At 41.4% G+C, this 72,089-nt stretch overlaps 2 protein-coding genes and 2 long non-coding RNA genes across 5 annotated transcripts in view; 2 read left to right on the top strand and 2 right to left on the bottom strand.

The window, feature by feature from the left end:
- Positions 1-22,470: 22,470 nt before the first annotated feature.
- Positions 22,471-28,958, bottom strand: LOC143414403 (uncharacterized). The gene is made up of 3 exons (XR_013095033.1): positions 28,679-28,958; positions 26,413-26,748; positions 22,471-23,617 (listed from the first exon to the last, which is right to left on the bottom strand). It is a non-coding gene; the product is annotated as an uncharacterized LOC143414403 (long non-coding RNA).
- Positions 28,959-32,123: 3,165 nt separating this feature from the next.
- On the top strand, positions 32,124-34,810 carry LOC143416929 (uncharacterized). Its single transcript, XR_013097166.1, has 3 exons — positions 32,124-33,105; positions 33,192-34,144; positions 34,282-34,810. It is a non-coding gene; the product is annotated as an uncharacterized LOC143416929 (long non-coding RNA).
- Positions 34,811-39,530: 4,720 nt separating this feature from the next.
- Positions 39,531-47,364, top strand: LOC143414385 (junctional adhesion molecule-like). The gene is made up of 5 exons (XM_076878654.1): positions 39,531-39,821; positions 41,979-42,314; positions 42,734-43,066; positions 43,298-43,633; positions 43,872-47,364. The coding sequence occupies exons 1-5, from the start codon at positions 39,752-39,754 to the stop codon at positions 44,015-44,017; spliced, it is 1,221 nt and encodes a 406-aa protein (XP_076734769.1). The 5' UTR covers positions 39,531-39,751; the 3' UTR covers positions 44,018-47,364.
- A 21,561-nt stretch (positions 47,365-68,925) lies between these two features.
- LOC112433306 (E3 ubiquitin-protein ligase TRIM35-like) overlaps positions 68,926-72,089 on the bottom strand; it is a 7,127-nt gene continuing 3,963 nt past the window's right edge. For both annotated transcript variants that reach the window (XM_076878634.1, XM_076878631.1), the window contains one exon: positions 68,926-72,089. This exon is cut by the window's right edge and continues 604 nt beyond it. In XM_076878634.1, the coding sequence (XP_076734749.1) occupies positions 71,885-72,089 (205 nt within the window). In that variant the 3' untranslated portion in view covers positions 68,926-71,884.

Raw genomic sequence — 72,089 nt, forward strand, 5'->3', positions numbered from 1 at the left:
AACAGAGTGACATGACACTGAATGTGATATTTTGCCAGGCTGGGACTTAATCCAGAAGGAAGATACTGAAGAGAAACGGAGAAGAAACGACTGTGTTTGTTGGTGAATTCAGGACAATAAATGGACACTGAGAGAAGAGGACAGGAACCAGTGAAAGGTGAACCTGGAGGAGTTTAACTGTAAGAATACAGGGTATAATTAGATTGAAACGAAAGCCTGAACTCATGATGGTGTTTAGAGATGTCCACCAGAAAACTAAAGAAGGTAAAATGAAGAAAGAAAATAACTGACAATTACATGAGTGAATGGAAAACACACATACACGAAGAGTTACATGTGAAATTATTTCTGGAAAGAATCAGAAGGGAGATAGTTTTGAATTAAGAAATCAGTGAAACGATGCATGAAGTAAACCAGATTATAACATACAGAGGCAATGAAGAACAGCTTGCTGTTTGTATGAGTGAGAGAATGGTGTGAATGTTTAATAAAAACATTTGAGTATGTTGAATCTAAGTAAAAAGTTAAATTAACCCACATACAGACGCACACACATGCAATGAAGAAACAGCTTACACTCACGAACATGTGAAGATTTTCCAGCAAGGTTAAGGAAAAAATTAACATACTTAAATGATGAAGTCTATACATTACTGACAAAGACTGTCAGTAATGACCTCAGAGCTGGACTGATGTGGTCCACTTTTTTGGTCTTAGTGAGGACTCGAGCAGCAGAGTTCTGAATGAGCTGTAGTTGTCTGACTGATTTTTTAGGTAGACCTGTAAAGATGCTGTTACAGTAATCAAGCCTACTAAAGATGAATGCATGGACTAGTTTTTCCAGGTCCTGTTGAGACATCAGATCTTTTATCCTTGAAATATTCTTGAGGTGATAGTAAGCTGACTTTGTTATTGTCTTAATGTGTTTTTCTAAGTTTAGGTCTGCAGCCATCACTACACCCAAATTTCTCGCCTGGTTTGTGGTTTTTAGGTGTATAGATTGAAGTTCTCTGGTGAGCTGTAATCGTTTTTCTTTGGCACCAAAGACTATTACTTCAGTTTTGTTTTTGTTTAGCTGGAGAAAATTGTGGCACAACCAGTCATTAATTTCCTCAATGCATTTACCAAGAGCCTGTACAGGGCCTCGGTCTCCTGGTGACATTGTGATATATATTTGTGTGTCATCTGCATAGCTGTGGTAGTTTATTTTGTTGTTGTTTATAATCTGTGCCAGTGGGAGCATGTAAATGTTAAACAGAAGGGGTCCCAAGATGGAACCTTGGGGAACTCCACATGTGATACTAGTCTGCTCAGATGTGAAGTTACCTATTGATACAAAGTATTTTCTGTTTTCTAAGTATGTTTTGAACCAGTTTAGTACAGTTCCTGAAAGACCTGTCCAGTTCTCCAGTCGTTTGAGTAATATGCTGTGGTCAACTGTATCAAATGCTGCACTGAGATCCAGTAAAACTAGGACTGACATTTTTCCACTGTCTGTATTCAGATATGTCATTAAACACTTTGGTCAGAGCGGTTTCAGTGCTGTGGTTCTGTCTAAAACCTGACTGGAAGGCATCGTAGCAATTATTCTGTTTTAAGAAGTAACTGAGCTGTTGAGAAACTGCTTTTTCAATGATCTTACTTAAAATGGGAGATTTGAGATCGGCCTGTAGTTGTTCATTTGTGTCTTGTCAAGATTGTCCTTTTTCAGTATAGGTTTGATTACAGCAGTTTTTAGTGATTCTGGAAACACACCTGATAATAAAGAAAAGTTGACGATCTGTAACAGGTCTGACTCTAAAGTCTTTGAGACCTTTTTGAAAAAACTTGTTGGCAGGACATCTAAACAGCAGGAGGAGGAGTTCAGTTGACCTAAGATGTCCTCCAGGTCTTTGCTGTTAATTGGGTGAAACGGTTTCATGGTGTTTAAACAGTTTTTTGGTGGACACAGTACATATCCTGGATCTGCTGTTGATTGCCAAATTCTTCACAGAAAAAATCCAAAAAATTAGACAAGCAATTGGTACATCAACAGCAGATCCAGTGTGTGCCTTATAGTGTGCCTTATAATCAAGTGTTCATATATTTTCACATAACCAAGCCTATTGTTAAACAAAACACAATGCATTCCTTACTTCAGTGTTTGAGATGTTTGACAAGACATGATATACGATGCATTCTTTACTTCAGTGTCTGTGATGTCAGATAAGCATGATATACTGCTGTGTCGTTATTTTTCAGTTTGTGTGCAGAGGTTAGATAGCTGAGACAATGCCTAAACCCTCCCCTTTCCGTTAAAAGAGGAAGTACTATGTAACCCATTTTGGGCTATAAATAAAGCAAGCAGCCTGTGCTCGGTGTGTGTGTTTTCTCAGAGACATCCACCCGTGCGCACGTTCTTAAACTCTCTGAGTCGGTCTGCAGTGTCTTATTTCTCTTACTTGTGAACAAATGTCTTAACCCCTGACAGTTATCCACATGGATGTTAAAATCCCCAACAATAATTACACAGTCAAAATCAACACAGATCACAGACAGCAGTTCACTGAGGTCATTAAAAAAGTCTGTGCAGTATTTGGGAGGCCTGTAAACATTAAGAAACACAACTTTGGATGGGGCCTTCAGCTGTAAAGCCACATATTCAAAAGACTGAAAACTTCCAGGAGATAGCTGCTTACATTGAAATGATTCATTAAATAAGACAGCAACCCCTCCTCCTAACTGTAGTTAGGAGGGGTCGTCTCGATGAGAACAGCTCCACTGTTACTTTGGTCCAACCAAGTTTCAGTTAAAAACATAAAATCAAGGCTGTGCTCAGTGAAGAGTGAGACGAAGACCGGAGTACTGACGGAGAATCTGGGGTCTTCACCCCCCGGTAAGTTGATCATGATGGGTACCCAGCCATCAAATGGTATGGTTTCCCCATTGACTGCGCACACTTTCAACTCATCAATTTCCTCGATGATCTCTGACAGAGGTCGCATGACTAAGTCAGGCAAGTATCTGTCTTTCCAATCTCGACTTATGATGCTAACTTGAGCACCTGTGTCAAGTAGTGCTTTCACTGCTAAGCCATTCAAATTACACTGTATGAGAGCTTTCTTACCGATTAGCTTAGCAACTGCCCCACGTTTAGTGTGGGGTGTCATAACACCAGACGTAGCGAGTGCCTCACCCTGCTGCCAGTTAACTACTTCTGATGTGGCTGGTGAGGGGAGACTGGGTTTGCTACTGTTAAGGCTAGGTTGGGTCCTCACCTCCCTTAAGCGCTCACTGTGGGGCTCTCTTTTGGACTCGGTCACTGGGCGCCCCGCTGCAGAGACCGGTTCACGTTTCCCTGGTTCTTAGAGTTTTTTAAGCAGCCAACCGCCCTGTGACCCTCTTCCCCACAGATGAAGCAATGGCAACAATCTGGACGGTTCTGTTCAACACAATTTGGACACCCAAAGGTTTTGTCTTTTCTGTTTCTTGACCTGTTTTGTGAGTATGGGTTCGCTAGGTCTGATGCTCGTGCTAGAGTCTGTTGTCTCATTGCCTCCACCAGCCCAGCGAGCTCATTAACTTTAGCTGTGAGTTCTTTAATCGGGTCAGTCTTGGTTGTGTCAACTGGTCGGTCTTGCTTACTACGTTCCTGGATGGTGTTGAGCTCAGACTGAGCACTATGTGCGTTAGTTGTGTTCTGTCGATGGGACGAGCCTATTTTCTTTTGCCTCTCACTTTCCTCACTAGTGATTCTCATTATGTGGCGCAAGATTATTTCATCACTCACCTCTCCGCTTGACAACAGAGGTTTTAACTCTCGCCTAATGTCACTGTGTTCATACCCAAGCCCCTGGTAGACCGAGTGCAAGAAAACATCCTGAACAGTAGCTGGACTGCACTTTATGCCTGTATCAGACATTTTGGATGTGAAGAGGACCCGCTGCTTCAACCCTATCACCCGGTAGAGAAACTGCTGTGGTGTCTCACTCTCGTCTTGTCTGGCACACATTAATTCCTGAAAGAGTTCTGTACTATTTTTCTCTCTCAGGTGGGCCTGGAGGAACCCCTTCAGCTCAAGTACAGTGAAATCGTCTTTATTGATTAGCATATCTTTAAAAGTTCCAGGCTTCATTATCCTGAGCACTCCACGAACTATCTCTGCGTCAGGGAAGCCTTTTCTAATCCCCTCATCCATCTGTTTGCAAATGTTGTTGTAGCTAATGTCGGATGAATGGTCACCAACTTGACCCCCTTGTACTCTAAATTCTCTTCTCTGGAGATAAGAGAGGTCTCTCAGAGAGATCATCCCCTTACGAGTGGGCTGGGCCCTTGGCTGCCCGGGTGGGTTGGGTTGAAATGGGTCGCTCTGTGTTAGGTTAGCTTGAACTAGCAAACCTGTTGGCTGTCGAGGTGACTGTTCAGTGGGGACCATTACACTTTGTCTCAGTTTTTTACCAAGCGCCTCATAGCTATTTAACATCTCCTGCAGCTCAGTGTTAGTGATATCAGAGATAGAGCTGGCTAGGCCAGTCAGACTAGTTGTACCTGCAACTGGCGGCCGGTTAACCATGTTAGCTATCGTGGTCACCGGAAGAGGCTGTGTAAGACTATCACCCATGCCACTTGAGGGGTGAGCTGGTTGCAGAGTTTGTGTAAGTGTCTGTGTAACAGGTGAATCTACGTCCTCACTATCATCACATACTTGTCGATTTTCAATCAGATCATCAATGAAGTCCTTTAACATTAGCAAATCCACCATCCCACCATCTTCTGCCTCAAGCAGTGGTTTACTGTACATGAAAGAACTGATGTGGTAAAAGCAGTCCTCCTGGTCTGTCGCGTCGAGCTCTGGCTGACCCGGGTCCGCTGGACCCACCTTCTTAGCGACCTTGTAGAGTTCTCCCACTGACAGGGTGAGTAGGCGTCTCCTAATGTCCCACACAAGGCTCTTCCTCCCACCCTCGGCCATGGCTGCAACTCCTTGCTGTCCCTCTCAATGGGCCACTCAGCACGACGATGGATCAGTCTCGGCTCCAACTCTCAGCTCGCTCAGCCAGCATCAGCTCGCGTCCTGGTCCCAGATGTCATTTATGGATCAGCCCCGACCGCAAGGTGGCGCCGATCCCGGACGAGCCCCCAAGATTTGTTACGGGTCCCAAGGATGAAGACCACGATGACAAATATGTTACATGTAAAAGCAGGTGAAGAGCAGAGTAAGGAAGACACGATGGGTCTCTGCTTTCCTCCAGAACTCCTAGTCTGGTTTATTTCACACAAATAAATGCTATAAAACACTAAACATGAGCTTTCAATATACTGTTCAGCTGGTTTCTCATTCACATCAATTACATTTACTTATTTCACAACATCAGTAAAATATACTCTTTTTAACTGGTTCAGTTTCTCAAGTTCACACTTCTTTCCATAACAGCTACATTCTTTTATCATATCAATAAACACATCACATTGTCTTCTGCAGTGTCTTACTGGCTAAACAGTTATATTCAATAACAGCATTGGTAAATACATTTCATTTGTTCCCTCCAGTAATTTACTGGCAAAATCACTATTTAGTGCATCATGAAACACAGCTTGTTTAATCAACCCATGAATGCCTCTGTTAGCTAACTCTCAGAGTGCTTGTGTTACACTAGCTAATCTACTCAGTCACTTTAACATAACTATTAACATTCACATCTCACAGAACTGATTTGATTGGAGCATTACAACACGTTTGCATGAATAGAATACAAGAGCGCCATGCCATATTGGGTCAATGGACGTTTCCGACCACTGCCCTCTATATTTATCTTCAAAACTTACTCAAAGGAGAAAAATAACAAACTGGAAATTAAATTCTAGTATACTGAATAAACAGACATGTGAACAGTTGCCAAAAGACATTGCTGATTACCTGGAACTCAATGATAAAGATGAGTTATCCCCAGCGATTTTGTGGGACGCGTGCAAAGCTGTGATGAGAGGAAAAGTTATTGCTATAACCTTAATATTATAAAATCTAAAGTTGCAAGATTCCAGAAGCTGCAGTTGGAACTATTACACTTAGACGCCACACATAAAAATACTATTGATACTATGACAAAATTAGAAATGGCAAAGAAGAGAAATCTAATTGATGAGGTATACACCTAAGACGTCCAAACAAAACTAATGTTGACCAAACAAAGACATTACGAGGAGGAGCTAAATATATGAAACAATTGGCATATAGATTAAGGATACAACAAGCAGACAGAACATTATACAGGATAAGGGATCCGGAAACCAAAATGGAAATGCAGGGTATAGAGGAAATTAAGGATTGCTTAAAGAGATACTATGAAAAATTATATTTACAACCACCCACAAATAATGATGATCAAATGGAGAGTTAGCTTGACATGTTGCACCTCACAAATTGTTAGTGAAGCAAATTACAAGGGAAGAACTTCCCTTGGCAATTGGTAAACTCAAGGCAAACAATTCTCCAGGTACAGATGCCTCTGACACCAGTCTTACTTAAAACATTTAATTGGATCCTTACAAAGGGAGAAGCACCCTCCTCATGCAAACACGCCACAATTTCTATTATACCTAAATATGGTAAAGACAAATTAGAATGCTACAATTATAGGCCAATAAGTGTATTAAATGTAGATTACAAGTTGTGTATGTCAATCATAGCATGGAGACTTGAAGGGATCATCCCAAGGATAATAATTTTAGACCAAACCGGATTTGTTAGGTCGCGCCAAACCCATGATAGTGTTAAGAGAACTTTGCAAATTATTAGACATATTAATTTAAATAAATTACCAGCTACACTATTGAGTCTAGACGCTGAAAAAGCTTTTAACTCTGTGAGATGGGAATTTTTATTCCGAGTACCGTATTTTCCGCATTTTGGCTAACTTAAAATCCTTTAATTTTCTCAAAAATCAGCAGTGCGCCTTTTAATTTGGTGCGCCTTATCTATTAATTCTGTCCGTGTTTACTGACCTCGAACCGATTTTATGTGGTGCACGGCGCTCAAAAATCTGTCAAAAAATGTTTTAGTAGGACTTTGCTAAGCTACGAAGCTGCACCGCTTGATGGATTGTGTGAGCGTTATGGCTACCGATGGCTACCGTAGTCAGGAGCCTCAGGGCTCATAGTAATATGAGTCCAAAACTCCGTCTAACAGATCCGGTTTGGTCCATCAGGTCCCAAACGAACACTGTAAATTCTTTCATCTTTAATGAAATGATCTGTGTTGCTGCTTTACCAGGTGTAACAATTAAGTTTAACATCCAGGCATCAATGAAAACAGAAATTATTAAATTTAACGGAGTTAGAAGTTAGCAGATAGGTAGCTCGCTACATGAATGAAGACAGAAAACTACACAGCAGTGACGTTTGTAGGGTTACTGAAGTTGGACTAGCTGGTATATAATGCTGTGATAGTGATCGCTAACAACACAGAGATGTTAGCATAACAAAGCATAACACAGTGGGCCCAAAACTCCGTACACTTCAGGTCCCAAAGTCAAACAAACACTGCAACATCACTGAGAGTTAAAAACTTTCTGAATTCTTTCATCTTTAATAAAAGGATCAGTGTTACTGCTTTACCAGGTGTAACAATTAAGTTTAACATCCAGGCATCCAAGAAAACAGAATTAAACAGAGTTAGAAGTTAGCAGGAAATTAGCTCGCTGGTTTCGCTAGTTAGCTAAACATGATATATCATTTTCTGACTGAGAGATTTCTGCAAAAAAATAAAACGTTCAGTTCTGCTATCACTTCCAACATGAATGTAGAGAGAAAACTATACAACAGTGACATTTGTAGGGTTATTGAAGTTGGGCTAGATGGTATATAATGCTGTGCTAGTGACACCGCTATGTTAGCATACCAAAGCATAACACAGTGAACCTGGAGAATGAACGCTAACCCTTTTCCACTTGATAAAAGTTCCCGATGTTTTGTTTTGGTTTTTTTTTTTTGACTTGGAAAATTGCTGTAAACAGACCAAACTTCAGTAGGGGAGAACAATTGAGATAATCCAGCCACAATATGAGGTTAGTAATTAATGTAAGATAAGATAACCTTTATTAGTCCCACATGTGGGAAAGGGATTAATATAGCTGGAAGTGAGTAGAAATTGGCCTTGTTTGCAGATGATTTTTTGGCTAACTTATAAAAACCTACTGAATCATTTACGGAGCACATGTCAGTGTTAAAGGAGTATGGGTCCTACTCGGGATATAAACTGAATGTACAAAAAATACAAGTTCTCTAGTAGAATTTTTGCCTATTAAGACATTTAAAACATTGGCTAAGAAAGGTCTCACCACATACAGTACCTTGTTGAAAGACGGAAAAGTGATGAGTTTCCAGGACCCCAAGAATAAGTTTGGGTTGCAAAATAAGACTTTTGTAGATATTTGCAACTGAGGGACTTATTGAATAACAAGCTAAAACATCCCCAGTTATCGAGTGGGAATGAAGAAATTATTTACATATTCGAGAATGAGAGATGCAGCCTAAAAATTATTTCCAAATTATATCGTTCACTGACCAACCTAAGGGGTCTCGATGCAAGATATGTTAAAGCAAGGTGGGAAACAGAGGGTAATCTATCCCTAACAGGAGAGGAATGGGATGGAATCTGTAGGAAGCAGTGGTCGGTAACAAGCTCCCCCTCGTGGAGGGAATTCAGTTGGAAGAATGTAATTCGTTATTTTAATACCCGACTGAAATATCCAATTATTCCCATAAGACAACATGCTGGAGGCAGTGTGGACATGCAGCAGCAAATCATTTCCACATCTTTTGGGTATGTCCTCGTGTGGCTCTATTTTTGGAGGAAATACAAACGGTCCTGGAAACAATATTGTACCTAGGGAATATGGAACGCCAGGACTGCCATAGTGAATTAATTAAATACACCATACAAATAATTATTTAAATGTGTCAATAATTAATTAAAATGTGAAATAAATAAAAAATTAATTAAATGTGTCATTAATTAATTAAATGTGTCAATAATTAATTTATTTAAATATTTTGTAATTATGTAATTAATTATTTCCGATTTTAATTCATTATTGCCACATTTAATTAATTATTTAATGGTGTATTTAATTAATTCATTATGGCAGCCCTGGCGTTTCATAAGGGAACTTAGAGAGTCTTAATCTATGTAAACCAGATAAATATTTCGTCTGCCGTTGGTGGCTTCCAAAAAGGTCATAACTTGTCCTTGGCTTAATGAGGATACTCCTACTATAAATTAGTGGATTGACGTGATATCTACTATTTTTGTTATGGAAAGAATAACTTTTAGTTATTATAATAATAATAGTTAGTTAGATAGTTAATAACTTTAAGTTGCAGGCGGACTCATTTGACGAATACTGGTCAAAATGGTTGAACTATGTACAAAACGGGAGGCCTGATTTTGTATAATCTCGTTGTATTTTCTGGTTGGTTTGGTTTTTGGGTGGTTAAGTTGTATTGTTGTACATGTTGTATAAATAAGGAAATCAATAAATTAAAAAAAAGATAAAAACCCGTTGAACAGCTGATCCAGCCTTTAGTGTAAGATGGAGTCAGTCACACAAACAGGTTGAACAGGGTGTGTTCTGTGCAGCACCTGCATGTAAAACAGAAGCAAAGCTGTTCCTGTGAAATGAAACTGAAAGCCTCTCTGAGCGTCTCCCTGTAGAAAATGGAGGCTGAGCTCAGTCAGAGCTGCAGGAAAGGGATCTCATGCAGTAGAGACGGAGAACGTTAAACCCAAGGTCCATTTCACTACATGGGGAAAATTCCCAGACAGCTTCAGCTGACAGAGCTGTGACCTTGATAACTCTGCATTAACACTGTGCAGGACAGTGACAGACCAACATGCATGATTGGGCAGCAGAGAAAAGGGCGTGGCAGAGACAGGAGAAGCAACTGAGGTCAAAAGGCACCTCAGAACGGACAAAACACAGACGAAGATGCAGGTTTCACCTGCGGTGAACATGGACAGTGGAGAAAGGACTGCCCCAATTGGGGCCAGAACCACGAGGGACAGCACTGTGAGCAACAGCAACAATGGTCGCAAACGGACTGAAAATGAGGAGGGCAGGACCCCAGGGCATGCTTCAGGCCGTGGTTTACCCAAAACACCAGAACAGGAAAGTGATGAACACAAACACACACACGTCTACACACACGCTGATTCAGCTTGAAGTGAAATACACACATGAACACATGTGCACTCGTTGATTGAGTGAGAAATGACACACACACACCTAAATCGAAATGCTGATTCACTGAGAAGTGATCCACACACACACACACACATGCACACACTTGTGCAATGAAGAGTGATGCACACACACACACATGCTGGTGCAATGAAGAATGCTTTGCTAACAAATGCTTATGCTGATACGCAAAATGCTGCAAACAAACATCCAAATACAGAAATTGTTACAAGAAGCCATTGATTACTTATTGGTTAAATGCATTTTATGTCGAAGAAAGGTCGAAGAAAGAAGCAGAGAATCATCCGACTGGAAGATAGAAGAGACAGAAGAAGACTAGAAGAAGAAACTGGTATCTGCAGAAATAAAATAAATGTTAAAAGCTCCTTGGACAGAGGTTATAGTCTGAGTACATTTAAAAGGTACAAGATGAGGTTGGGGAAAACTGTAGCACCAAAATAAAGCTGGGGAGAATGATGGGAGTGTCATCTGCAACTACTTTTGTTGTTGTAAATATAGTTTTTCTTGCATCTGAATTGCCCAAAAACAGAGGTCATCCCACATATGGTCCACCCATTAAAGGGGGACAGAGGGCCTCAAGGGCAAGAAGAAATGGACCCTGCAACACTGGATTGCAAGATGTAAGTGATCTCTTTAAAAAGAGATCTTAGGGGGAATTGTGAGATCATTATATTATCTTATGCCACGTTATACCCCTAATTAAAGATTGTGAAATTATTATGACGTTTTAGTTTGCATTATTCTCTTGACTTGGAAAAAGGTGACAACTACTACATTTATTAAACTGATTTGTATTACATTAGACTGCTGATTTATTGTGAATGAATGATATTGTTTTATGATGCATAGTACTGCTGAGTTATAAGAAATACTGTTTTCAGAGAGTCATGGCCTTATTTGCCTGATTAGAAGAGAACAGAGCATACCGGAGAGGTTTTCTGCCCCATCTCATCAGGAGGAGATAAAACACGAAGCCAAGGTCGTCACTTAGGCGCCGTAAGAGAGAAAGAATGCAAATGCTTAGTTTGGAGGGAGGCTGAAGCTATAAGAATGTGAGAAACGCTCAGACACTTTGCGATCAGGTGAACACCCTCCCACGCACATCTCCCCTCCGGACGGTTTATGCTCAAAAGTGCTGTATGGAATAATGAGGATTGTATAGAATAAAATGATTGTTGATTGAGCATTTATACACCGAGTGTTGTTCTTCCTTCAGCCCAAAGATGAAAAAATTGGGAGAATTTTACAGGGTTCATGGCAGTCATGTTGTTGTTCATGACGGCTCTCTACACACACGTTGAGTCCTTATTCTATAAGTCCTCATCTCTGTAGACCTAAGGGTTCCCACAGGGTACCCACATTTCATAGTGCTGTGAAACCATTAAGAACAAGGATGGAAATAAATAAATAACCAAGACACGTCATGAGCTCCCTCAGTGGAGTGAAACTCTGGTGTCTGCTCCTTGCTATCTAAAATATAACCGGGCACTGACGTAAACTCTCGACCGTCTCACACTTTGTTTAATCAGTTTCTGTTTGACGTTTATTCAGCTGTGTAAAAATCCAGAGGGACCCACCCGATGGATTAATAAAATTATATTTAATCTAATCTAATAACTTTATTCTCAGCCAAACTGCGGGATTAAGTTATCAAAGTGACTTATATATCATGTTTAACCCGAGTAGTGAAAGACCGCGGGGGTTTGAAGACGATGTGTCGGTCGGCTCAGATATTTGAAGTTTATACAGCTACATTCTCACCTGAAAATATGTTAAAAGTTTTTTTGCGACCCAGAAAGAGAAATAAGAGTAATATTAAAACTAAGTAGCTGCCGCCATTGTTGGAAACTGGAATTGGCTGGGCCGCACTATGAATTCTGCCATATGGTTTTTCAATTTTGTTGTCTGGATGGAAAATCGGGAGAAATTCGGGATTCTCCCGGAAAGTTTGGCGGGAGGGCATGTATGGTTGTGGCAACATCACTAACCTTGTTAAACACCTCAGAGTAAATCATATCACAGAATATGACAAGGCGAACTGAAGAGGAAGAGAGGGACAGGTGCTGCTAGGGCGAGACTCTCACAGAGTCCTTTAGTGCTGCAGGCAGGCAAGGTGTTCAAATGGTGCACAACTTCAGTTTTTTTCATTTGTACAGTATATGATGAACGCTGCATTATTAAGTGATAAGAACAAGTAATCTGATGTCCTGTAATCATTGACGCTATAATTTGAGATACAATAAATAAAATAAGTTTTTGTACAAAGTATCGGTATCTGATCAGTATCGTTGATACCACCCTGAATATTACTTGGTATCGGATCGGAAAGGAAATCAGTGGTATCGCACATCACTACTAAATGGCTACCCTGAGCAACGTACTGTCCCTACACACTGCTCCCTGGTGCGTCTGCTTAGTGGCTGCCCACTGCTTCACTAAGTGAATGGGTCAAATGCAGAGAGAGTAATTTCCCCACATGCACATGCACACGACACACACAGTGCTTTTAACTTTTACAACACATGTAAGTATACATTATTATTATTATTACACACAGGTGCACTCTATTTAGTCATTAGCATTCTTCAGGCAATGTCTATGGGCAACTGACTGCATTCAGACCAAAGGGGGCTGAATAATTACGCACACCCCACTTTTCAGTTATTTATTTGTAAAAAATGTTTGGAATCATGTACGATTTCCATTTCACTTCTCATGTGTGCACCACTTTGTATTGGCCTTTCACTTGGAATTCCACTAAAATTGATTGATTCATGTTTGTGGCTGTAATGTGACAAAATGTGGAAAAGTTCAAGGGGGCCGAATACTTTTGCAAGCCACTGTAAAACAGTGTAATACTCCATTCCCGTTTTGTTTTTTTTTTCCAAAATAAACAATCAATGAATTTTATTACTGTCAGGCTCAGGAGGGACTCGGAGTCAGACCGTCACTAAAGTTCACGATTTATTTACACACACAGATACCAGGTGCGAATATATACAGGTGAGGGGGCACAGGAAGAGGGTCTCCGGGGAACACAGGCACGGGAAGAAGAGGGCTATGTACAAAATCCACTGAAGCTCAGGTAGCTCGGACTCCGGCTTTAGCTCACCAACGGTGGTCCTCAGGCTGGCGAGAATCCTGGCACAGAGAGGAAAGGCAGGTAAGTAGTGGCACGACAGAAACTTGAAAAAAGGCTCAGATAGGTGATGACAGTGACGAGTGTTACACAATAATCCAGCGAGGAAGCACTCTCAGCAGCCGCCTTAAGAAGTGGGTGAGATGATTGCTTGCAGGTGTCCGAGCCAGGGGCTGGAGCCGTCAACTCCGCCCCGGTAGAGCGCAGTGCGCGGGAGGGGAGAGAGAGAGATGCAGCACAACAAAAACACTTGTAGCCATACAGAGCCAGCCGAGAAGGCACAGGGTCATGACAATTACATGCACATGGGGATTTTCACAGCTCAGCATCCAACATCAAAATCCACTGGGGCAGTCCCAGCAGCACACATTGATACACAGGTATTAACAACCTTTGTCTCTCAAAACTAGGTGCCTGCTGATCCCTCTCCATCTCCTGCCTCCCTGTCTCGTGTTCTTGGTGCCCCTTTCTTCGCACACTATGTTCTCCTTGCTTTGGCTTATCAACTCCTTATCCCACTAATGACAGCTTTCTGTCGCCTTTGCTTCTCAAATACACCTCTGACCTATTCTCCCAATTCTATGTGTGTGCTCTATGTGTAAATCTTTAGTAGCTTGACCTATGACCCACTCAAATGAATAATGAATATAATGCTTTAATATGGACTAAATTCCTAACACTACGATAATCCATTCTCACAAAACACACACACACTGTTGGACCGCATTGTTAAACGTTGTCATTATTGAGCTTAAAATTGTGAACCTTTTTTTAAACTGCATGATCAAAGACATTCTTCGTGTTTCTATTCTCCTTCCCGGCCTGTTGAATGGTGGGGGAGGCAATAGCTATAGTGTTAAGGCAAGGCAAGGCAAGGCAAGTTTATTTGTATAGCACAATTCAACAGCAAGGTGATTCAAAATGCTTTACAGAGACATTAGAAACAAAAACAAATAAAAAGCATGATTTAAAATTTATTAAAACAAGCAAATAAACTAACTAACTAATTAACAAACAAACAATCAAACAAAACAGTATATAAAATCATAACAGATAAAATCAGAACAGTAGATGAAATCAGTAGTTAAATGTAAGTTTTGAAATTTAAGCTTAAAAGTGTGGATTTGGTGCTTTTTTCAAATGCAGCTGAGAACAGGTGAGTCTTCAACCTGGATTTAAATAAACTGAGTGTTTCAGCTGATCTGAGGCTTTCTGGGAGTTTGTTCCAGATATAAGGAGCATAAAAGCTGAATGCAGCTTCTCCGTGTCTGGTTATGACTCTGGGAACTGATAAAAGACCGGATCCAGATGACCTGAGGGATCTGGAAGGTTCATACTGGGTCAGGAGGTCATTGATGTATTTTGGTCCTAAACCATTCAGAGCTTTATAGACCAGCATCAGAACTTTAAAGTCTATCCTCTGACGGACAGGCAGCCAGTGTAAAGACCTCAGAGCTGGACTGATGTGGTCCACTTTTTTGGTCTTAGTGAGGACTCGAGCAGCAGAGTTCTGAATGAGCTGTAGTTGTCTGACTGATTTTTTAGGTAGACCTGTAAAGATGCTGTTACAGTAATCAAGCCTACTAAAGATGAATGCATGGACTAGTTTTTCCAGGTCCTGTTGAGACATCAGATCTTTTATCCTTGAAATATTCTTGAGGTGATAGTAAGCTGACTTTGTTATTGTCTTAATGTGTTTTTCTAAGTTTAGGTCTGCATCCATCACTACACCCAAATTTCTCGCCTGGTTTGTGGTTTTTGGATGTATAGATTGAAGTTCTCTGGTGACCTGTAATCGTTTTTCTTTGGCGCCAAAGACTATTACCTCAGTTTTGTTTTTGTTTAGCTGGAGAAAATTGTGGCACAACCAGTCATTAATTTCCTCAATGCATTTACCAAGAGCCTGTACAGGGCCTCGGTCTCCTGGTGACATTGTGATATATATTTGTGTGTCATCTGCATAGCTGTGGTAGTTTATTTTGTTGTTCTTTATAATCTGTGCCAGTGGGAGCATGTAAATGTTAAACAGAAGGGGTCCCAAGATGGAACCTTGGGGAACTCCACATGTGATACTTGTCTGCTCAGATGTGAAGTTACCTATTGATACAAAGTATTTCCTGTTTTCTAAGTATGTTTTGAACCAGTTTAGTACAGTTCCTGAAAGACCTGTCCAGTTCTCCAGTCGTTTGAGTAATATGTTGTGGTCAACTGTATCAAATGCTGCACTGAGATCCAGTAAAACTAAGACTGACATTTTTCCACTGTCTGTATTCAGACATATGTCATTAAACACTTTGGTCAGAGCGGTTTCAGTGCTGTGGTTCTGTCTAAAACCTGACTGGAAGGCATCGTAGCAATTATTCTGTTTTAAGAAGTAATTGAGCTGTTGAGAAACTGCTTTTTCAATGATCTTACTTAAAAATGGGAGATTTGAGATCGGCCTGTAGTTGTTCATTTGTGTCTTGTCAAGATTGTCCTTTTTCAGTATAGGTTTGATTACAGCAGTTTTTAGTGATTCTGGAAACACACCTGATAATAAAGAAAAGTTGACGATCTGTAACAGGTCTGACTCTAAAGTCTTTGAGACCTTTTTGAAAAAACTTGTTGGCAGGACATCTAAACAGCAGGAGGAGGAGTTCAGTTGACCTAAGATGTCCTCCAGGTCTTTGCTGTTAATAGGTTTAAACTGTTTCATGGTATTTAAACAGTTTTTTGGTGGACACAGTACATATCCTGGATCTGCTGTTGATGTACCAATTGCTTGTCTAATTTTTTGGATTTTTTCTGTGAGGAATTTGGCAAAGTCATTGCAGGCCATGGTCGAATGAAGTTCAGCTGCCACTGACACAGGAGGGTTTGTTAGCCTGTCGACTGTAGAAAATAAGACCCGAGCATTATGGCTGTTTTTAGTGATGATGTCAGAGAAGTAGGACCTCCTTGCACTCCTCAGTTGTAAATTATAATTGTGAAGTTTCTCTTTATAAATGTCATAATGAACCTGGAGGTTTGTTTTTCTCCATCTGCGCTCAGCTTTCCTACACTCTCTTTTTTCATTTTTCACCAGTGTGGAGTTTCTCCATGGAGACTTTTTCCTTCCAGAGATAACCTTCACCTTAATGGGAGCAATAGTGTCCATTACATTTAACATGTTAGCATTGAAGCTATTGACGAGCTCATTGACTGACCCTCTGGACAGGTCAGGTGTTAATGGGAAGACCTGGTTAAAAATTGCACTACTGTCTTCAGTTATACACCGTTTTGTGATCACTGTTGTTGATATATTTATGTGGGCTGAGATTTTACTTTCAAAGAAAACACAGTAATGATCAGACAGGCCCACATCAGACACAGTAACCTTTGAAATGCTCAGGCCTTGGAGGTCAGTAGGTCAAGAGTGTGTCCTCTATTATGTGTGGCCTCTGTTACATGCTGAGTCAGCCCAAAGTTGCCCAGAGTGTTACTCAGGTCTTTAGTCCCTTTGTCCTGAGGGTTGTCCACATGGATGTTAAAATCCCCAACAATAATTACACAGTCAAAATCAACACAGATCACAGACAGCAGTTCACTGAGGTCATTAAAAAAGTCTGTGCAGTATTTGGGAGGCCTGTAAACATTAAGAAACACAACTTTGGATGGGGCCTTCAGCTGTAAAGCCACATATTCAAAAGACTGAAAACTTCCAGGAGATAGCTGCTTACATTGAAATGATTCATTAAATAAGACAGCAACCCCTCCTCCTCTCCCGCTCACCCTGGCCTCACTGATAAAACTGTAGTTAGGAGGGGTCGTCTCGATGAGAACAGCTCCACTGTTACTTTGGTCCAACCAAGTTTCAGTTAAAAACATAAAATCAAGGCTGTGCTCAGTGATTAAATCATTAATTAAAAATGTTTTCCCAGCTAAAGATCTAACGTTTAATAAAGCCAACTTAAGTGTTTTAGAGGTATTACTTGTCCCCTCGTGTTTGGGAGCAGTCTGTGGCACGCAAGGTATGTTTACTATGTTTAAAGATCTTTTAGAGTGCAGCTCTCTGTGTTTTGACCAGGCCACATGTCTCCTGTCACCTAAAAGTACAGAGATTTTAAAACCTTCTAGTAAACAGGGTGCCAGCTTCTCCTGGGAAGAGTCACCACTGCCATAATCCTCACAGCCCGGACCCTTCACACATCACACATCAGACTGCGGAGACAGAGCATGAAGGTGGTAAGGAGGAACTAAGGGGGGCGAGGCTGGGCAATGTGACTTCGATTGCTCTGTTGAGGGTGGGGCTCGATGGCGAACCTTTGGCCGCTCTGGTGGGGGGTTTATGGGGGACAAAAAGGGATTGGGACGGGGGGTAGATCTGAGCCCAGCATTGACCCGCTCCATCATCTCCTCAGTGAATTTCAGGTGTGGGGAGGAGGGAGAAAGGGAGGGGGAGGAGGGTGATGGCCTGTCAGGGGTTTTGGGGACTGGGGAAGGTCGTGGTCCCTTGTCCTGGTCGTTGGTGTTGTTGAGAGAGTTGGAGGCAAATAGGGACCCCTCTTCTTGCCTTAGATGTCTCTCCTTTCTGAGGCTCTTCCTCAGATGCCTTAGGTGTCTCTCCTTTCTGAGGCTCTTCCCGGGTGGGGGCAAATGGAGCTCCTCCTCAAGGTTTCTGCTGGGCTTTGTCTGTTCTTGGAGTACTGTTTGTTCCTCTTTATGAGATAACTCCTCGTTTATCTCAGCCTTGGCACCAAGCACAGATGGATGACGTATGGAATAAAACAAGTTGGAGGTGAACAGTTTCACCCCTGACTTGTTAAAATTAAATCCATTTGCTTTAAACAGATGCCTGCGTTCCCAAAAAATATTAAAGTTGTTGATAAAATGCACTGAGTGGTCAGTACATGCTGATATAAGCCATTTATTCAGTGTAAACAACCTGCTGAATCTCTCGTCTCCTCCTCTGACTGGCGGTACAGGTCCACTGATGAATACAGCTGCATTCAGAGAGTTTACAGTATTTAATAATCCAGTAAAGTCCCATTTCAGAACCTCCGACTGTTGTTCGGACACATCGTTTGACCCTGTATGCAGAACAATGTTTGTCACAGTTGGATATTCATCTGCAATTTGAAGAATTCTCTCCTTCAGGTTGTTGACCATATCCTTAGGAAAGCAGAGGACTTTAGTGTTCTTACCGCACATCCTTTGTACATCCTTTACGGCAGAGTCACCCACAATCAGAGTTTCAGGCCTAGCCTTTAGCTTTCCCTGTGGCCTTTCACTTTTCAACAGATTTTCAGACCTTACTTCGCTGCTTTTAGATGGATGGTTGTCCGATATAGATCCAGGGTCCTTTGATAGTGGAGCAAATCTGTTCTGCAGTTTCACATTCAGTTGTTTTGGAGGTTTGTTGTTATCCTTCCTATTCACGGTTGTCCAGTCCTGTTTCCTCCCGTATACAGGGGTAGAAGAGCTTCTCTGTCTCGTAGGAAGTGAAGGCCAGTCTGTTTCAGAGATTTCAGCTCGCTGTGCCCTGCCTGTGGTACGTCCTCCCCCTTCCAGGAGACATGATTTATGTCTTGGTTTTGCACCAAGACAGTCCAAGGGGGGATTATCACTTGAGGATTTATAATAATGCACAGAGTCTACTTTCTTGGTCATGTTATCTGTGCTCCGCTGTGTACTAGCTTGCTCATCGCCATTGTTTTGAATCAAAGGCAAGGTTGTTTCATTTCCACACAGTCCATTTACCTCCACGTTTACTTCTAAGCGATGAATTTTTGTCTCCAGTACTGCAATCTTCTGCAGGAGGCTGTGGTAGTTATCTGTGGAGAGGGAAGGCATCTTGTTGCTAGTTAGCCTAGCGGTTAGCCCCTTTCCAGGCTATTGAGGCTGTTCGGTGCCCAGACGCTGTAATCAGGCTTCAGCTGTGTCTAGGCCACAGACACACGGAGCGCTGAGGATAAGGTAACTATAAAAATGTTGCTGCTTCTGTTAAGAACACTTTAGTCCTAATGATCTATAAGTGTCCAGAAGCTATCGCAGGTAAGCTCATAAGGAAAAAAGGGAAAAAATCAGCATAAAAATCAATAAAAATCAATAAAAGAAGCAAAGAGCAAAGAGATGAAGTGTCCACACTCACAAAAAAACTGCAGGTACATTCTATGTACGGTTCTGGTTTCCTTATTTGGTAAGGAATGTTACTTCGTGCCGTCTGTGGGCTCACCTGTGTTTGTATATGGTGGACCGTTAAAGGAAGCTAAGCCATATACAGGGGGGAGGGGAGATGACACTTTTGTGATCACCAGGAAAACACACACACACACGCACACACTTGCACATGCACACGACACACACAGTGCTTTTAACTTTTATAACACAGCACATGGGGTTTGCAATGGGGATTGTGTCATTTCAATAGAAAGGCTGCAAGCGGAGGTCGGAGTCGTCTGAGGTTGGGCACAGACTGCTGCCTTGAGGCTATGTCCACACTGATGCGTTTTCAAATTGTTTTTGATCCATTTTGGCCTCCTGTCCACACTGAGATGATAATTTTTCAAAGCTGCATTTTCTTCAAAGGAAAACGCAGCTTTGAAAAATTATCATGTGTAATGCTCCAGTTTGACCTAAAATTAGACAAAGAAAACATACACTGCAGTTTGTAAATGGAGGAGTTTGTTATTTAGGGGAAAAAAATCCAAACTTAAATGTGACATACATATAAAAACCTGTGACTCTCCAGCTGCCCCGCAGCAGACTGTAATCATTGCACTAGACGTGCTTCAGCATGTTTCAGACACACCTTTATTTTCAGCGCATCCATTACTGTGTGGTTGTGTTTTAATGTTGAAACATCTTATTAAAAGTAAAGATGCTAACATACAGGCACGTGCCACAGTGACAGCTGATGATCTGACAGTGAGTCATGCTCTGTGCTCTTCTGCACATCACAGACATCACTTTATAATCATGCAACTCTCACAGAGTCTCAGTCCTCAGAGCCCTCTGTGCAGTGCCCAGGGATTTCCAGTGATATACCCCAAACCTGCAGACTGGGATATTTCACAAGAGCTTTTGGCTCAGTTATTTATTTATTTCCATCCTTGTTTCCATCACAGCACTATGAACTGTAGGTAATCCCTCAGGTAAAGTCCACAGAGATGAGGACTCAAAGTGTGTGGAGAGAGCCGTCATGCACTTGATAACATGACAACAGGACGGCCCTGAGCCCTCAGAGGCCGACACAAAGCTGTGACTGTTTATCTGCACGTCTCAAACACTCCTCCATTTTGTCTGCAGGCTGAGTGATCTGACTGAGCTCAGCCTCCATTTTCTACAGGGAGACGCTCAGAGAGGCTTTCACTTTCATTTCACAGGAACAGCTTTGCTTCTGTTTTACATGCAGGTGCTGTAAAAGTAAAGATGCTAACATACAGGCACGTGCCACAGTGACGGCAGATGATCTGACAGTGAGTCATGCACTCTGCTCTTCTGCACATCACAGAGGTCACTTTATAATCATGCAGCTCTCACAGACTCTCAGTCCTCAGAGTCCTCTGCACAGTGCTCAGGGATTTCCTCATCTTTCATATTGTTTGCCTGTTTGAATTCAAGCATCATCGTCTATAACTGAGTGTCTGACAGCCTCAAACAACCAGAGCCTGAAAATAAAAAACCTCTTTGGTGGAATTATACTCACATTTAAAATACATGTCAGTTACTTCATTCTAAGAGTTTCATCATGATATATGTTTTTATGATGAGCTACATTCCTCCAAACTCATGTCTTGGTTATGTATTTATTTCCATCCTTGTTCTTAATGCTTTGACTGTCACAGCACTATGAACTGTGGGTAATCCTTCAGAGATGAGGACTTACAGAAAATGTGAATAAGGACTCAAAGTGTGTGCAGAGAGGCGTCGTGCACTTGATAACATGACAGCAGGACGGCCCTGAGCCCTCAGAGGCCGACACAAAGCTGTGACTGTTTATCTGCACGTCTCAAACACGCCTCCATTTGTCTGCAGGCTGAGTGATCTGACTGAGCTCAGCCTCCATTTTCTACAGGGAGACACTCAGAGAGGCTTTCACTTTCATTTCACAGGAACAGCTTTGCTTCTGTTTTACATGCAGTTGCTGCACAGAGCACACCCTGTTCAACCTGTTTGTGTAACTGACTCCAGCTCAGACTAAAGGCTGGGTCAGCTGGTTTAACAGGTCAGAAGTTTGTATCATTTTCATCTGTGCAAACACCAAACAGCCCTGTACACAGTGTGTTTAGTACTCTGAGTGTGTTGACTGTTAGTAATCGTGTTTAACATTCTGTTCATCTGGATGTAGCGTTTTCAGTGGGAGAAACGTTTCATCACTCATCCAAGTGACTTCTTCAGTCACAGCCGACTGCAGGTTTCCCCAACCTTATGAACAGTACATTTGTACAATGACTGAAACTAAGAGCAATGATGAAGAATGGGCTGTGAGGTCAGTTCCTTGATCAAAAATGATCAATGGCCATGATCAGTGGTTGCTGATCAATGGCCACGAGTACCATTCTCAAAGATTTGGGGAATGGCTGCAATCACAGTGTTGTGAGATAGTGAAAGATGTAGCCTTAGGCCCCTCTAGTCAAGAAAGCCATTTACGTGAAAGAGATTGGATGTTTTGTAGAAATTTCAATAAGCGTCTTTTTGTAGAACCAAGACAATTACAACCAGATATCAACTCCCTTACACACGGCACTTGGATGTCTCTAACCCACATACAAAGGCCCCACTGTGAAGGTGTGACAAGCAAAAGCCCCACTTGTGATGCTATCCTATATGTATATAACTAAGTGACCAAGTGATGGTATTATTACTAAAGTGATACTAAAGTGATATTGCTAAAACGTGGTCAATACATAGAATAAAGAAATTTCCCATCACAGCAGGTAGGAGATGGAAGCTAAATGCAGGATTCAAGGGACAACATAAACTCGAGATGCTGAACTCTCAAAGTATAAAACCTCTGTAGGTCAGGAACAAAGAATGCACAGTGGACACTAAGAAAAACACTACAAACACAAAAACAAGCTGTTTAAAAGAAAAATCACAGAGAGAAGAGTGTAAAAGTTTTGGACTTGGAGCTAAAGTTTTAAGATAAGACTTTATTAATCCCACGGTGGGGAAATTTGTGCATTACCTCTGCTGAGGTACAGACAGGAGAAGAAAAATACAAAAATACAAAGGAAATACAAACAAATACAAAATACGTAAGTTTAGTTTGGAAGGCACAATCCCTCTTACTTTTTGTACAAAATCCCAGGAGTGGAGTAGTTCAGTGATGTAGGTGGAGGCTTCACACCATCAGGTCATAAAAATATGAATATTTGAATCATTATTTGAACTGAACCTGAAACAGTCGGTGCTCCATGTATTATTTTACTAATTCACTGCTCAATGTATTATTTTACAGCAGGAGGAATGTGCCCTATAATTTCCTTCGGGATTAATAAAGTATTCTGACTCTGATTCTGATTGACACCACTGCCTCAATAAAAACATGCACAAACATTATGTGTACATTTTCAGTGTCAAATGTCCCTAAAATCAAAATGTTCCTTAATTTGAGCCAAACGGTGGGTCTGAAAATCCATTTGAACAAATACAAGTCAAATATGCCCAAAACAGCACCAATGTAGAAAAGTTTGTATCATCTGTATAATAGTACAAAATATTTAAATAAAATATTATAATTTATTATCATTTTTGAATATTATAGGTCAGTTGAGGAAAATTCATCTAGTTTCAGCCCGACAAAAGTAGATTAGAGATCAGATATTCATGTATGTTTGTAACACAGTTTGACTTTGTGTCAGTAAATCTCATGAACAGCCTGAAGATGAATAAACTGTAGTTCAGAGTCACGATCATCAGAGATGTTTGTTATAGCAGGTTGTCGACTGGATTGTCAGAATAGTTCATTTCTGTCATCAGATCTCAATAACTGCCTCACAGTTCAGCTGTGGAGACTGAAGATTAGCATAATCAGTATTTTTCTGACTTTCATCTTCTGTCTTTCTTTGTGCTGGATAGCTGTGACTTCTTGGAGCAGCAGCAAGAGGATCAGAGTTTAGCTGTGAATATTTATATTTATACCTTACACACTGTTTGTATTTTTTTTTTCTTTGTTCTTGTATTTTTGTGTAGATCAGAAAACCAACAAGAAGTATGCCAAGAAGTACCACACAAACTATCAGAGCAACCTTCCATACAGGATGTCGTCCTAGTGTACCTGCAGGTGAGAAACAGGTGTGAGATGTCAGCTGTCAGGTAGATGATGAGTGCAGAACAGAACAGAATCTATTTCCTCTTTCCATTTCCAGACAGTCAAAAAATAATTTACAACATGTAGAAATTGAGAAAATGTTCATACTAGTGGATTTTTCTGCTTTTTAAATTTAAAACACAGGATCTGACCAAAACTGCAGTCTCCATCTTGTTTTCACCATAAAAAATAAAAACTATATAAAAATAAGAAAATACCACTTAACAGGTCTAACAGCTCCTTCGGGGTCAGAGGTCATGTTGGTTTCATTTGTCTGTTCTATATAATTTGACCTGTTTGGCTGTAGACTGTGAGAGCTCGTTAAAACATGTCTGAGACTTTGAGTCCCTTTGTTTATTATGAGGCTGAAACATCTGAACCTGTGATTCAGTGACAACAGCTCTGTCACACCAACCGAACTACACTGTGTACACACACAGTATGCATACACACATACACTGTGCAAAGTGGCAAACTGCTTTCTGAATTTCAGAATTGCAACTAAAATATGACTTTGTAACAACAGCTTCCATATGTTTGTGTGATCAATACTTTACTGAATGAAGTTCTGTAAATATTCATAATATTTAATATAGCTGTTACACAGACAAACTGTGGACTACGGCTTTTATGGGATTAAGTGAGAATAAGTTTATAGTACAAAGATCAGCTTCTATGTTCTCAACCATGAAAAAATTATTATTATTTTTTAATCAGAAGAGATGACTTATGATTTATTACTGCTGATCCACAAGTCTGAGAGGTGATGATTTCAGGATGAGAGGTTCAAAGCCAGAATATGATCACTCTCCTACAGTCCAGCTGTGCTTCAGTTACATATACAGTTACAGTTTTGGTCACATCAAGCATTTTCTTTTTTTCTTTTCTTTTAAATGAGAGAAACAGAAAATCCACCAGTACATACTTACCATATAATATAATAACAGCAATGTATCAGGGTAAACACCAGTCAAGCATCCATAAAACAGACTAATTAAGTTTCTACAATCTTAACTAAAAATATAAAAATATATAAAATATCACAAACATTTTGACAGTTTAAAATTTTTCAAGTTAAAATGTGGAACATTTGATGGTTTTCTGGTGTACAGAAAAATATGTCTGCAAAAATGCTGGATTTGTAATGTTTAAATGTACTTTCTTTCAACACTGTCATTGCTCTTTACTGTTTCATTTTCTTCAATGAACAATCAAATGAGGAGCCTCAGAAAGGACCGGAAGTGGTAGTGGACTGTACCAAGTGTGCAGTATAACGGGGAAATTATGATCAGAGTTGTTGACATTTAATTTATTTTATACTTTGAGTTTGATTTAGTTATTCTGGATTGATTGGTTAACCTGCTAACATCCACCAGACCAACTGTGAATCACATAAAGTCTTAACAACATTCTAAACAAAATGTGAACTTTCAAATGAAATCAGCTGTGCACATTTATCTACCTGTCAAATGTTGAATTGAATGTTTTTCTGGTTGCGTTTGATCAGAATTTAAAACTCCCATTAAAGAGTTAGAGATTATAGTTATGTCATCTTGCACTTTGAGCTCAGAGGGTTAAAGCAGTGCTGTCTGTAACATTATCTAGAATAACAAATGAGATCATTATGAATGAAAGGAGATGTAATATATAGATAGAAATGGCGACAGAAAATAGAAGGTTTGAAGATCAGCAAAAGCTCATTTTAGAAAGACTGCAGATCTTTGTTTCTGGTTTTACAGCTTAATTGTTGAACTTTCTGCAGTTTCTGCAGCTTCATCAGAGGGAAGCTCAGGCTGAGACGTTTGGAGACAAAGTTCATGAGCAAAGACTGAGACGGATGAAAAACATCATCTGAAAAACAAATCTTTGTTTTTAGAATCTGTTAGTTTGATAAAATGTTGTTGATGGACGAGTTCATTGAGACTCTGGATGTCTGTCAGACTGAGTCACTGCTTTTTATTGTAACAGCTGTACTGATGCTCCTGAATCTGGCCTCTGACACAAACCTCCAAACAGTAAGAATGAAAAAAGAATAAAACTATTAAAACTCTTCAAGCAATAAATAATCAAACCTGAAAAAGAAGAAAATCATCTGGAAACTAAACTGAACTAAACACAAAAAGTCCAAATGGAATAAAAACTCAAACTAATGAGAAAAAACTACAATAACTCTGTTCCACAAACAACAACATGTGCTGATAATAAGTGAACAACATGTGTGAGAGAAAGCAGCCTCTCATTATAAGACACTGAGTCTCTGCATGCTGCCTTTATGGAGCTACAGCTGTTTGTATACACTGAACAAAAAGCTTTGTAGCTGCATCCTGACTCCTGACACTACAACACACCACACTGACACACACATTACACTTCTTTCTCTCTGACACAGCTGGATTACAGATGTTAAGTGTCCACCCAGCCTCGTGTCTCCTTCACACACACAGACAAACTGAGTCAAAATAAAAATAATTATTAGAGAATTATTGTTATTACCAGGCTGATTGTGTTTATCTTAGAGATAAACACAATTTGGGGTTTACCAGCTAAATTTCACCTCTCAAGCAGAGTGGCACAGTTGCAGAACGCTGTGTTACTATTACTGAGTGCTCTACAAGTCTAGTCTATCAGCCACAAAGACAACAGCTGGAGAAACATCTGTCTACCTCTGACATCCACCAGCTCATCCATACAACAAACAAACATCAACAACCAGGAAGCAGCTTCACCTCTGATCACACACACACTCAACTCTACTCACTCACCTGGAGGATCAACAACATGAAGGTAGATGCTGCTGAGCTCCCATGAGTGTGTTCCTTCCATGTTGACATGACACTCGTATATTCCAGCATCATCAATCATCACATCCTTCAGAATCAAAGACACGTCTCCATCCTTCATCTGTCTGTCCTGCAGATCCACCCGGTTCTTAAAAGATGGATGCTGGTTGGCTGGAGCAAAGTGACCATCCCGGTACAAAATCACATATTCATACCCCAGGTCAGCTCTGCTCCACTTTACAACTATGATCTTGTTTTTTGCAGCTCGACATGGCAGAGTGACGTCCTGTCCAGACTCAGCTGTGATGATCTTTGGGTCTGAAAGAGGAAAGAACACAGAGCAGAGAGGTTAAAGGTCAAAGTACAACTATGATCAGAATGATTGACTTTAAATATTTTGTTTATTTCCTTTGACATTTGAGTTTTTAGTCATGTTGGATTTAATGAACCTCTGAACATCCAGCAGGTCACCAGTGACCCACTGAGGGGGAATTTTAGCCTCATGCTAAACATGCAAAGTGTCAGAAACTACAAGATGTTAGCTTCCACAGAACAACAACATGTGCTGATAATAAGTGAACATAATGTGTGAGAGAAAGCAGCCTCTCATTATAAGACACTGTGAGTCTCTGCATGCTGCCTTTATGGAGCTACAGCTGTTTGTATACACTGAACAAAAAGCTTTGTAGCTGCATCCTGACTCCTGACACTACAACACACCACACTGACACACACATTACACTTCTTTGTCTCTGCCACAGCTGCATACAGATGTTAAGTCTTCTTTATACACAGTGGCGGTCTGTTTGGCGCCCTGGGCGGACACTCCCTCTGCCCCCCCCCCCCCCCCCCCCCACACACACACACAAAACATATTAAGGATTGTACATTAACATAAAACTGTTGTACACACACACACATATGAAGAGAGAGAGAGTGTGCATAGTATGCAAACGGCTACCAAACAGCCATCATAATTCAATGAGAACAGGACAAATCAACAACTGACAATGACTAATTAATATTAAAATCTCTAACATAATGTATTGTTTGGAGTTTAGTCTGTTACTGTTGCTATTTTTACCATTTCTTCTGTAACTCACATAATTTCCTTAGTGATTAATAAAGTATTCTGATTCTGATTGGTTCAGGATGACCTGCCATTATCCAATCACACATCTTCTTGCCTGCATCTTTTGCTCGTTTCTCCTCCTCTTCATTTCTCTTTTTTCTAAACTGAGGACCTGATGGCTTTGGACTTTTCTTGTCCATCTTCCATTGGTTTTAATTTTGCACTTTAGTATGAACACCCATCCCTCAACCCGAGGATCACCACAACATAACCTAACATACCTACACCTTAGTTCACAGATTCACTTTGTCTAGGGTTTATTTCTGAGATTTCACACAACCCAGGATTCAAATCATGAATACATAATGGACTTGGATTTACATCATTATGAATGAAATGTGCTCTATTTGGAAGCAGCCGCCCCCTCCTCCCCTTTCGACGGGTTGTGTGTGAGACTTTAAATCATCAAACTGTAAATTATAAATTGATATTGATCCCTTTACCCCTAGTCCTAAAGTGTATATTTATTTTCTTACTCTTCTTACATTTATTGTTTGTTTACTTGCACTGCTTTAACTGGAGCCTCGTCGTCTCGTCTCTATATACTGGACTGTATGTAGCGGAGATGACAATGAAGTTTACTTTGACTTCAGCAGTGAGCAGGCGCACCGAGGGCTCTCGCGCTCACTTTTCGTGTATAGAATTTCGAAAAAACATCGGTGCAAATTATAAGTCTGTATTGTTTTCGTGTTTGTTGGTTTGTTTTTATTTTGTTTTACTTTGCGAGTTGGTTATTAGATGCTGCTCCAGCCGTTCAGAGAATCCCCCGCCGCCCCGCCCTCTCCTCCCTGTGCCGCAGCAGGCGCACCTCGCAAACGGATGGCGCCCTTACTCCCAGCAAATGGGTGACAGAAAACCGATCGGTGCCTGTGACATTCCCAATATGCGCTGGCATGATGTCGAGGCAGCATGAGTACGAGCATTTTTTTTTTTTTTTTTTTTTTTTGCCGATGCCCACGATGCCGCCCCGGGCAACCGCCCGTGTCGCCCGTATCTAAAACTGCTACTATTTACACACACACAAAGTGAATCAATATGAAAACAATTCTTAGAGAAATATTATTAATAAGTTAAACAGAGTGAAACCAAGTTTAGTTTCTATCAGTTAAATCTCACCTGCAGAGACGAACAGGACAAACATCAGCGTGGAGCAGAGCGACGCAGTTACAGCAGGCATGTCCGTGTTCTCTGTTTCTGCCAATCTGACTCTTAGTTTGTTCTAAATGTCTGAGTCTGTTGGTGTTTTCACTCAATAACTGAACCTGAGCTTAAACCTGAGCTTAAACCTGAACACATCAGATTAAATTTATGGTTTAAAAAAACTGAAATTCCCAGAGTGATTGGATCCAACGGCTATGTCCCAATCCAGAGACCGCACGCTTCGGAGTACGCACAGTACGTGTACTACGGTGCAAGAAGTGCGGAAGTGAGAGGCTTGTGAAATGGGACGGTCTAGCCTTCGTCGCGCTGCTCAGGTTGCCTAGCAACAATGATACTAACCGCGAGAAACGTTACATACAGCATTGTTTGACAGAAAAATGTTTTGTTGGTCATTCATTTTTTTAATGGCATCACTTTGATTAGTTGAGTATCTGAGGCTGAGACCACAGGACTGTAAAACATGATTGTTAGTAATTAATTGTTAGTAAATAACAATTAGCTGATGATGTAAATATTCCTTTACTACAGTTCGGAGTCGCGGACCTTCAGTAACAGTAATAAATCACACAGCAATAGTACATTCACGTTGTTGTAAAAAGCATGATAATATATTAAGTAATCCAAAGTATTCAGAATACGTTACTGTCATTGAGTAACGTAACGGAATACGTTACAGAATACATTTTGGGGCATGTATTCTGTATTCTGTAATGGAATACATTTTAAAAGTAACCTTCCCAACACTGGCTATCACTTGCAACATAAAGGAAGTCAGAAAACTAAACAGCAGTGACTTTTGTGGGGTTACTGAAGTTAGACTAGCTGTTATATAATGATGTGCTACATGGTGGCTTGCAACATAGTTAGTATAACATAAACACATTGAAACTGGATAATGTTAACCTTTTTCCACTCAATAAAAGTAAAAATGAGGGTTCCAGATGGTTATCAGAGATTAGGGACAGTGGGGAGACTGCCCACAGTGATTTTAGTGAGAAATAAGTGACAGTAGCTGCTGTGTAGATGCCTGCACGCATGCACACATTCATGTTTGCTGTCTACAGTAGTGATGGCCCATTTGAATCTGATGCTCCAGTGCGCGAGTCAAAAAAAACCCCACAACACTGCTTCAGAAGCAGTGTTGAAGCTTGATTCATTTGACCAGAGTCACGTGGTCAGTGACGTCCGAAGCTTCATTTAAAATGTAACTGATTCAATGGTTTATACGGAAGTGAATCATTTGAACCATTCGCGGGATTTCTGGAGTGTTTTGATAGTGAGAGATATCAAACCACTGAACATTCTTTTGAGGGATGTGGAGCCAGCGAGGAAGAGAGGAGTGGGAGTATTTGGAGTTGATTTTGCTCAGTCAGGTGGTTTCAAAGCAATACATGGTCAAAGCAACACAATGGTGGCTCAATATCAAACAGAATTCCACTCTGTAGAGGGGGCAGTCATAATGAAGCAGTCCGTTTTATTTTGTAGAGTCAAGCTGCTCTTCATATTTTGGGCCACCAGATGTCACCAGAGAGAACTGTGTTGAAAAGCTTTGAGAAATGAACCCTTTTTCAAAACAAGCTTCATTTGGCCATTACAGTCAGCGACAGTCTAGCTCCATCACACAGTGGCACTTTGATAGTCTCCTCTCTGTCTTGTCTGTGACATTATTGCTAGCCGTGTTCTCCAGGTGTTGCCCCAATTACCTCATGCAATTAGTCTCTGGCTGTGTCCCAATCCAGCGACCACACGCTTCCTAGTACTACAAAATGCGGAAGTGAGAGGGTTGTGAAATAGGATGGTCTGGACTTTGTTGCGCTCCTCAGGTAATAGGTACCAGTAGAAACGTTCCATACAGAATGGTTTGTAGAAATTAAGGAAATAAAATGTTTTTTGTTCGTTTGTTTTGTTTTATGAGTTGTTTTCATTGGTTGAGTATCACGGGACTGTAAAACATGATTGTTGGGCTTCATTTCTGTACTGAACAGTCATTTTAAGATTAGTTAGTAAATAACAATTAGCTAATGTTGTTCATGAGACTAAAGTCATCTCACTTTGGTAATGTAATATATGTAATGTAATGTAATATAAATATATAATTATAATAAAATTAAAGTTTTTGTCAGATTATTATAATATTTTACAGCAGTGATCTTGAACTCTGGGTCAAAGATTCAAGTTGCATTTATTTATATTTCCTATCACCTTAAATCTTCACTCAAAGACAAGTATCTTTGACAGTGTATACATAGCTGTATTATATATAAGAGACAAATGGTGTTCCTTCAGTATGTTGGAATTACTAAATTTGGCTCAATGCTTACATATATGTGTAAAAAGCAAATGTACGAGCTGTGATAACTGTGTCTGATAGAATGAAGAGTAGACTGATATATGAAATATTCCTTTATTGGGTGAGAAAATCAGACCATGTCATAACTGCTTTAAGTCATAAAGAATAGATATCAGAGCCTTAAACAGGCTGACTTCTGCTAAATGGGTCAAACTGGGCAGAAAGTACACAAACACATAACATCCTTATAGAATATGATGTAACACTATAGATCAACTTACCTCAGAATATATAAAGCATATAAACAATTACAGCAATATGATGCAACAAACACAGCAGTGCTACTAATCCAAAATACTCAAAGCTTCATAGAACTGGAACAAACATTTATTTTTAGGTCCATTCTGCTGCTGATACACACTTTAGGTTTCTGAATGTTAAACTTGTTGTTGCCTTTCATAGTGTGTAACTTGAAGGCCCTGAGTACTTTCTCCCACACTGAAAACACTGGGATGATAAAATTATTTGAACATTACCTAATAAGACTGATTCAGGACAGACAGTTAGTTATTTTACACTTTTCTAGCAGTCCTTCACAAACAGGGAACAGTCTGTCTATTCTCTCCATCTGTCAGCTGCTGCTGGCTCTTCCTCCTCCTCTTCCTCACACACTGCTGAGTTTGTCCTGGTGGATCATCAGGGCTGCAAAGCCTCACAGATGATGTGCAGCAGTGGGTCCCTCAGTCTGTCCTCACCAGTGTTGGTCAAGTTACTTGAAAAAGTAATCAGTAACTAATTACTGATTACACCCCCCAAAAAGTAATCCCATTACTTTACTGATTACTTATTTTCAAAAGTAATTAATTACTTAGTTACTATAAATACTATACTATATATACTATACTATAAATAAAGACTGATTGATTGATTGATAGTTACTTTTTAAAAACACGATTTACAACCTGAAGAGGTGATAAAGCGATAGATCTTTCAGCCCAATTCTACTTTTTCTACATAATCCATCATACAAAATGTAATCAAATGGAAAAGTCTCTTTTTAAAACTTGTTTTATTAGTTTTAACCTTTTAACTTTATGCATCAAGCAAAAATTTAATTATATGCAACATTCTCTGACTGGAAGAAATTTGTTTAACATTTAAACCTATTTTCTGCAAATTCCAGCACATAATTTTTTTTGTGTGTGTGTGTGTGTTTACACTCACTCTTTCAAATAGATGCAAGTAAAACACAGCAGAGAATAAATAAAATCAAAGACTCAGCGGTCCTGTTGCTCTATTTTCACCTGTAAAGCAGGAGTAGGGTAGGCGGAGGTTTACCCTGGTGCAGGTGTGCCGCAACGGTCAGTGGAAGAATCCGCGAGTTTCTCTGTGAGTTTCCCATTACCTCGTTGCGCACTCGGTGCTTGCTCGGAAGTTTAGGGGGTTTTTTTCGCTTTAAAAAGAAGTTTTCTTCCCACGCACAACGGACACTAATGTTTTTGTCACTTTTTATGGAATCAAACTCAAAGTAAGGTCAGTACTTCCACGCTTTAAACGCTGCACGTTCATACTCTCTCCCACAATCGATATGTGATCCATTGTTGATCTGCACACAGCTGTTGTCACTAACGGTGCACTCGCTTACGTCACTGTCGTGAGACATTCTCGCATGGGCCAGGGGCGGGAGCCCATAATGAGCACCGCCCTGGCTGTCAGGGTCCTGGGTCTGAGCGACCCAGGATCCCTGGGCAGTCATGGACTGGTGATATTATTTATTATATTTATTTATTATTATATTATTATATTTCTTTTAATTTATATTATTAGTATTTTTGGTGTTGCTGCTGCTCTTCTCCATGCTTGTAGATGTGTGTGTGTGTGTGTGTGTGTGTGTGTGTGTGTGTGTGTGTGTGTGTGCAGGTGTGTATGTACACTGGTTTACAGGCGCCTTCAGGCCTGGTGGGTGTTGCCCGGCTAGGGGACTGGCCACACCCGAAGCTACACACCTGCCGCTGATCAGGGCTCGTCGGGGGAGCTACTTAGGAGAGTCTTGGAGCTCCCACCGACGCGGGATCATTCCATGAGACTCCACGTTAGTCTTCTGTTTAGTTAAGTCTGTGAGTGTATGCCTACTGGAATTAAGTGTCTTGACAGCTGCCTCTGTCATTTTCCCCTCAGGAGGAGCGTGGAACATTGGAGGGCAGCAGGCACGGGATGTGTGTGGACACACGAGAGTGGAGAACACAGAGCATGGACTTTTTGGGAAGACACGACATGGGAGTCACGGGAGAGCACGGGGATTTACTGTTATTGTTTCCATCACTGTAAATAAATGCACTGTTTATACACAGAGCACCGCGCCTGGGTCCTCATTCCCCACAGTCTGCCATGCCAAACCGTGACACGGGCAGGAGAGAGAGAGAGAGAGAGGGGGCCTGGAAGGAGGGCACAGAGGGCTGGACTGGACAGGTTTAACCTAAGACACATGGAAAACATTGGGTATTTTCATGTTGCAAGGTAGCTTGAGCCTTACTGAAACAGGGTTAACCAATGCTGAGATCTCGAACGGACTGGTAAAGTTGGGAGTGAGCTTCTTGGATTCCGCCCTGATGGGAACGAAGCGCGTGGAAAGACATACCTTTTGTCCAAAAGCGTAGGCGGGCGTAGAGGTGGTCAGCAATGCCTTTGTTACGGTCCTTGGTGCGCAATAACGCAGCCCGGGTGGCCTTCTATACCCAACGACACCTACGCAGATGCGCCTGGACTGACGGCACAGAGCGTTTGCCTTTGATGGAGGGGAAAAGAGGTGGCTGGAATCCAAGGGAAGCTTCAAAAGGTGACTGGCCTGTGGTGGAGGAGGTCATGCTGTTGTGGGTGTATTCGATCCACGGCAGCTCCTCACTCCAGATGGCCTGGTTGGAAGAGGCAACACAGCGCAGCGCCGCCTCTAACTCCTCTTTCGCTCGTTCAGATTGGCCATTGCTCTGAGGATGATATCCAGAGGACAGACTGACCTTAGGGCACAAAGAAGCGCAGAATTCTTTCCACACCCGGGATGTGAATTGGGGACCCTGGTCGGACACGACGTCATCAGGGATGCCATGCAGGCCGTGGTTGGAAAGCCGTGGTTGGTGAGTAGTTGTGCAGTCTCTAACGCTGTGGGTAGCTTGGGGAGAGCAACAAAGTGAGCTGCCTTAGAGAAGCGGTCAACAATTGTAAGTAATTGTAAAGTCAATCATTCTGATCTCTGTGTTGTTTCCTCTTTCAGACCAGAAACTTATCATAGCTGAGTCTGGACAGGATGCCACTCTGACATGTCGAGCTTCAAACTACAACATCTTAGTTTTAAACTGGACAAGATCTGACCTGATGACAGGTTATGTCCTTTTCTACCAGGATGGTCACTCAGATCCAACACACCAGCATCCATCTTTTAAGAACCGGGTGGATCTGCAGGACAGACAGATGAAGGATGGAGACGTGTCTTTGACTCTGAAGAATGTGACAATTGTTGATTCTGGAACATGCACCATGGTGTGGTTTTTCTTTGCTTCTGACTTCTTGATGTTTGTAAATACAATAAATGAAAAATACATTAATATACATATAATTACGTACAACACATTATGGAGTATGCATCTGCTGTGAGGTCCTGACTCCATGTACTTATGCAATTAATCACTGGACAGTTGGACAGGTATGTTCATAAATAATATGATATTAGGCCAATTTTCTTATACAGTGGGGCAAAAAAGTATTTAGTCAGCCACCGATTGTGCAAGTTCCCCCACTTAAAATGATGACAGAGGTCAGTAATTTGCACCAGAGGTACACTTCAACTGTGAGAGACAGAATGTGAAAAAAAAAAAAAATCCATGAATCCACATGGTAGGATTTGTAAAGAATTTATTCGTAAATTAGGGTGGAAAATAAGTATTTGGTCACCTCAAACAAGGAAAATCTCTGGCTCTCACAGACCTGTAACGTCTTCTGTAAGACGCTTTTCTGTCCCCCACTCGTTACCTGTATGAATGGCACCTGTTTGAACTCATCATCTGTGTAAAAGACACCTGTCCACAGCCGCAAACAGTCAGACTCCAAACTCCGCCATGGCCAAGACCAAAGAGCTTTCGAAGGACACCAGGAAAAGTATTGTAGACCTGCACCAGACTGGGAAGAGTGAATCTACAATAGGCAAGCAGCTTGGTGTGAAAAAATCAACTGTGGGAGCAATCATCAGAAAATGGAAGACATACAAGACCACTGATAATCTCCCACGATCTGGGGCTTCACGCAAGATCTCATCCCGTGGGGTCAAAATGATCATGAGAACGGTGAGCAAAGATCCCAGAACCACACGGGGGGACCTGGTGAATGACCTGCAGAGAGCTGGGACCAAAGTAACAAAGGTCACCATCAGTAACACACTACAACGGCAGGGAATCAAATCCCGCAGTGCCAGACGTGTTCCGCTGCTGAAGCCAGTGCATGTCCAGGCCCGTCTGAAGTTTGCCAGAGAGCACATGGATGATACGGCAGAGGATTGGGAGAATGTCATGTGGTCAGATGAAACCAAAGTAGAACTTTTTGGTATAAACTCAACTCGTCGTGTTTGGAGGACGAAGAATACTGAGTTGCATCCCAAGAACACCATACCTACTGTGAAGCATGGGGGTGGAAACATCATGCTATGGGGCTGTTTTTCTGCCAAGGGGACAGGACGACTGATCCGTGTTAAGGACAGAATGAATGGGGCCATGTATCGTGAGATTTTGAGCCAAAACCTCCTTCCATCAGTGAGAACTTTGAAGATGAAACGAGGCTGGGTCTTCCAACATGACAATGATCCAAAACACACCGCCCGGGCAACAAAGGAGTGGCTCCATAGGAAGCACTTGAAAGTCCTGGAGTGGCCTAGCCAGTCTCCAGACCTCAACCCCATAGAAAATCTGTGGCGGGAGTTGAAAGTCCGTGTTGCTCGGCGACAGCCCCAAAACATCACTGCTCTCGAAAAGATCTGCATGGAGGAATGGGCCAAAATACCAGCTACTACGGAGAGGCGGATGCTGTCCAAGATAAAGACAATGTTGGATAACACCTCCCACCCACTCCATGACATGCTGGTCAGTCACAGGAGCACATTCAGTGAGAGACTGAGATTACCAAAAAGCACCACTGAACGACACAGGAAATCTTTCCTGCCTGTGGCCATCTCCCTGTACAACGCATCCACTTAACACACTGTTTACTGTTTACTGCTACAACTACACATGTTTCTTTTCCAGCTATTTATTTATGAGTGACTTATGTATGTATGTATGTATGTATGTATATATATGTATATATTGTACTATTCTTAGTTAGCGTATTGTCTGTCTTGTCTTAATGTTGGTTTATAATGGAGCACTGTAACAAAAAATAATTTCCCCCAGGGATCAATAAAGTATTCTGATTCTGATTCTGATTCTACTGTGTGTGCAAACCTGGTAAAGACCTATAGTAAACGTTTGACCTCTGTTATTGCCAACAAAGGTTATGTTACAAAGTATTGAGTTGTATTTTTGTTATTGACCAAATACTTATTTTCCACCCTGATTTACGAATAAATTCTTTACAAATCCTACCATGTGAATTCATGGATTTTTTTTTTCACATTCTGTCTCTCACAGTTGAAGTGTACCTCTGGTGCAAATTACTGACCTCTGTCATCATTTTAGGTGGGGGAACTTGCACAATCGGTGGCTGACTAAATACTTTTTTGCCCCACTGTACATATTTTTGACCTGGGGGTAGAATTGATTATGAACTGGAAAAGGAAAAACATGAAGCATTTAAGGTTATCCTGTTTGGTTTTTATTTAACCTTCCTGCCTTCTTGGGACCTTTTTGTGCCACTGCTATGTGTGAAATGGCTGCCATTTCCACTGTGTTCAGTGGAATATAACCAAACTTGCCACAGGATAGTTTTTACCTGTCAATGTTAATATTCCAGTGTGAATTCCTTAAATCAGCCTAAAATGGCTGAGCAGCAGAAATCCCCACACCCATCACCCTGGGGACCATTTTCGGCCCATTGACTTCCATTATAAACGCTATTTTTCAACCCCAAATTATCATTATATGATTTTATTTTTTCTTCTTTTCTTGGATGTCAATGAAGACTCAGGGCCTTGAAGTTTGAATTTTTAAATTGCAAAAAAAAAATGCAAAAAAATAATGGCAGGTCAAAATGTATGTTGGTGCCAATCTTTGGTCCATCTAAAGGCCTACTTATAATGACAATCACATATTACTTCAACTGGTTTTTTGTGGAAGTATTTAGTTTCGTTTTTTGTTTTTTGGGGCTAATAACACAGGGCGCTCATGTAATAACACTGGGATTTGAAGGGTTGAAACAACGGAAATATAATTATAACTTTACATGAATATTTCAGGGAGAAGTAGTTTTACAAGGTTGGCTAATTTAAAGTGGAATAAAATATGGATATATAGTCTTTTTATAGCGTTTTTGGGCGTGGCTGAGAATGGTCCCTATGGTGATGGGTGTGGGTTTTTTAAAGGATGGCAGGAGGGTTAAGAAGAGAGTTTATTCCACTGTGTGATGGCCGAGTCTGTTTCTTTTGTTGAAGATAATTTCTCCTGACTTAGAGAAAATCCTCTCACATGGAACAGAAGAGGCTGGAGTGCACAGAAACTGGTAGAGATGCAGGTATACGGTCATCCTGGGTCCCACAAACTATCAGCTAAAAAGAATGAACAACTTAAATTACTGCACATTTTGTAGAATAACATTTTAAGATTATTTTAAAAATAGATATATTTTTATTATATTAAATTTAAAGAGTCAAGTGGAAGTGTTTTGAAAGTTATTTAATGATATTTATGTTATGAAAAGCAGATTTTTGTTTTGTTCAGACATTTTAAGTCTTTCACGTTTTTAGATAAAATATTAATATACACAAAACAAATGCAAACAACAAGAACACAAAGCTGGCAAACCCACCTATTTGATCAAAATCAAATCAAAATATTCCCACACGACAGAACCTCCTCTCTTGCTCTCTGGCTCCATATCTCTCAATAGAATGATCAGTGGTTTGATATCTCTCACCATCAAAACACTCCACAAACCCTGCGAATGATTCGTTTTATTATAAACCATTGAATCAGATACGTTCTAAATAAGGCTTTGGACGTCACTGATCACGTGACTCTGGCCAAACGAATCAAGCCTCGACAAAGTGCTTCTGAAGGAGTGTGTTGCGTGTGTTTTGTTTTTTCTGACATACACACCAGAGCCTCGGCCTACTGCGGAGTTCCACAGCCAGACCCTTCTCACTTTCTTGTAGTGATGGGCAGATGAAGCTTCATGAAGCACTGAAGCTTTTCATCCAATTGGTTCACCCCAGCGCAAAGCTTCATGAAGCTTCATTTGCTCTAGTAGGACATCTAGTGGACGTAAAAATATTAGTTGGCATGAATTTGCAGAGTGTGGTCTTTTGCACACAGCCTGTAAATGTCAACAACAAAAGGAGTGTGTAAAACATGTATATTGTAGTGATGGCAGTATACTGTGTATATTTATGCTGGCAGTATGGAAAATGATTATTTGGAAATGCTTAAAATGGAAATGATCATTTACTGTGAGGTGAGGTGTGGTTTGGGTGTGGACAGTAGTTGTGCTTTTGTAACGTTGAGGTATGGACAGCTACACACTGAGGCTTTGAGCCTCAGACCTGCCTGTTCACATTTTATTCTGTAAAAACTAAATTTTCACTGCTTTTATGACCTTTTAGTGGGGAGAACATAGCTAGGATTTAATGATTTAACAAATCTTTTGAATCCTTTGTCCTCCACAATGCTAACTGGCTGGGAGTCCTCATAGTATAATATTGTTATATCATTTAGTAACATTACTGCATGCTATATTATCATTGCATTTGATGGCTCACCTGGTCTTGCTCCACAATCGGTGTTCCCCTTATTCTCATGCAAAGCTCTGTAGTGCCTAAGCATGGATGAGGTGTTGTTGTTATATCCCAGCTCCCTGGCACATAGCAAACACCTCACCTTGTACAAAAGTACAGACAGCTTAACATAGGTTTTATTGCACCATCAGTATTATGAAAATACATCTTCTGTAGAAATTTACATACCTTGTTGGGAGGAATAAGATCAAAATGTTCCCACACAGGGGAGGACATCCTCCTCTTCTTAGCTGGCTCCATTCTCTCCTGACTTTCTCTCCTCACTCTCATAAACCTCCAAACTGTCTACAAACTCTCACTAACTGCAACTCTCCATCAAACACCCACATTTTTGAATGAAGTCTGAGGAGTTTATATCGCTGTCATATCTCACGGCAAAGTTCGAACCACTTCATGAACCAGTCACGTGGTACAGCCGGGCAGCGAGGCTTCGGACGTCATCATTTTCAGCTCCTCCCATGAATAAAGCAAGCCTCGATACGCGCATCGCGGAAACGCCCCCTCCATTACTCGACACAAGCTTCGAAGCCTCGATACAGAACGTCCCATCACTACTTTCTTGAGAGATGCGGAAGTGTTAAGTTTGAACGAGCGGCGGAAAGACAAATCTATCAGATTTGTTTAAACCTTAACGTTAATCTCATTTTAGTTATTTAGTAAACTCGAGTTCAATTATTGAGTGAAAACACCAACAGACTCAGACATTTAGAACAAACTAAGAGTCAGATCGGCAGAAACAGAGAACACGGACATGTCTGCTGTAACTGCGTCACTCTGCTCCACGCTGATGTTTGTCGGCGTCTTCGTGTTTGTCTCTGCAGGTGAGATTTAACTGTTAGAAGCTAAACGGATCTAGGAATGATTTTGTGTGTGAGAGCAACACGAGGCTTGGTGGAAACCGTGGGACTGATGTGACAGAGACAAAGTGTAATGTTTGTGTCAGTGTGATGTGTTGATGTAGTGAACGTGCCCCCACAAACCTACCTCAGTGCTCCCAAACTATGCAGCTGTTAGATTTAGGAACACAGTAGCTTGTTTTTATGAGTTACCATGACAGAAATCGGCCAAATCTGCCTGAAAATTTGCATGTTACAGCTCTCTACATTCATGTGATTTACAGTTAGTGCTGCAGCAGGTGAATGCTCTCGTCTGTTATTACACTTTTAATTGTTAGTGTGCTCGCCTATTCATGCAACTTATCAGTTTAACTGGTCTACAGTCAGCTGATTTCAGGTAGTGTGTCTACAGTGTTGGTCAAAAATATATAGTAGATATGCTTTTCATGAGCCGTTAGCTACAAACCAGGAAATGAATGCAATCAATATTAAGTCTTTAAATATGCATGTCTGCGCTTGTTTTTAAACACAACACATCAGTCTGATACTGTTTTAGACAAAAGAAAAGAGCACGTGACTTTACCTGGTGAAGTTATGACCAGTGTTGGGAAGGTTACTTTTAAAATGTATTCCATTACAGAATACAGAATACATGCCCCGAAATGTATGTATTCTGTAACGTATTCCGTTACGTTACTCAATGAGAGTAACGTATTCTGAATACTTTGGATTACTTAATATATTATCATGCTTTTTACAACAACGTGAATGTACTATTGCTGTGTGATTTATTACTGTTACTGAAGGTCCGCGACTCCGAACTGTAGTAAAGGGACCTCTGACTAATACGTCGGGCTCGTAGCCGAAAAATAGCTTTACTTTGTTGTGTGGGTCAACTTTGCTAGCGAGAGACCACGCAGAGAGAGAGCGTCACCCTGTAACCATGGAAACTGTAACGCTGCCGCCTGGAACAACAGAACGTAGCTGTCAAACAAAACCCAAACAGTCCTGACCTGCGACAATATGAAACAGGAAAGTACCGCAGTGTAATCCATTTATTTCAACAAAGTAACTGTATTCTAAATACCACCTTTATAAACGGTAACTGTAACGGAATACAGTTACTCATATTTTGTATTTTAAATACGTAACGGCGGTACATGTATTCCATTACTCCCCAACACTGGTTATGACACTGAAGAATGACGCAGGTGTCTGCTCCAATCCGTGTTTCTTACTTTGACCAAGTTAAACTGTTCGGTGAATGTTCTTGCTGCCCTCATTATTCTTCATACACACTTTTCTGTATAGTGAGCAGTGTTGGGTGTAACGCGTTACTGTAATTGAATTACTTTAACACTGAAAAAGTTGAGTAACTAATTACTGTTCATTTTTAGGTATTTTAATTACAGTTAATGTACTTGTGTCACATTGTAAAATAATTAAATTTGCTGAATATCATTATTTAATTTCAATAATTTATCTTCTAAAGGTAAAAATAAACTCTGCCGCTTTAACATCGCTGTAGTGCAGCTGTACGTCATTTCGCGCCAGTTTGCTGCATAGTCTAGTGATGGTAAATTTGATTCTTTTTACTGAATCGAGTGTTAATGAAGGCAGAATTTCCAAGTTCTGAGTACAATCAAAAGCACCACGACTGCAGTTTTTGTGTTGGATGTAAAAGGCGCACATGACGCTGTGACGTAGGCTAGAATCATGGCAGTAGTTAATGACGGTCCAGGCGTGGGATTTCTCTCGTGGAAAGATGCACATTATCTTTTCCTTTCTATTGGTAGGTGGCACAGTGCACTTGTGGCAAGTAAGCAAGCTAGAAGATTGGCAAAGTAATGGAAGCAACACATTAACAAGAGAATTCTGAGTAAAACCAAAGTTACTTTCCCTAGTAACTAGTTACTTTGAAAGTAACGAGTAACTTGAAGTAACTGAGTTACTTTTGAGAGAAGTAACTAGTAATGTAACTAAGTTACTATTTTAAAGTAACTTACCCAACACTGATTAAATCCAACATGACTAAAAACTCAAATGTCAAAGGAAATAAACAAAATATTTAAAGTCAATCATTCTGATCATAATTGTACTTTGACCTTTAACCTCTCTGCTCTGTGTTGTTTCCTCTTTCAGACAAGAAACTCATCACAGCTGAGTCTGGACAGGACGTCACTCTGACATGTCGAGCTGCAAACAACAACATCATAGTCGTAAAGTGGAGCAGAGCTGACCTGGGACATGAATATGTGCTTTTGTACCGGGATGATCACTTTGCTCCAGACATCCAGCATCCATCTTTTAAGAACCGGGTGGATCTGCAGGACAGACAGATGAAGGATGGAGACGTGTCTTTGATTCTGAAGGATGTGACGATTGATGATGCTGGAACATACGAGTGTTGTGTCTTCACGAGAAAAAGACGCTTATGGGAGCTCATCAGCATCATCGACCTTCGTGTTGATCCTCCAGGTGAGTGAGTAGAGTTGAGTGTGTGTGTGATCAGAGGTGAAGCTGCTTCCTGGTTGTTGATGTTTGTTTGTTGTATGGACGAGCTGGTGGGTGTCAGAGGTAGACAGATGTTTCTCCAGCTGTTGTCTTTGTGGCTGATAGACTAGAGTTCACTTGTGTTCACTTATTATCAGCACATGTTGTTGTTCTGTGGAAGCTAACATCTTGTAGTTTCTGACACTTTGCATGTTTAGCATGAGGCTAAAATTCCCCCTCAGTGGGTCACTGGTGACCTGCTGGATGTTCAGAGGTTCATTAAATCCAACATGACTAAAAACTCAAATGTCAAAGGAAATAAACAAAATATTTAAAGTCAATCATTCTGATCATAGTTGTACTTTGACCTTTAACCTCTCTGCTCTGTGTTGTTTCCTCTTCAGAACCGAAACTCATCACAGCTGAGTCTGGACAGGACGTCACTCTGACATGTCGAGCTGCAAACAACAACATCTTAGTTTTAAACTGGACAAGAGATGACCAGATGACAGGTTATGTCCTTTTGTACCAGGATGATCACTTTGTTCCAGACAACCAGCATCCATCTTTTAAGAACCGGGTGGATCTGCAGGACAGACAGATGAAGGATGGAGACGTGTCTTTGATTCTGAGGGACGTGACGATTGTTGATTCTGGAACTTACATGTGTCTTGTCAACATGGCAGAAACACGCTCATTGGATCTCATCAGCATCATCGACCTAATTGTCATTCCAGGTGAGTGAGTAGAGTTGAGTGTGTGTGTAATCAGAGGTGAAGCTGCTTCCTGGTTGTTGATGTGTGTTTGTTGTATGGATGACCTGCTGGATGTTCAGAGGTTCATTAAATCCAACATGACTAAAAACTCAAATGTCAAAGGAAATAAACAAAATATTTAAAGTCAATCATTCTGATCATAATTGTACTTTGACCTTTAACCTCTCTGCTCTGTGTTGTTTCCTCTTTCAGACCAGAAAACCATCACAGCTGAGTCTGGACAGAACGTCACTCTGACATGTCGAGCTCCAAACAACAACATCATAGGTGTAAAATGGAGCAGAGCTGACCTGGATTCAGATTATGTCCTTTTGTACCGGGATCAGCAATTTGCTCCAGATAATCAGGATCCATCTTTTAAGAACCGGGTGGATCTGCAGGACAGACAGATGAAGGATGGAGACGTGTCTTTGATTCTGAAGGATGTGACGATTAATGATGCTGGAACATACAAATGTGGTGTCGTCATGGAAGGAACAGACTCATGGAAGTTCATCAGCAGCATCGACCTTTATGTTGTTCCTCCAGGTGAGTGAGTAGAGTTGAGTGTGTGTGTGATCAGAGGTGAAGCTGCTTCCTGGTTGTTGATGTTTGTTTGTAAAGATGTTGTTGATGAGACTTTGTAGAAAGCAGCTGGTCTGAGTGATGTGATCAGAGTGCAGTAGATAATGTCTGACAGCAGTTTGAAGAGCAAATGGATTCTGTTCTGTTCTTCACTCATCACCTACCTGACAGCTGACACCTCACACCTGTTTCTCACCTGCAGGTCACACAGGAGGAGACAAACAGGATGTTGGACTGATCGTCGGTCTGATTGTTTCTGCTGTGCTTCTTGTTGCTGTTGTTATTTTCATCTACAGAAAATTACATCTACTCTCTATCTATCAATATGATAGCCTGAAGTTAATCTGAGTTAGAAAGGAACTTTCCTTAACATCCAGCAGACGCTGTAGAAAGCTGGATGTTCAGAGTCTGATGTTATTTCTCTGATGATCATCATGTTCAGACTCAGACCAACAGTGTGTGTCTGTGCTGTCTGTCAGTGACTCTGAACTACAGTTTATTCATCTTCAGGCTGTTCATGAGATTTACTGACACAAAGTCAAACTGTGTTACAAACATACATGAATTTCTGATCTCAGAGTCAGTGAGTGTTTTTGTGTTGGAGCTTCAGGTTCAGCTGATTGTAAGAACTGACTTGTTCTGTGAGAGATGAACAACACAGACCTGGGGTCCGTTCTTCGTACCTCGCTAAGTAAGTTAGCTGGATTTGATTGTTGACGATTACGCGTGATCCTGGATCGTTCGGTTCCCCGAAGCTCATCCAGGACTTGCTGTCATAGCAACAGAGCCGTAAGCGTAAACCTGCTCGGGAGCAGTTTTACTTTATGTAAACAGGATTAGATCGCGGCCACTCAGGTATGTCCGCGTCATTTATACGAATGCAACAGCGATATTCCACCACTGTTTCACCATAAATAAATAACATCAATGTAACTAAAGATAATGCAGCACTTGATCCTTTTATTGATGTCACACAGATATATACAGGTCATTTCCTAAAAAAAGGGAAATGTACTATTAATCATTCTATTACATGTATTTGATTATTTCAGATGTAATTCATATGTCAGAGTAGTAATAGTAAATTACTTCGTGTAATCAAGATGGGAGACCACGGCTATAAAAGCGAAGGTGGATTTGGGAAGCCTGTCGCAGCCATGTCCTGTCCGTATACGCGAGCAACCCATTGCGGAAGGTGCAAGATTGATAAGGAGAGTCCTCAGAATTCAGCGTATATTGCGGGACAGACAGGATCCTTTAGCTCAGCGCGACAGTGTGCTCATAGAGAGATATCGATTTTCCCGTGAGGGTATTATTCACTTAACCAACTTGTTGACGAGGGGGTGCAGGACCACCACCTGTCTTTTTTTGCTCTGCCCTTTTCTTGGTTGCTGTTATAAACAAACAGATTATTTCAGGGTCTCTTTGAGACTAAAAGCAATATAAGTGATAAATATTACCATTCTGTAGAATATTCTTATATTTCACTTTTACTTGTTCCCATGTTCTAGTGGGTCCTGTCGTGGCTCTAATGTGAAAGGGGATATAATATAACATATTATAATATAATATAATGTAATATAATATTGGATAATATAGTGTAATGTAATAAATTTACCCTACCGCCTACTGGTGTTAGCCAGAGGGGCCGATGGCGCGATATGGCAGCCTGGCTTCTGTCAGTCTGCCCCAGGGCAGCTGTGGCTACAACCGTAGCTGCTTCCACCAGTGTGTGAATGTGAGAGTGAATGAATAGTGGTATTGTAAAGCGCTTTGGGTGCCTTGAAAAGCGCTATATAAATCCAATCCATTATTATTAAATTACTTACGAGTTTAATTTGTCAGCAACTTTCTGCCAACCCTCTCTCCTTGCTTTTGCAGCCTTTGCAGTGTTCCCTTGCGTTCTGATTAATCTCTGAAACTCCTGAAATCCCTCACTCAAGAGTTCTTGCTCTGCTGCCGGAAAATGCTGAGCGCGCTCCTTCGACATTTTCGCCGACCAATCAGAGGGTTGCCGATCAATGTTTCTACTATCGATGCGTAGCCCCTGTTAAGCCACCCAGTGATCTCACATTACTTCATCCAGCTGTACTAATCATCAACAACAGGTGTGTTCGGAGAACCGGAATAGCGAGCTCAAAGTTGGCGCGATGATTTGATCTTGGATGTAGTAAGCGAGGTACGAAGAACGGACCCCAGAGATCAGCTGCTACACACACTGAAGTGACAACACAAACGCTGTGTGATGATCTGAGTGGAGATGAAGGTCTGTGGATTATAGACGATCAATAATCTGCCTGATTGTGTTCAGGATCATTGATCAGTTACAAATGAATGACCCAATCTGAGATCTATAAAGGTAATAAAAACTTCATTTAACGTAAATTAAGTTGAATGTACTTAAGCTAACTTTAAATTAAATACTTTATGTTGTATGTTGTAATATCCTGCACTTAGATTTTTCCAACCTCTTCAGCTACCTGACACACTGTTTAGGTCAAATTTCCTTTGCTTTGACCTTTGACTCCAGCAAAAACACTCTAAACTACTTTTGTTGAGCTGAAACTTGATGACTCCTAAACTGACCAATAATACTCAAATATTTTAAATTAAAGATTTACATATATACCTGTTGAATGACCTTTTTTGTCATTGTTTTTGTTAGAACTAAAACCTTTCGGAGTCTGTCTTACAGACAAAAGTATAATTCTGAAGTGCCTTTACATAACTTAATAGATGTCTTCCTCTGTAACGTTGTAATGTTACTGAATGTTGTGGGTAAACATGGCGGCTCTTTGGCTTTACTTCTGTGCCTGAAAACTATGGAACGTCAGGACTGCCATAATGAATTAATTAAATACACCATTAAATAATTAATTAAATGTGGCAATAAATAATTAAAATTGGAAATAATTAAGTACATAAATATTTACGACACATGTAATTAATCAATTATTGACACATTTAATTAATTATTGACACATTTAATTAATTATTGCCACATTTAAATAATTATTTAATGGTGTATTTAATTCATTTTGGCACAGTTGACTCCTTCAGGTCTCACCATGAAATAATTTTATCTGTCAGCCTCACCCATCAAACTCAGGGGGCGGGGTTAACGCTGCCATGCAGCTTCTCTAACATTTGATTGATTGCTGTGCAAAGTAAGTCAAGACAGGTCGATCCTAGATAATCGATTGCTTGTGTAGACTTGGGGGCAGCCAGGTATCCCAGAATGCAGATCAAATCACAGGCAGCAATGGTGGTGGTGTAGTTTTAAAATACCCCGTTTTTCTGTCACCAACTACACTTTTTTTCCCAGCTTCACTGTTTGTTTGTTTGTTTTTTAGTTTTTTATTGTGTTTTTGTTTTTTTGTTTGGGGGGGGGGGGGGGGTTACGTTAACCGGTTTGAGATATTCCATTCTGTGTTCCACATGTTGCATTCGCAGATTCTCATTTTCACCGAGGAGTCAGTGATAAAGAAGATCAAAAGTACTCTTCACATTTAATAAACATCGTCATTAATTCCCACTCACTTTGGCAGTTTTTTTTTTAAATGACCTCTGACAAGACAGCCTCATTGTTCAATACTGTTCAATAATGAAGGAATGTAAACTTCTTAAACTAATGCCAAATTGCAAAGCATTTGGCCGTGTCTCTAATAAAGCCTCTGTGACTTTGCTGTGCTTCACTTCAGCAGCATCAGTTAATGTTCATATATTGATTTATGGTTTTCTTTAGTTTTTGTTCTACTGCAGAATATTTTAAGGTTATCTGCAATAAAAAGCCAGGCCAGGAAAATCTCCTGTCAGCTCAGTTACTTTGACAGAAAGGTATCTGCTGTGATGCTCACACCTCTCATGAAGTCTCATAAGTTTCAGTACTGATAAATGATCAGAATTATAATATTTCTGACTGAGGCAAAACTGAAAGGATTGTAGATATCAGTGATGACACCCAGCCCTAGGTCAAAGTGTATGCAAAGCGCAAACATGTCTCAGCACTTACAAATCATTCAGCTGTTTTCAGTTGCCGCAATAACTGGAAGAAGAAAATTACCTAAATCACAGAGAGTAATTGTACTCAGTTACCCTCCTCTACCCTGATTACAGTCATGTGATTTCCAGGAAGTGCCGCAGCAGCTGCATGCTCTCTCTCTGCAGACTATTTGCTGCTGCTCGTCTTTTCCATTTTTCTCTGTGTGTGTTTCTGCTGCTTCTTTGTCCCTCACTGTAAACAGATGTACTGAGAGACTCCTGCATTGATGTTTCATAGTAAAGTCCAAAAAGCCTAACTTGTTCTCCATAAAGAACAAAGATTTGCGCTCTGTGGCTCCTCTCCTTTCTCATATTCTGTAGATAGTGTCTCATAAATCTCACTGTGTGGGGGTGAGCATTGTTCTCTTGGAGGATAGAATTTAACCCTGTTGGTGCAGAGATCAACGCTCTATACGTTATCTTCATATTTTGACCTCATGACCCACCTGCTGTAGTCAGGAAGAGTTTACTTTTGTTTTTCTTTGCACCTGGCCTGCAGAGGTTTTTATACTTTAGCATTAAAGGTCTTAAACAACCTTTGATGAAATCTTAACTGTATTAGTGAGAATTAGAGTTTTAAAATAAAGCTTAGAGTCACTGACTGCAAGAAACATCAGGTTTTCAGCAGCTTCCTGTAAAACACATGACTGTAATTGGAGTACAGTAGAGTGAGTTCACTTCCTCTTTGTGATGTAGGTGATTTTCTTCTTCATATTGTGTCAGAAAAAGTCTTACGGTGTGTTCACACTGTTAGAGCTTTTCTTGAATTCATTTCATATGATGTGTTTTCACAGATGAAACCAGCCAACAGTAAATCAAATGCTTTCCACTAACTCAGCATGACCTTCATCTGTAACAAGTAACCACTTCCAGTTGATCTCTGAAATTCTCAGAAACTTTGAATCCATCTCCCAGTTTTCAGGTCAAAGCAGCTTTGAGCAGTAATCAGCAGGATTCTGGTGAACTGCTGTTCAGGTTTAGGATGGCGCTCAGACTGTCCTGGTCACACTGAGCAGTGACTGCTAATCTGGACTCTTTGTGTTTGTATGTTGTTGTTTGATATCATCACCATCACTGTGTCATTTTCAGTTAATTTCAGTTTTTCCTTTTTATTTACACAGTGCCTAATCACAACAACAGTCAGCTCAAGGTGCTTTATATTGTAGAGTAGACCCTACAATAAGACATAAAGAGAAAAACCCAACAATCGTATGAACCCCTATAAGCAAGCACTTTGGTGACAGCAGGAAGGAAAAACTCCCTTTTTACAGGAAGAAACCTCTGACAGAACCAGGCTCAGGGAGGGGCGGCTACATATATCCTGTAAGCTGAAGATGTTTGTTTTTATCAAAGAGAAGAAAGAGGAAGAAAGTTGCTGATCTGCTGTAACCATAGTCTATACCTCAACATGCTCTGAAATAATCATCAGAGAATAATGTTCTCTTTCTGGTTTTTATGTTGTTGAAAACCCAATTCTTTGATCTTCGGGCTGAAGGAAGAACAACACTTTGTGTTTAATGCCCAACTTACCTAGAACAGACAGGAGTTGGCATTTTAACCCCACACTACTATCTGATAATACCTTTCTGGAATTTATAAATAACTAAATTGAACTCTTTTTAGACACCAATCTTTCCCCAAATATTTCTAACCTTTTAGTTTGGGACTCAATGAAGCCCTTTCTCCGGGGACAGATCATTTCATATACAGCTAATAAGAATCGGGGTAAACTTAAAAGAAAGGCAAGAATTAGCCGATAAAATAAAAGACTTAGACCATCACTATGCACACAATAAGGACTCTGAGGTTTACAAGAAACGTATTGAACTCCAAACCAAATTTGAACTTCTTTCAACTCATGCCATGGAGGGGCAACTCTTAAAGAGAAGGAGTACATTCTGTGTGCATGGAGAGAAATCGGGCAAACTCCTAGACCAAATAAGGGGTTGTTACGACCCGGCTCAAAAGCTGCAACATAAAAACGGAGATGAATACCAGAGTATGGGTAAGAAGAGGTTTCATCTTAAAATGGCTAAACCAGGTTGGCTAAAGCCACATCAGTGTATGACTGCCATTAACTCAGATGACGGTTTCGTTACTGATCATGCCAAAATCAATGACACGTTCAGGGAATATTATCTGAAGCTTTATTCCTCTGATTCTGCCACCGACCACTCACTAATCACAAATGTTCTTAAAAGCTTGCACAACCCACAGAGAATTCTTGGATGCGCCATTTTCCAAAGAAGAAATTAGGGCTGCAATTTTCTCTCTAGAGTCAGGGAAGTCCCCTGGCTCGGATGGCTTTTTGGTAGAATTTTTCCAAATTATTTGCCAGCTTGTACCTCTACTCCACTCTGTTTTATCTGAAACATTTACACAGGGAAAACTGCCAACCTCCTGGTACGATGCTTCCATAACTTTAATTGCAAAAGAGGGGCCACTTTCCCTTTTGAACGTTGACTTTAAGATCCTAGCTAAAGCGCTGGCCCACAGGTTGGAAAGGGTCCTGCCAGCAGTCATATCTGAAGATCAGTCTGGCTTTCTTAAAGGGTGCCACCCCTTTTTTTCAACATCCGACGCCTTCTCAATATCCTGCACACACCATCCAAGGACACTCCAGAATCCCTTGATGCGGAAAAAGCATTTGACCGTGTAGAATGGAACTATTTATTTGCTGTGCTTGAAAGATTTGGGTTCGGTCCCAACTTCATCTCATCGATCAAGTACCTATACTTGTCCCCTGTTGCTTCTGTTTGCACTAATAGCCAGAAATCAAAACCATTCCAACTTAAACGAGACGCACATCAGGGTTGCCCCTTAGCCCGTTATTATTTGATCTAGCTATTGAACCCTTGGCAATGCTTTTTTGAAGCAGTAAACTTGTGCAGGGTGTACAAGGAAGTCAATCTGAACACAAAGTCTCTCTCTATGCTGACGATTTATTGCTTTTTATTTCAAATCCAAATACTTCCCTACCGTCTATATTGTCATTACTCATGCGTTTCAATCAAGTCTCAGGTTATAAATTACATCTGTCCAGGAGCAAACTTTGTCGATTAAATGAAGAAGGATTTCCAATAGATTTGTTGGGTTTCCCCTTTAAAGTGGTCAAAGAGCAGTTCACCTACCTGGGTATTACAATTACTAGAAAGTATAAACAACTTTTCAAAGCCAACTTTTTTACACTATTGAAGAATGTCAAACAAATCCTTCAACAGTGGTCACCCCTGAACACAACTCTGCTCGGATGAATTAATTCAATTAAAATGAATATCCTTCCTAAATTCTTATACTTATTTCAATCTTTACCAGTCTTCATCCCCAAGTCTTTCTTTACAAGTCTTTCTTTACAACTATAGACTCTATAATCTCCTTTTTTTTATTTGGAAGGGTAAACGACCCCGAGTAGCTAAGGTTACAGAAACCTAAGATTGAAGGGGATCTGGCACTCCCCAACTTCTGCTTTTACTATTGGGCTGCCAATATTCAGTCCCTGATCTACTGGTTACAGTCTGGGGAGGGTGTGGGCCCCACCACCTGGCTGGCAATGGAATTAGACTGAACTGGGTACTTCTCTTGCCTAATTTCTGGGTTCTTCTCTTCCTTTATGCATTGAGAATTTATATATTTTATTTATTGTTTACTCTATTTAATTTGTAAAATATGTGTACACACACACACACACACACACACACACACACACACACACGTAGGAAAATATTTAGTATACACATCCAGAAATGCATACACTATTCTATATTGTACATATGTTTATTAGTTTCAGATGTAGCCATTCTTGTATTTTGCTTGTTTACATTATTGTATTTTGCACAACTCTGTTGCTTGTGAAGCTCGCACACAAGAATTTCACTCACATGTGCTGTACCAATGTACCTGCACATGTGATGTGACAATAAAAGTGATTTGATTTGATTTGATAATTCGGCACTCCCTCACGGTGTGGGTGCAGTTCAGGAGACTTTTCAATCTTAATAATTTTTCACTTCAAAGCCCCATCCTTTCAAACCACCTATTCCTCCTCCCCACGTTGGACAACTTGTTCCAGGTCTGGTTTAGAGCAGGTATTATTTTCTTCAAAGATCTCTTTATACACAACAAACTAGCATCATTCGATCACCTAGCGGGAAAAATTCAGTCTTCCCAAAACTCACTTTTTTTAGATACTTACAACTCAGACAGTTTTCGCAATCCCACCTCTCCAATTTTCCAGAAGCTCCAGCTGGTAACTTACTGGACGAGCTCCTTAATATGCAACTATCAGGCAAAGCTGTAATGTTTCGCATCTACAACAAACTGTGCAGTGTAACCCCAGCTCCTGTTGTGGGCCTCAAGTCCACATGGGAGAAGGAGTTGGGTATATCTATGTCAGATGACATCTGAGACTCAGTCCTTTCTCTGGTAAATTCTACATCACTCTGCGCCCGTCATTCCCTGTTACAATGCAAAGTAGTCCACAGGGCCCACTTATCTAAATTAGAGATGGACCGATCCGATATTACGTATCGGTATCGGTCCGATACTGACCTAAATTACTGGATCGGATATCGGAGAGAAATAAAACATGCAATCCGATCCATTAAATATCACGAAAGCACCTCACAAAACTTGCGACACGCCACAACTTGCCTCATAACTGTAGCACGTCGGAGCAGTGTGCATCACGTGAATGAGCGGCTGTGGCGTGCCAGACCTGTCGGTGGTCTGGTTGAGCATTTGGAGCCTCGCTACCAAACTGGCATTTCATCTCTGAGAAAGTTATCCCAGAGAAAAGTAAAGCAAGCGTGTAAGTTCATCTCTGAATGTTTGTAAAGTATTCCCACATTAAGCTTAACAACCGATATATGGAGCGACTGCCTCTTCTCTCTCTCTCTCTCTCTTGCTGCTACTTCAATCGTGAAACTGCTTAATGATCAGCTGATCGGCTTTTCTGTCGCGAGTCCGTCTCTCTTCTTTGTTTATTGCCCACTTTGCCCCAGAAAGAAGAAACCAGCGGCTGAACAACAGCAGCACGTTTAAGCTTGATAAGCTGTTGTTAGAATTTATTTAATATTAATTTCTACACCAGGATCTTTTTCTACGCAGCTGACGGCTGGTAACTGTCCAGGGGCGGATCTAGCAAAGTTTAGCCAGGGGGACCGATAGGGCATGAACAGGGAAAAGGAGGCACAAAGACATACTTTTCTTTCTTATTCTCATTTAAAATGTCTAGCTTTTAATCAATAATTATCTGAATCTTACACCCAAAGTCCATTACAGTATATAGTAACTATTAAGTCTAATATACCCTAGTAAGCTATATTACTTTTTCCTTTGGGAAGGTACCATCTGTGCAGTCTGCAATTCTGTTGAAGAAAGATGTTGAATCTATTTAATTATTCTTGAAAAATAATTAATTTCTGTGCATTTTTTTTCCACACTGCATCAAATTAAAGTTGATTACGTCAATTAAGCATCATGAGGTGGGGGTGGTTCCCTATTTTTTATTTTTTTTTGTACTCTTTAAAATACCAGAATAGGGAGGATGGAGTAGGTTTACGTTTATTAGATTGATCCGGTGCAGTGTATTTTTTGCACACAGGTATAACAGAATAGCTTTAGTGTTTTTTGTTTTTTTTAACTTGAGTTTGAACTTATACAAAGATATTAAAAAAAACAGTTTTACTGATTAAAAAACACACTATATCGGATTCATATTGGTATCGGCTGATATTCAAATTTATGATATTGGTATTGGACATAAAAAAGTGGTATCGTGCCATCTCTAATCTAAATCCAAACTAGCTAAGCTTTATCCAAGTTTAGACCCTCGCTGTAATGGTGCGGGTCTGATGAATCTAATCCACATGTTTTGGACCTGCCCTGGCAAACTTTTGGGAGGAGGTTTCCTGCACTTTGGACAAGGCTACCGGCCTGAAACTAGCTCTCAACCCCCTACTTGCTCTCTTTGGTGCAGCGGAAGAGGATGATAAGTACATTCCCAGAGCAAAGCGCAGGGTGCTGTCCTTTGGTTCCCTCTTGGCTAGGCGTGCCATTTTGATGAGGTGGAAGGCTGCTGCCCCGCCCTCTCATGTTCGGTGGCTTGCTGATCTTCTGTCTTGTCTCAGTCTGGAAAAGAGCTCCATCCAGAACCACAAGGGCACATTTGATAAAATTTGTGTCTCTTTCTGGAAAACTTCTTCCAGCTGGCTAACAGATTCGCTTCTCCATAGTGGTCTCATGTCTGTATGAACGGGAACGTGAAGCTCAGTGATGCTGTAGCTAACTTCTGTGTGGTTCTTATGGAAAGGGCTAGTTAATATCATAATCCCTCCAGGGATTTTTTTCCCTCTCTTTGTTTTTTTTTTTTCTGTTTTTTTTTTCTTCTGTTTTCTTCTTTCTTGTTTGGTAAATAATATAAGAGGAAAACAATGTTCCAACATGAGATGTTCTGTTTTTTATTCATTGTAAACAGTTTGTGTTTTCCACCTTCTTTTTTTCTTTGTAAACTCTATCCACAAATACTCAATAAAAATATTTTGAATAAAAAAAAAAAACTGAAATATTTCATTCCTTTTTTTTCTCGAAATAAACAGTCAATTAATTTTATTACATGTACATGAGGATTTTCACAGCTCAGCCTTCAACATCAAAAACCAGCAGCACACAATTTATGCACAGACATCAACAACCTTTGTCTCTCAAAACTAGGTTCCTACTAATGCCCTCTCTATCTCCTGCCTCCCTATCTCGTTTCCTTGCTGCTCACTTGTTCGCACACTATGTTCTCCTTGCTTTGGTTTACCAACACCTTATCCCACTAACGGCAGCTTAATGTCACCTCTGCTTCTCACATACACCTTTGACCTATTCTCTCAAATCTGTGTGTGTGGTCTATCTGTGAATGTTTAGTAACTTGACCTATGACCGACTTAAATGAATAATGAACATAATGTTTTACCGCGGTTAATACAACTAAATCCTATAACTACTATATTAATCTATTCCCACAATGTGATCAGTGATGATAAAAACAACCTGAAATAAAAAGCTGATAGAATCTAGCAGCTGCTGTCACAATGTTTCCTTCTGTGCGTGTTTATTCATGTTCAGCTTATTTTTCATGCTGTTGTTTCCATTCATGTCTTCATCAAGAGCTCACAGACAGCCATGAGTGACGGTGTCCTCATGGTTCAGCTGTGTTCACAGTAGCAGCCCATGAATTCTCTGATGATCACGCTCCACCTGTCAGCTGGTTACAAATCCTCAGAAAAAGGTAAAAGTTCCTCAGAGACTCTTCTTAGATCCTCCATTCTGAGGCGGTCCTTCTTGTTTCACATAAATGGCCTTCTTGACAAGGGGACTAAGAGTACAACTTTCACCATCTTTAAGTGCAATCTATCTACTCCCCTTGCTGTCCAAAGTCCTGGAGAAAATTATTTTCCTTCAGCTCCAGGTTTTTCTGGAAATTAATGTTATTTCAGAAACATTTCAGTCTGGTTTCAAAGTGCTACATAGTATTGAAACTATGCTTTTAAAAGTTCTTGATGATCCCTTATTAATTGCTGACTCCGACAACCATTTTAGTGCTTTTAGATCTGAGTGCTGCATCTGATAGAGTGGATTATGGGATTGTACTGTCAAGACTTGAGAGCTGTGTCGGTATTAAAGGAACTGCAATTAAATGAGCTTATTTAACTAACAGACGTTCTTCTGCTGGCTCTTCATCCACATCCACCCCATTACATGTGGGTCCCTCAAGGACAGGGGTGCCCAATCCCGGTCCTCGAGAGCTACCGTCCTGCAGCTTTTAGATGCATCCTTGTTCCCACACACCTGAATCAAATGAATGGCTTGTTATCAGGCCTTTGCCAAACATGATGGCATGCTGAAGAGATCAAACCATTTGATTCAGCTGTGTTGGAGTAGGGATGCATCTAAAAGCTGAAGGATAGTAGCTCTCGAGGACCGGGATTGGGCACCCCTGCTCAAGGACCTATCCTTGGCCCAGTACTTATTTCCAGCTTACATTCTTCGATTAGGCTCTATTTTCAGGAAACATGGAATCTCATTTCACTGTTATGCCAATGATTCTCAAATTTACTTTCCTCTTAAAATAATTCTACAGACTTTAAAAGTTTTGCTAGACTGCCTTGATGACATTAAATTATGGTTGGCATTAAATTATTTGAATGTAAATGATCAAAAAACCGAGACTGTACCATTTGGACCTTCTGACCCTCGTTCTTGTCTTAATGGTGACTTTGGCGCTCTGGAAAAGAGTTGTAAAAAGTGTTAAAAAACAATTATTTTGTACAACCCAGCTTTTTCCAGCTCAGGGCGCTTGCAAAAATAAAGAACACCTTGTCATCTGCTCATGTCACGAAAGTTATCCATGCGTTTATTTCATTCAGGCTTAGTGTTGGCACAGATGAAAATGATACAAACTGCTGACCTGTTGAACAGGCTGACCCAGCCTTTAGTCTGAGCTGAAGTCAGTCACACAAACAGGTTGAACAGGGTGTGCTCTGTGCAGCACCTGCATGTAAAACAGAAGCAAAGCTGTTCCTGTGAAATGAAAGTGAAAACCTCTCTGAGCGTCTCCCTGTAGAAAATGGAGGCTGAGCTCAGTCAGATCACTCAGCATGCAGACAAATGGAGTGTTTGAGACATGCAGATAAACAGTCACAGCTTTGTGTCTGAGGCCTCAGGGCCGTCCTGTTGTCATGGTATCAAGTACATGATGACTCTCTGCACACACTTTGAGTCTGTGGTGGGGCGCCCAGGCCACCATCTGGGCCAGCTCCTCCATTCCTTGGCTCCGATACGGACCCGCCGTGCTGCCTCCTGGGTTTCGGCACCAGTGTGGTGTGAATAAGGCACGGCGGGACCAAAGATCATAATTTACAGCCATTTTATTGATTTCACATCACACCACAACACACCCAAACCCCTGAGTCCCCGTGTTTTTAACTAGGCTGGCGTGATTAAGGATGCACCGCAGACCACGCCCCACCACAGAGTCCTTATTCACATTTTCTATAAGTCCTCATCTCTGTGGACCTGAGGGATTACCCACAGTTCATAGTGCTGTGATGGTCAAAACATTAAGGAAAAGTTTTGAATACTATACGGATACAAGGATGGAAATAAATACGTAACCAAACTGAAGGTTCTGTCGAATATAGCTCATCATTAAAATATGTTAAGAAAAGGTTTTTGTTAATGAACAGAAATTAACTTTTTTTTAATATCTGTAAATAATTTTTTTTAAACGTACTTCCTGTCATTTATTTGTTTCTCTGTTACTTCATTCATTTGGTTTTGTATGAGTGGTCATGGCAGAGGAGAAGTTCCTCCTTCACATTCTGGAAAAACTTCCATTTGGCTGATTTGGACTCTTTGCCAGGCCGATTCTGGACCCCAGGCCTTATGTTTGACACCCCTGCAATCAACTCTTTATAGCTTTGAAAACTAATTTAAGAACAACAAAAATAAAGTAAAATAAATAAAGTAACTGACATAAATTTTAAATGTGAGTATAATTCCACCAAAGAGGCTTTTTATTTTCAGGCTCTGGTTGTTTGAGGCTGTCAGACACTCAGTTATAGACGATGATGCTTGAATTCAAACAGGCAGACAATGTGAAAGATGAGGAAATCCCTGAGCACTGTGCAGAGGACTCTGAGGACTGAGAGTCTGTGAGAGCTGCAGGATTATAAATTCAAATTCAAATTTTATTTGTCACGTACACAGTCATACACAGTACGATATGTAGTGAAATGCTTGGACAACTGCTCGTGACCTAAAGAGAACAAAAAAGGAAAAGGCTATGAATAAGATAGGAAATAAATATGAAAAATTAAAAAGGGTAAATTTAACTAGGAAGGAATAAAATATAAATTAAGGTTAAAAATGAAATAACTGTACAACACAAATTAGAATGAAGGGTAAATTTAACTGGGAAGAATAAGATAAAGATAAATATATAAATTAAAGTTGAAAATAAAATAACTGTACAACAAAATACACAATACACAATACACAATATATAACTATATAAGAATGTATGAAGAAATCTAAATATAAATAAATATATACACAATAATAGCAGCTGTACAAGTATTAACCGGAAATGAAGAATATAGTGACCAGTGTTGTGCAAAAACAATGTCCAGAATGTCCAGTGTGTGTGTAAGAACTGTATGTGTGGGTCAGTACTGTGTGGTGGTGTGATTGTGATTGAGAGACCGTATCGCCTGCGGGAAGAAGCTCCTCCTCAGTCTCTCTGTGTTGGTCTTCAGGGAGCGGAATCGCTTTCCTGACCTCAACAGAGAGAACAGTCTGTTGTTGGGATGGCTGAGGTCCTTCACGATCTTCCTGGCCTTGGTCCAGCACCGCCTGCTGTAGATTGAGTGCAGGTCAGGGAGCTCGGAGCGGATGGTGCGCTCAGCTGACCGCACAACCCTCTGTAGAGCTCGTCTGTCCTGCATGGTGCTGTTCCCGAACCAGGTTAAGATGTTTCCCGCCAGGATGCTCTCTATGGTGCACGAGTAAAAGTTCCTGAGCACCTTGGAGGGCAGTTGGAAGTCTCTCAAGCGTCTGAGGTGGTAGAGACGCTGTCGGGCCTTTTTCACCACGGTGTTGATGTGACAGGACCATGACAGGTCCTGCGTGATGTGAACTCCGAGGTATTTGAAGCTGTCCACTCTCTCCACTGGGCACTCGTTGATGACGGGGGTCTGGTAGTTCCTCTCCTGCTTAGTGCTGAAGTCCACTATCAGCTCCTTTGTCTTACTGACGTTTAGAAGGAGGTTGTTCCTCTGGCACCAGTTCTCCAGATTCCTAATCTCCTTCAGGTAGGCCGTCTCGTTGTTATCAGAGATCAGGCCCACCACGACGGTGTCGTCAGCAAACTTGATGATGGTGGTGGAGCTGGTAGTGGCCACACAGTCATATGTGTACAAAGAGTACAGCAGGGGGCTCAGAACACACCCCTGGGGGGCTCCAGTGCTGAGAGTGGTGGAGGCTGAGACATGTCCGCCCATCCTTACTGCCTGTGGTCTGCCAGTTAGGAAGTTGGAGATCCACTGACACATAGATGAGCTGAGTCCCAGATGCTCCAGCTTGGTGGTGAGTGTGGAGGGAATTATGGTGTTAAATGCAGAGCTGTAGTCTATGAAGAGCATTTTAACATAATTCCCCCTTCTAGTGTCCAAGTGAGTGAGTGATGTGTGGAGGAGATGAGAGATGGCATCGTCTGTGGAACGATTTGGACGGTAAGCGAACTGTAGTGGGTCCAGTGTGTCTGGTAGTGAAGAAATGATGAAGTCTCTGACCAGGCGTTCAAAGCACTTCATCACTACTGAGGTGAGGGCTACAGGGCGATAGTCATTGAGAGAAGCAGGGTGGGGTTTCTTCGGGACAGGAACAATGATGGACTCTTTGAAGCATGTGGGGATCACCGACTGAGATAAAGAGATGTTGAATATCTCAGTGAACACAGGAGCTAGCTGGTATGCGCAGTCTCTTAGGATACGACCTGGGATGCCGTCTGGTCCTGCTGCTTTCCTGGTGTTCACTCTCTTGAAGGCTCTCCTTACTTCATGCTCGGAGATGACGAGCACGTTTCCGGTGCTGGCAGTATCTTCCTGTCTGCAGCCGTTAGCGCCGCTAGCACTAGCATCGTTGGAGTCCTTAGCTGCAGCCTCGAAGCGAGCATAGAAAGTGTTCAGCTCGTCTGCCAGAGTCACGGCCGCGTTCGTCATACCGGTTGTTGGTGCTTTATAGTCCGTTATTGTCCTTAGTCCCCGCCACAGGCTCCTAGAGTCACTCTGTTGGAGTTGTGACTCTAGTTTCCTCCCGTAGCGCTGCTTCGCCTCTTTTACCGCCCTCCGCACGTTATATGACGCGGCTTTGTACGGGTCCATGTCCCCCGTCATGAGTCCCGTGTTGTAGGCAGCGGTGCGGGATCTCAGAGCATCGCGGATGGTTTTATCCACCCACGGCTTCTGGTTGGGAAACGTTGTGATAGTCTTTGTCTCCACGGTATCATCCGCTAGTTTCCCGATGAATCCCACAACCGCTTCCGTAAACACGTTGACATCATCATCGGAGCTGTTTCTGAACATGCCCCAGTCTGCGTCATCGAGTGCGTCCTGTAACGCGGCCACTGATTGATCCGTCCAGCGCGCGACCTTCCTCTGAACCGGAACTTCCTGTTTCAGCCTTTGTTTGTATTTTGGCATGAGGAAGATGGCGGCGTGATCAGATTTGCCAAACGGAGGGCGGGATTGTGCCTTGTAGCCGTCCTTGACCGTAGTGTAGCAGTGGTCCAGTGTCCTTTCACCTCTGGTGGGGCAGGTGATGTGTTGATAAAAGTTCGGCGCTGCGCGTTTGAGGTTGGCGCTATTAAAGTCCCCCATCACAATAAGCGCAGCGTCCCGGTGTTGTGTCTGGTGCTGTGTGAGTGCCTCATGCAGCTCGCATAAGGCTGTGACCGTGTCCGCTTGTGGTGGAATATAAACGGCACTTATAATGACCGATGTAAATTCCCGAGGTAGATAAAAAGGACGACACATGATGGACAGTAGTTCCAGATTTGGTGTGCAGGAGCGTGTGAGAGGAACAACGTTCGCACTGTTGCACCAGTTGTTGTTCACCAGTAAACACACGCCGCCTCCCCTTGACTTCCCCGAGTCCCGTGTCCTGTCCATGCGGTGAACCGAGAAGAACTCGGCCGGCTGGATGGCGTGATCCGGCACCGCTGGGTTCAGCCATGTCTCGGTGAAGCAGAGGAGATTGCAGTCCCGAATGTCTCTCTGGAACTTTATCCTGGCCCTGAGGTCGTCAAGCTTGTTCTCCAGTGACTGGACGTTGGCGAGCAGGATGCTAGGCAGAGGTGTGCGGTGTGCACGAGCTCTCAGCCTGTTCCTGACGCCGGCTCGCTTCCCTCTAGGCCGCCGCTTCCCTTTGTTCTCCCTCAAGATCTCACTCGGCCAGCTCGGATCCGGAGTTAAAAACTTCGAATTGTGAGTACATTGTGAGTACATTGTATACCAATAGAAACAAGAGTGTCACTGTCATACCTAATGTACCCAATGGTGATGATTTTGCCGATTTAGAAACGCTGAAAACTAACTTAAAAAGCAAAGACAAAGAAAAAGTGGTCGGAGCAGTCGTGACGGCAGCCGACCTCACCGGCGCCATCTTAATTCTGTTGGATTAAATCTGACGGAGCTGATTTATAAACACTTCACTGCCAGGTATCAGGTGACCTGCAGAGACTGATCCTACAAACACTCAGAAACAGAGTAAACCAAACTGCACCACAGTGATCAGACGAAACCTTCCTGACATGAACACAGTTCCTCAGTAAAAACTGTGAAGCAGCAGAGAGAATACGCCCAGCACCATACACCACCTCTCTGACACAGTACACCCTCGAGCAGGTGGTGTCCCCATAAACAGTCTGAGAAGCTCTGATTATTTACTATGTTCAAACAAACTGAGTGTCCACAAACGTCTGAGCTCACAGTGAGAGCTGCTGGCACAGTTTGGAGGTGTTCTGCCCCCTGCTGGACACACAGAGCTACAACATGAGGATCAGAGGAGGCTGGTGCTGCTTCACCTTTAGACACAAAAAGGAGGTCAAAAAAATGTAAAAACAGAGATTGTTTTTAAACCTGTAAAGGGGGAAATCTTGACGAACCAATCCACAGCCAGAAAAGAAGACTAACTCTGTGCTGCTCCAATCAGGAATCAGCTCTGTTACTGTGTGAGTGTGTAAAGTCACAGAGTAGCTGGTTTCAAATGTATCTATAAAGTTTATTCACATTTTATTTAGGCTTCAAAAAACAGTCCAAGTTTATTTCTTTGGACTTTGTTCACTTAATGGATGTTTCCCTGCATTTCTATTTTCACACAGTTTATTTCTTACAGCAGGAAAACTGAACAGAATGTATGTAAGAGGTCAGAGTGAGGATGACGTCACTTAATACAGGAAATACATGTTTGTCTGTTTTGATTGTCACAACCCGGCTCATAGGACGTGACAAACAAATGGGAGACCACACACAGGCTTTTAAAGACTGTAAGACATATTTAATGAAAATAAGGTAAAGCAACTTAAACACAATTTAAAGGACATAACAGCCATAACTGAAACTTCCAAATAAACATAACACGTCAGAGGGAGCCAAAAGCCAGCCACCCTGGTTCAGTCAAGGTGTCTTTATATACACTGGGACTGGCTCTCTCAGGTGTGCTGCATCAATAATTGGGTCAGCTCCACCTACCTGCAAGAAACAGGTAAAAGAAAAAGCAAAACACAAGGCCAGCCCACTGGCCGTCACACTTCCCCCCATAGAACAGGGTCTCACCCTGAATTGAGAAACACACTTACATTATGAATTTGCAACTAGAAGAACTAACATATATTAAATACATAACATATATACACACACATGCCCCCTCACTTTCAACACCTTTTGTATGCTCAAAAATCATCTTCAGCTCAACTCCAACCTCAGCAACCTTGGTACCTAGGAGCAACTTAAGAGGAAGGAAAACGATACTGGAGAGGACATACTTCAAGCATGTGAGGAGTGAAGCTGCTGGTTACAAAGGGGCACGGGACAAAGCATCTGCCAAGACATTATCTTTGCCCTTAATGTGCTGGATATCCAAATTGTAAGGCTGCAGAAAGAGAGCCCACCGCATGAGCCTTTGATTTGGGTTCTGCAAGGTGTTCAAGAAAGTGAGAGGGTCATGGTCAGAAAATACCTCAATTGGCCGAGCAGAATCTAAATATACCCTAAAATGCTGCAAGGCCAAGACTAATGCCAAAGCTTCCTTCTCAATGACCGAATAATTCAGCTGATGGGAGTTGAACTTCTTGCAATAGAAACTAACTGGATGTTCCGTACCTTGCTTGTCAGCTTGGACTAGAACAGCACCTGCACCAATGTGGCTTGCATCCACATACAGCTTGAAGGGCTGATCCAGACGAGGGGCTAAAAGCACAGGTTCAGAGCACAGTAAAGCTTTTACATCCCAAAAAGCTTGCTGGCATGCTGCAGACCAAATAAACTTTACCTTGGCCCTCAACAAATCAGTCAGAGGAGCAACCACTGTTGAGAAGTTTCGACAAAAACAGCGATAATAACCGACCAGACCCAAAAATCTCATGAGTTCTTTTTTGGTTACCGGAACAGGGAACTCTTTGATGGCCAACACCTTTGCATCAACTGGCCTCACATAACCTTGGCCCACAACCTTACCAAGATAGGTCACAGTTGCTTTTGCAAATTCACATTTTGCCAGGTTGATAGTTAGATTTCCCCAAACTAATCGTTCAAACAGAGTGCGAATGCGATCCAGATGATCCTCCCAGGTGTTACTATATACCACCACATCATCTAGGTAAACAGCACAGCCTTTCAGCCCATTAACAACCATATTCATGAGTCGCTGAAATGTAGCTGGAGCATTGCGTAAACCAAAACCCATGACTGTATATGAATAAAGACCAGATGGCATGATGAAAGCAGATATTTCCTGAGCTCTGGGAGTCAGTGGCACCTGCCAATATCCCTTCAACAGATCAAACTTGCTCACATACAGTGGGGCAAAAAAGTATTTAGTCAGCCACCGATTGTGCAAGTTCCCCCACTTAAAATGATGACAGAGGTCAGTAATTTGCACCAGAGGTACACTTCAACTGTGAGAGACAGAATGTGAAAAAAAAATCCATGAATTCACATGGTAGGATTTGTAAAGAATTTATTCGTAAATCAGGGTGGAAAATAAGTATTTGGCCACCTCAAACAAGGAAAATCTCTGGCTCTCACAGACCTGTAACGTCTTCTGTAAGACGCTTTTCTGTCCCCCACTCGTTACCTGTATGAATGGCACCTGTTTGAACTCATCATCTGTATAAAAGACACCTGTCCACAGCCTCAAACAGTCAGACTCCAAACTCCGCCATGGCAATGACCAAAGAGCTTTCGAAGGACACCAGGAAAAGTATTGTAGACCTGCACCAGACTGGGAAGAGTGAATCTACAATAGGCAAGCAGTTTGGTGTGAAAAAATCAACTGTGGGAGCAATCATCAGAAAATGGAAGACATACAAGACCACTGATAATCTCCCTCGATCTGGGGCTCCACCCAAGATCTCATCCCGTGGGGTCAAAATGATCATGAGAACGGTGAGCAAAGATCCCAGAACCACACGGGGGGACCTGGTGAATGACCTGCAGAGAGCTGGGACCAAAGTAACAAAGGTCACCATCAGTAACACACTACAACGGCAGGGAATCAAATCCCGCAGTGCCAGACGTGTTCCGCTGCTGAAGCCAGTGCATGTCCAGGCCCGTCTGAAGTTTGCCAGAGAGCACATGGATGATACAGCAGAGGATTGGGAGAATGTCATGTGGTCAGATGAAACCAAAGTAGAACTTTTTGGTATAAACTCAACTCGTCATGTTTGGAGGAAGAAGAATACTGAGTTGCATCCCAAGAACACCATACCTACTGTGAAGCATGGGGGTGGAAACATCATGCTATGGGGCTGTTTTTCTGCCAAGGGGACAGGACGACTGATCCGTGTTAAGGACAGAATGAATGGGGCCATGTATCGTGAGATTTTGAGCCAAAACCTCCTTCCATCAGTGAGAACTTTGAAGATGAAATGAGGCTGGGTCTTCCAACATGACAATGATCCAAAACACACCGCCCGGGCAACAAAGGAGTGGCTCCGTAAGAAGCATTTGAAAGTCCTGGAGTGGCCTAGCCAGTCTCCAGACCTCAACCCCATAGAAAATCTGTGGCGGGAGTTGAAAGTCCGTGTTGCTCGGCGACAGCCCCAAAACATCACTGCTCTCGAGAAGATCTGCATGGAGGAATGGGCCAAAATACCAGCTACTGTGTGTGCAAACCTGGTAAAGACCTATAGTAAACGTTTGACCTCTGTTATTGCCAACAAAGGTTATGTTACAAAGTATTGAGTTGTATTTTTGTTATTGACCAAATACTTATTTTCCACCCTGATTTACGAATAAATTCCTTACAAATCCTACCATGTGGATTCATGGATTTTTTTTTCACATTCTGTCTCTCACAGTTGAAGTGTACCTCTGGTGCAAATTACTGACCTCTGTCATCATTTTAAGTGGGGTAACTTGCACAATCGGTGGCTGACTAAATACTTTTTTGCCCCACTGTATTCTGCTGCACCAACTTGGTCAATACAGTCGTCAATATGAGGCAAGGGGTAGGAATCGGGTTTGGTCACTGCATTTACCTTACGAAAGTCTGTGCAACAACGTGGTTGCACAGACATGTAATGAACTTCCTTATCGATTATTTTCCTCTTTTCCTCAGAGACCCTGTAGAACCTCTGCCGGATTGGTTTTGTATCACCCACATCAATATCATGCTCTATCAAAGTTGTTTTAGAAGGTGTGTCTCCAAACAAGGTTGGATACCTTTTAATTAATGCAGACAGTTATGCACATTTGTCAGCAGGCAAATGGCCCAACAGCACATCCAAGTTCCGAAGAGTTTCAGAATTCTTCAGACGACCAAGCAATAAAGGATCATCAGGTGCTGCCACATCCTCCCCCCCACAAACTGACTTCGCCACTGTACAAGCCAACAACCCTGGACTCGATGTGGAAGGAGAAACGAAAGAGCCCGACAGACCGACGGATAAGGGACGAACATGATAGGGTTTCAACAAATTAATATGGCAAAGTTGATTTCTTTTCCGGCGATCCGGGGTAGCAATCAGATAATTCTGTTCAGACAGTTTCTGTACCACGGTGTAAGGCCCAGCAAACCGTGCCTGGAACGGTGACCCTGCAATCGGCAGTAAAGCCAAAACCTGGTTACCTGTACTAAACTGCTGCTCTTCAGAACGCCGGTCATAAAAATACTTCATCTTGACCTGAGCCTTCTCAAGGTTCCGTTTGGCCAACTGACCTGCCACATACAGTCTGTGCCGAAAACCATTAACATAATCTATCAAGTTCACCTGACAACCACTTATCGCACAGCACTGTCAACGGTCCCCGAACTTTGTGGCCAGTACTCTCCTGGCACACTTCACGCGCTGCCAACAGAAGCCACGGTAAACCTTCCTCCCAGTCACTCCTCATTTCGGTGCAATAGCCACGTAACAAGGACTTCAGTGTTTGATGGAAGCGCTCTAAAGCACCTTGTCTCTGTGGATGATAAGGAGAAGCTTTATTATGCACAATATTCAACAGCTTAAGAACTTGTGCAAATAGATGTGACGAAAAGTTTGATCCCTGGTCACTCTGAATAATCTTCGGTATGCCAAATATAGAAATAAACTGTGTCAAAGCCTTCACCACAGACTTAGCTGTGATGGTACGCAACGGATATGCAGCAGGATAACGCGTAACCTGGCACATTACAGTTAACAGATACTCCGAACCAGATTTTGATCGAGGAAGAGGGCCCACACAGTCAATGATCAAATGTTCAAATGGGTTACTCACAGCAGGGATGGGACAAAGTGGAACAGGTTTAATAGACTGATTTGGCTTACCTACAATTTGGCAAGTATGGCAGGTCTTAATGTAAGCTGAAACATCACGCTTAAGACGTGGCCAAAAGAAGTAGCGCAAGATGTAATTATAAGTCTTCGTCACTCCCAAATGTCCACTTCAACACCTCGTCACGGTATTTAGTTGGAACCACAACCTGGACAACTGGACTCCCAACACAGTCCAACCCTTGCGGAATCCACCTACGGACTAGTACCTCCTTCTGCAGAAAATAACCAGAGGCCACACTTCTAGCGTCATCACTAGGTTGCACTTTGTGAAATAGCTCAGTCAGTGAAGCATCAGCACGCTGTGCCTGAATTAACTCTTGCTGGGAAACTGACAAGTGTTCAGGAACAATCAAATCTGGTTCAACCGGACACTCTTCTGCTTGAGTTACAGGCTCTGCATCCCTTTTAGCTGCAGCCCTTGTAACAGCACAAGCTGCAAAGTCAGAAAAACCCTGTTCACACTCATGGGACTCATTCAGAACTCTAGATTTAATAGGTAAAGAATTGTCAGCCCAGACTCTATTTCCAGCCAAATCATTCCCCAAAATCACATGTACGCCCTCAAGTGGCAAAGCAGGACGGACACCAAGGCAGATATCATCATCCACAAAACTGAATGAGAGCCTGACTTTATGCAATGGGGCACAGATAGTGGTTAAACCCATGCCTTGAACAAGCACACACACTCACCAGTATCAGTAACCTGTGAAAAGGGCAACACGGAGGCTAAGATAAAAGAATCCTTCGCTCCTGTGTCACGCAAAATCTTTACAGGAACTTTATGAACATCACCCAGGAGTGATGCAAACCCATCTGACACAAAATCCTCAAACCCCGAATAGCTCTCTGAGTCAGACTTAGTCGAAACTGGCGTCTCTCGAGAGACTACTGAAATTTCCCGTGCAGGAATGGTAAGAGCCGCAGGCTTAACCTGTTTGCCTGTACGTGCCAACTTGCTTTTCAACAAGGGACATTCTGCTTTCCAGTGTCCATCGCCATGGCAGTAGTTGCATGCTTGACCAAACTTACTGGGCTTCACACCACCAATGGCCTTCGCAGGGTCCGATGACATGAACTTAGTTTGACCAAAAGCTCTAGCGGGAGCACCAACTGGAAAACAGTTTCTACCAACCTGCCACCTATGGGCCAAGATATATTCATCTGCCAATTTAGCAGCGTCAGAAACGGTTGTCACTTCCCGTTCGGCAATGTAAGTGGCAACCACAGGAGGAACACACTCTTTAAACTGCTCCAATACCATCAACTCACATAAATCCTGAAAAGTTGTCACTCCCAGTGCCGAACACCATCTGTTGAAGTGTTTAGTTAAATCCCTCGCAAACTCTATATGCGACTGCTTATCAGACTTCCTCCATGATCTGAAACGTTGACGGTAAGCTTCTGGTACCAACTCATACGCCTTCAGAACTGCATCTTTCACAGTAGCAAAACTCTGACAATCAATTGCACTGAGTGCTGAATAAACTTCCTGAGCCTTTCCAGTCAAAACAGAGTGTAACATAATCACACAGTCAGCTTCTGGCCATCCTCTCAATTCGGCAATGCGTTCAAAAAGGGAGAAAAAGGCATCTGGCTCTCTTTCATCAAATTTCGGCACCAAGCGCAAATTACGCACGACATCAAAAGTTTCAACTCCTTGTGGAGAAGCCTCAACACCACCTGATAACTTGCCCGCCTTGATTAGGTCTAGCCGATACTGCTCTAACTCCAACTTTTCCTTTTCTAAAGAATGCCTTACACGTTCTTTCTCAATGCTCAGCTTGTCTCTTTCCATTTGTAAGAGTAACAACTCCTTTTGCTGCTCAAAAGACAAAGCAACGGCAGTTGAGACCACAGACTGATCAACCTCAGCCACTAAGGTCTGCATTTTACGTGGCAACACGCCTTTCTTTACTAATGCCGCCTTCAACACTCCTTTAATCTCATCTTTCAACCGTTTATCTCCAATGTCGACATCGTAATGTTCAGCAAGTTTCAAGAGTTGTTCTTTAGTACAACTATTCAAGAGTTCCTCCGATGGAGACTGAACAAAAGCATCAACAGTAGCCATAACAGCAAAGTATTGATTCTCGACATGCAATTTAAAACAGCACTTTCCCACTAACTGCCTAACTAAAATCTACTTAACTAAAGCCTAGTCTTCATGCAGTTACTTACGGTGGGTACTTATGCACTAAAAACCACCAGGAAGAGAAAGGCAACTGCACAAACAGCGACCCCCTCAATCCTGGGGACGTGCTCCCGAGACAACTGCTCTGTGTTCACCGCAACAGAAATTTCAGTGAATGATTCTCAAGAGAGAAACACTCCTTCAACCTAACAGGGAAAGCACTGATTTCAGTCAAGGTGTCTATATATACACTGGGACTGGCCCTCTCAGGTGTGCTGCATCAATAATTGGGTCAGCTCCACCTACCTGCAAGAAACAGGTAAAAGAAAAAGCAAAACACAAGGCCAGCCCACTGGCCGTCATGAAGGACTTCTTCAGCTCTGTAAACAGCTACACTTGAGAGGACAGAGGTGATTTCATGGATCAATAACAATGTGTTTATCAGCTTTCATCATCGCAGTGCAGACATGACGTCAGATCTATCAAAGTGAAGGCCGTCTCTCTGATGACGTCACAGAGCAGAGTCGTTCTGTCCAATAAAGGATCTCAGATCAGCTGCTGCCATCTTGTGGCCACAGTTGGTTACTGTCTCTGAAAGTTGTCTCATGTTTCCTGTTGTCCTGCTAACAAAGGCTGGAGCTCATCATGCTGAGAGGGCAGCAGCATTTTGTGGCTCTTCACACATGTTCATTATATTCTGATGATCCTGGATGGAGACAAACTACAGATAAGTGTGTTCAGCCCAACTAGTTTATCTCATTACAGCAGTTTGATGTTTCCCTTTGAATCCCCCTGAAGATCCTGACAGTGAAGCACGTACATAATACTCCAGCCTTTCAACTCTGAGCTTATTTAGTTCTATTAATACACTGAAATCTCATTTGTGTCATGAAGAAAGTCTTTAATCAAACAGAATTCAAAGATCAGAAACATTTCATATATGGAGTTAAACATGAATCATTGTTTCAACAACATATTTATTGTTGTCATAAACAGACAAGAAGACAACAACAAACTGCTCCTCCCATTCAACAGATGTCAGTCCATATCCCAGCAAACTAAATCATCTCCATTTACACATCAAATAGAAACATGAATTGATTGATTGATTGGTAATTTATTTCAACATGTGAACAATATACAAGTACATTTAGAAAAGAAATAAGAGAGAAAAAAATACTATACAAATTACATACAAAAAACATTCTGATTAATTTACAAGTTGAAAGGGAGTGGGAAGAAGTATACACTTATTTAATCCCACCCCTGTCCCATAAATTATCAGTGAATATTTAGTCAGCTTCCTTACTGATATAATTTGTAATAAAGATAGTGAACAGATTTCTGATATACTATATACTATAATATCACATCATGAATTTATTGTTTGTTTGTTTGTTTTTAAATAGAGACATTCACATAATTTAAATATTTTCCTTTTCTTTATAGATCGAGAAGATCATATTTTTATAACTCTTTTTGAACAGTTTTATGTTTGGACATTGCTTTAATTCCATATTCAGTTTGTTCCATAATTTCACTCCTTGAACAGAAACGCAAAAGCCTTTTCTTGTAGTACGTACCTTCATTGTTTTGAAGTTACAAAAACCCCTTAAATTATAACTTCCTTCTTTCAAAAAAAACATACTCTGAATATTACCTGGCAGTTCTTTATTTTTTGCTTTGAATAGAATTTGTGCTGTTTGGAATTTCACTATATCGTCAATTTTCAATATTTCAGACTGCAAAAATAGTGAGTTTGTATGTTCCCTATAACCTGCATTGTGGATGATTCGAATTGCTTTTTTTTGAAGAGTAAAAAGTGAATGTAATGTGGTTTTATAGTTATTGCCCCAGACCTCTGCACAATAGCTTAAGTATGGTGAAACCAGTGAACAGTAGAGAATATGAAGTGATGTTCTGTCGAATACCTGTTTTGCCTTGTTTAGTACTGCAATGCTTCGTGATACTTTGGAATGAATATATCTTACGTGAGCTCTCCAGTTAAGTTTTTCATCTATTATTACCCCCAGAAATTTATTTTCACTGACTCTTTCAATATCAACACCATTTATTTGAATCTTTGCATTTGTATTTAAACTACTATTTCCAAATAACATCAGTTTAGATTTATTCAAATTTAATGATAATTTGTTTTTATCAAGCCAGAACTTCACTTTACTTATTTCATTTGTCATATCCTCCAATAAATTCTGCAGATCATCACCAGAGCAAAAAATGTTTGTATCGTCAGCAAAGAGAACCATTTTTAATACTTTGGACACTTTACAGATGTCGTTAATGTACAAGTTGAAGAATTTTGGACCCAAAACTGACCCTTGGGGTACACCACAAGCAATGTCCATACATAAGGAGCAACCACCATTTATTTTCACAAACTGCTTTCTGTCACTTAAATAACTCCGGACCCAATCTAAAACTACCCCTCTGACACCATAACGTTCCAGTTTTCTTATTAATATATCATGATCTATAGTGTCAAATGCCTTTGTCAAGTCTATGAATAACCCAGCCACATATTGCTTTTTGTCTATGGAATTTGTGATGTATTCTATTGAATCTAATAGTGCCGATGATGTTGATCTGCTTGATCTGAATCCGTACTGACTCTCAGTGAGTAGTTTAATCAAATCAAATCAAATCACTTTTATTGTCACATCACATGTGCAGGCACACTGGCACAGCACATGCGAGTGAAATTCTTGTGTGCGAGCCCCACAAGCAACAGAGATGTGCAAACACAACAACACAAACGAGCAAAATACAAGAATGGCTACATCTGAAACTAATAAATATATGTACAATATATAATAGTGTATGCATTTCTGGATGTGTATACTAAATATTATCCTACGTGTGTGTGTGTGTATACACATTTTTACAAATTAAATAGTAAAAAATAATAATAATAATAATAAATAAAATATATAAAATATACAGAGTTGAATATGTGCAAAACAAGTGGCATTTATATACAGTGTGGAGTGCATAATGTTGCAGTTCCCGTAGTGAAGCTGAGGTGTCTATGAAGTGTTCAGCAGTCTGATGGCCTGATGGAAAAAGCTGTCTCTCAGTCTGCTGGTACGGGACCGGATGCTGCAGAACCTCCTTCCTGATGGAAGCAGTCTGAACAGTTTATGGCTGGGGTGACTGGAGTCCTTGATGATCCTCCCCACTTTCCTCAGGCAGCGCTTCCTGTAGATGTCTTGGAGGGAGGGAAGCTCACCTCCAATTATCCGTTCAGAGCACCGCACTACTCGCTGGAGAGCTTTGCAGTTGTAGGCGGTGCTGTTGCCAAACCAGGTGGTGATGCATCCAGTGAGGATGCTCTCAATGGCACAGTGATAGAAGGTCCTGAGGATGCGGGGGCTCATGCCGAATCTTTTCAGTCTCCTGAGAAAGAAGAGGCCCTGCTGCGCCTTCTTCACTGTTTTGTTTATTGTACTGACCACGTAAGATCCTCAGCCAGGTGTACGCCAAGGAACCGGAAGCTGCTCACTCTCTCCACAGCAGCGCCGTTGATGGTGATGGGGGTGTGTACTTCTCTGCACCTCCGGAAGTCCACTATCAACTCCTTTGTCTTTGCGACGTTGAGGGTGAGATGGTTGTCTTGACACCAGTGGGTCAGGGCGCTGACCTCC

The sequence above is a fragment of the Maylandia zebra genome, linkage group LG3, assembly GCF_041146795.1.
Source record: "Maylandia zebra isolate NMK-2024a linkage group LG3, Mzebra_GT3a, whole genome shotgun sequence".
Taxonomy (NCBI): domain Eukaryota; kingdom Metazoa; phylum Chordata; class Actinopteri; order Cichliformes; family Cichlidae; genus Maylandia; species Maylandia zebra.

Bases quoted from the DNA above. Each gene is read 5' to 3' on its own strand.
- LOC143414385 (XM_076878654.1), top strand. From the start codon at position 39,752: ATGTCTGCTGTAACTGCGTCACTCTGCTCCACGCTGATGTTTGTCGGC. The intron at 39,822-41,978 runs GTGAGATTTAAC...TTCCTCTTTCAG, and splicing joins CTTCGTGTTTGTCTCTGCAG to ACAAGAAACTCATCACAGCT. The intron at 43,067-43,297 runs GTGAGTGAGTAG...TTCCTCTTTCAG, and splicing joins CGACCTAATTGTCATTCCAG to ACCAGAAAACCATCACAGCT.